Genomic DNA, 72,089 nt, shown 5'->3' on the forward strand with positions numbered 1-72,089 from the left:
TTGAGAGCGGTCTCAGGATCAGAATCCTGAGCCGCTACTTCCGCCTCATTACACAGCGAGTCCTTCTGCTAGGACCCTGATGAAACCGAGGCCGCTCATAGTGAGCCCGCTTAGGCTGTCTGGGACTGACGTCCGTGCAGAGCCGTGACTCTGGGATGCGTGTGACATTCCCGGAGCTGTTAGTTGTTCACACTGAGGGGGGCCATGGATCATGATTCAACAGTGCCCATATTGTGAGAGACATGTCCGGACTGCTAGGCTTCTAGTATCATAGCCATAGTCTCAGAAAAACTGTCAGTAAATACTGCAGACACCGTCCTCATCCCCTGGCCATTAGTGCATACAATGGGAGTCTATGTAACCTGCCGGCCGTATAGCCGTACATGCTGTACCAGCTGTATAGAAAAACATGTGGTTCTGCACCTTTGTTTTACACAGAGAATATGCTGATAACTCCTCCGCATAATCCAGGAGGGTATATACAACGTGCGACCAAACAGTGCAATGTATATAGTACAAGCATATCTATAAGTGCACTTCTGCACTAGTGGGGTTAGCACCACAGGTGCTGCTTAACGCCTGTTGCAGCGATTGTGTGACTATCAGAATGCCAGGGTCTTCCACACTTGTCTCTGTTCGTACAGAAACTGACACTAATGGCTGCCGGCGTCCTTGTAGAGAAGGAAGCCGTGGGCGAGAAAGTGCGGGAATCCGGATTCACAGTGCACACAGTGAGAGGGGTGGAGTATGCAAAACATACTCCAGCTCTCAGCGCTGCTGTGCTATGCAGCGTCACGCCCCTACCCTGACTGTCAGGGCTGTGGGCGGTAACGAAGGGAGACTAGGCCCAGAAGCCGGGGACTCGAGTTAACAGCGCGGCCGCCGTAAAAGCGCGGGCCGCGCTGAAGTCCCCGGCGCACCACAAGTGCCAGCCGCGCCGCAGTCCCAGCGGCCGGCGCGACCGAGTCCTAGAAGTGGCCAGCGTCCCGCCCCTCTCCTGACTGGCAGGTCTGGGGGCGGGAACGAACGGAAGCAGGCCGCAAAAGCCGGGGACTCTAGTTATCAGCGCGGCCGCCGTAAAAGCGCGGGCCGCGCTGAAGTCCCCGGCGCACCACAAGTGCCAGCCGCGCCGCAGTCCCAGCGGCCGGCGCGACCGATGCCTAGAAGTGGCCAGCGTCCCGCCCCTCTCCTGACTGGCAGGTCTGGGGGCGGGAACGAACGGAAGCAGGCCGCAAAAGCCGGGGACTCTAGTTATCAGCGCGGCCGCCGTAAAAGCGCAGGCCGCGCTGAAGTCCCCGGCGCACTACAAGTGCCAGCCGCGCCGCAGTCCCAGCGGCCGGCGCGACCAATTCCCATAAGTGAGCCTGCTTCAGCGAAGCTGAATGAGGCCATGGCACAGGCGCCGCAGCGCTGATGTCCCCCGGCGCACTACAACACCCAGCATGCTGCGGTGTGAGCGCCAAATGCACGGGGACACAGAGTACCTTGAGGAAGCAGGGCCATGTCCCTGATGTACTCCGCTCCATCCAGCATCTTCTCCAGGGGCTGTAGATGGAGCACGGTCTCAGTGCCTGGAGACCGGTAAATCCCACTTCACCCAGAGCCCTGTAAAAAGGGATGGGGAAGGAATCAGCATGTGGGCTCCTGCCGCCGTACCCGCAATGGGTACCTCAACCTTACAAACACCTCCGACATACAGTGGGGTGAGAAGGGAGCATGCTGGGGACACTATATGTGTCCTCTTTTCTTCCATCCGACATAGTCAGCAGCTGCTGCTGACTAAAAAGTGGAGCTATGCGTGGATGTGTTGCCTCCTTCGCACAAAGCACAAAACTGGTGAGCCAGTGATCCCACTGGGGGTGTATAGCCAGAAGGGGAGGGGCCTTACACTTTTAAGTGTAATACTTTGTGTGGCCTCCAGAGGCAATAGCTATACACCCAATTGTCTGGGTCTCCCAATTAGGAGCGAAAAAGAAAAGAAAAACAGAGTTTGGGTTTGAAGTTCGAGGGAGTTACGAGTGCAAACCACTCAAGCGAGCAGCACTGTGCTTGGGTATGATTAATGCTCAGCCCTGTGCAAGCCGCATGCAGTGTTTGAACAACTCGCATTTGAAGTAAAAGCGGTTTTAGATGCAATGTCCACACACATACAAAAATTAAAAAAAAAAAGTTTTTTTTAAAAACCTCCCCACCTTCCCATGGAAATGTTCTGCTTATGGCTGGCAGCATGTGGGTCGGGGTCATAAACTGAACTTTTTTACGGTTCGAATATACCTGGTGAACCGAACTTTAAAAGTTCTTTGACAACTCTTCTGATAATTATTTTCCCTCCTCCGTCTAAAATCTTGCAGGGACCACCTTGTCATAGCTGGTTTATGGTGAAATGGTGTTTTTTACGCTTGCAGATTATGGCCCCAACAGTGCTCACTGGAACCTGAAGTAGTTTAGAAATTCTTCTGTAACTGATGCCATCGTTATGTTTTTTTTTTTAACAATAAGGTTGTTAAGGCCTTGAGACAGATCACTGGTTTTACCCATCATGAGATTTCTTGTGTGACACCTTTTTATACACCCTCAGATCAGCCAGCTGATATTTTTTTACTAAGTGGCAGGATTGATTTCTAAATACTGATAGATTTCCGCTGGTGTCATGACTTTCTATGGCTTTTTGCATCTCTTTCTTCATGTATTCATAAATTTTAAATGATGGGTAATGAGAAATGACACCAGGAAAAAATATTGGGCATCTATGGTTTGATTTCTTTGTCTGTGTACATTGGATGGATTGTTACAGACAACAGGTAAGAAATTCAAAGCAATAGCAGCTTCAGAAATATTTTTACATAGAAATTTGGTGATGCAATCAATTTGCGCGTGCGTGTGAACGCAAACCACTTCGTAACTTCCTTTAATTAAAAATAGTTTGTAATTTGCAAGATGAACATATACCTTTAGCCCCAGGAAGAGTTTTCAACGCAAGGTAGCCTATTTGCTTCTAGTCTCGTCTGCAAAATCAAAATTACCCCTTTTTCTTGATGAGCAGCTCTATGCTGTGTTTTGCGCATGCACAACTTCTTATAGATTTCAATGGGATCCACTGTCATCACGAGAGACCTAACATGACAGGTCATCTTTATACTTGTAGCTTCAGAGAGCAGTCCATAAAAACCCACCATTACTTAACACAATTGAAATGCTCCACTGCAGAATTTCTAATCCAGCCAGATCGAGTAAAGTTAATATGCTTCTTAAAAGCTGGACATAAAAGATGATAAAAGTAACTCAATTTCAGAAAGAATTTGCCAACAATTTAATGTGTACGGGGCACTCAAACCATGACCTAACATGCTTGCATTTCAACATGTGCAATCATTTGTTCCCAGGGAGATCATCAACTACCCGAAGAGTCTTATTCTCTTCTTCCCATTGAAATCAACAGGCCTTTAGTCAAATAGAGTATTCAGCTAATGTGCATGACCAGCATTCCTTCTAGCATAAAAAAGCACACCCACAGACTGGCATTTAAGATTACTATTTTTTTCATATGAAGTTTCAACTACATTCTGAGTACATGTTTGTGATCACAGACTGCAAGGTGCTTGAAGTTGACGCTTTTAAACAAAATTGCAGAAAAAAAAAAAAAAATACAACAAAATCTTATTCATAAAACTGAAAGAAAGGCCAAAAATATCAGTCCATCGCATGACCATGCGCGCTTGTCCTCCCATGCCTAGGGAAAAAGTGCGTAAAATTCTTAACAGCTACTTGGATACACACAAAGAAAAACAAAAAGGAAGAACTCAAAAACAAAAACTGAGCTACAAGAACTACACGTCCTCCGTATATTATTCCTCATCTGATGAGCTCTGGTCAAGAGTGTACACCATGAACAAAACTTCTGGACGTGCGGGGACACATGGGTGCCCAGGGCGCACAATCTCAAATCCGAGGAAACTGAACGTCTTGAGGAGTGGACCTATAATGAAAAAAAATACAAATATTTTAATAAGGAAAAAAAAAAATAAAAAAAAAAATACAAAGTATATTGCCCATCATGTATATAAAGGATCAGTACTGGCTGCCCAGAGCCACGTGCCCTTATGTCTTACTATTGACCCATTAAGATATGACAAATCTAAAACACCAGCACGTGTTAAGTCATTTTAATCAACACGCGATCCAGTTTACACATTACTACGTTAGCTTAATAGTAAAGATTTTGGTAAAGTCTGCTCAAGACTTACTATCATCATATTAAGGCTATGTGCCCACTTGGCGTTTTTTTTTGTTAATGCCTTTAAGTTTATGAGAATCCTGACTTGCTGTGCACATGCTGCTTCTTTGTACATTTTGTTTTTTCCTGCAGTCCTATAATCCCCTGCAGTACTTTATCACTAAAGTAGATTATAGCGCAGCACTTCACCTCACACATCACGCATACAGCATGGTGTGTGAAGCTCTCTATAGCTCAGTAACCCGGGGTCATCATGGTGACGACCTAGGGTTACTATGGTAGCGATCGGGGTTTCTGTGATCGCATTACAGGAACCCGATCGCCAGGGAGAGGTAAGTAATGCCTTTCCCTGCCTTTTGAATCGCACTGATCGCAACATTCAGGGGGTTAAACTGCCTCTTCAGGCAGTGAGAGCAGTTAAGATATCTATAGCTATATCTCTCTCGCTATCTTTATCTATCACAAAGATGCAGGAAAAGATGCGCAAATGCAATATAATAAAACAAAAAAAAAAAAAAAAACGGAAAACAAAAAAAAAAAAAAAAAAACCTTTCCCAGCTCTTTTCTTCCTGCCAAAACATGCTTTTTTGTATGCAGAAAATATGCATACAAAAGAGGTCATGTGGGCACATAGCCTTACTTACATTTTGGATCAGTGACAATGTGTTTCTAATAGGTTTCTTTATTTGATTTATAGTACAGTGAAATGTGGCTTTTTTTCTTTATCACCACTGCTCATCCTTTAAATGATAAATTAACCTGTTTAGTGTTGCTTGAGAGCCAGGTATTGACCCCTATGTGTCCAGATAAGCTCATGCTTCTTTTATTAAATGACAGGATTTAATTTTCAAAGGTAAGCCATGTTAACCTTCGTATATTTACAGAGGCCTTGTCAATTATTTCCAATACCCTTACCCAGGTCATGACATGTCAAAGGATTGTCTGATTAACAAGGTATTAATTTAGATGCGAGGCCATTGCTCACAGATAAGAGGATCTTGACGTGACCATGTACAATTTTAACATGCTCTTTAACCCCTTCACCCCCGGCCACTAAAACACCCTAATGACCGGGCAATTTTTTGCAATTCTGACCAGTGTCACTTTGACAGGTTATAACTCTGGAACGCTTCAACGGATCCTGGCGATTCTGAGATTGTTTTTTCGTGACATATTGTACTTCATGTCAGTGGTAAATTTAGGCCGATATGTTTTGCGTTTGTGAAAATTTCGGAAATTTGGCGAAAATTTTGAAAATTTCGCAATTTTCAAACTTTGAAAATTTATGCCCATAAATCTGAGAGATATGTCACACAAAATAGTTACTAAATAACATTTCCCACTTGTGTACTTTACATCAGCGCAATTTTCGAAACAAATTTTTTTTCCGTTAGGAAGTTAGAAGGGGTCAAAGGTCATCAGCAAATTCTCATTTTTCCAACAAAATTTACAAAATAATTTTTTTTAGGGACCACATTACATTTGAGGTGACTTTGAGAGGCCTAGGTGACAGAAAATACCCAAAAGTGACCCCATTCTAAAAACTACACCCCTCACACTGCTCAAAACCACATCCAATAAGTTTATTAACCCTTTAGGTGCTTCACAGGAACCAAAGCAATGTGGAAGGAAAAAATGAAAATTTTACTTTTTAACACAAAAATGTTACTTTAGCCATAAAATTTTCATTTTTACAAGGGAGAAAAGAGAAAGTACACAATACAATTTATTGTGCATGTTCTCCTGAGTACGCTGATACCCCATATGTGGTAAAAATCAATTGTTTGGGCGCACGGCAGAGCTCGGAAGGGAAGGAGCGCCATTTGAATTTTTGAACGCAAAATTAGCTGCACTCATTAGCGGACGCCATGTCGGGTTTGAAGACCCCCTGAGGTGCCTAACCAATGGAGCTCCCCCACAAGTGACCCCATTTTGGAAACTAGAGCCCTCAAATAATTTTTCTAGATGTTTGGTGAGCACTTTGAACCTCTGGGGGCTTCACAGAAGTTTATAGCGTTGAGCCGTGAAAAGAAAAAAATTTTTTTTTTACCACAAAACGGTTGCTTCAACTAGGTAGCTTTTTTTTTCACAAGGCTATCAGGAAAAAGAAGGGAATTTTGTTTACTTACCGTAAATTCCTTTTCTTCTAGCTCCAATTGGGAGACCCAGACAATTGGGTGTATAGCTATTGCCTCCGGAGGCCACACAAAGTATTACACTTAAAAGTGTAAGGCCCCTCCCCTTCTGGCTATACACCCCCAGTGGGATCACTGGCTCACCAGTTTTAGTGCCAAAGCAAGGAGGAAAGCCAATAACTGGTTTAAAGACCAATTCAATCCGAGGAAACATCGGAGAACTGAACCATACCACATGAACAACATGTGTACCCGAAAAAACAGAAAAACCCCGAGAAAACAGGGCGGGTGCTGGGTCTCCCAATTGGAGCTAGAAGAAAAGGAATTTACGGTAAGTAAACAAAATTCCCTTCTTCTTTTTCGCTCCTAATTGGGAGACCCAGACAATTGGGACGTCCAAAAGCAGTCCCTGGGTGGGTAAAAGAATACCTCGTGATAGGGCCGTCAAACAGCCCTTTCCTACAGGTGGGCAATCGCCGCCTGAAGGACTTATCTACCTAGGCTGGCGTCTGCCGAAGCGTAGGTATGCACCTGAAAATGCTTGGTAAAAGTATGCAGACTCAATCAGGTAGGTGCCTGACACACCTGCTGAGCCGTAGCCTGGTGCCGTAATGCCCAGGATGCACCCACGGCTCTGGTAGAATGGGCCTTCAGCCTTGAGAGAACCAGAAGCCCAGTAGAACTGTAGGTTTCAAGAATTGGTTCCTCGATCCCCCGAGCCAGGGTGGATTCAGAAGCTTGCGACTGTTTACGCCGACCAGCGACAAGGACAAAGAGTGCATCCGGGTGGCGCAGGAGCGCCATGCGGGAAGTAGAACCTGAGTGCTGTCACCAGAACCAACAGATGCAAATCCTTCTGAAATTGATGGACTGGACGAGGACACAAAGAAGGTGAGGTGATATCCTGATTGATATGAAAGTGGGATACCACCTTAGGGAGAAATTCCGGAATCGGACGCAGAACTACCCTGTCCTGGTGAAGGACCAGGAAGGGAGATTTGTATGAGAGCGTTGCTAGCTCGGAAACTCTCCTAAGAGACGAGACCGTTACTAGAAGGCCACTTCCCGAGAAAAGCGGGAAGGGAGACCTCTTTCAAAGGCTCGAAAGGCGGCATCTGGAGAGCAATTAGAACCTTGTTCAGATCCCAGGGCTCTAACGGCCGCTTGTACGGAGTGCTGAGACGACAAACTCCCCGTAGGAACGTGCGTACCTGAGGAAGTCGTTTCTGAAAAAATACAGATAGCGCTGAGACTTGTCCCTAAAGGGAACTGAGCGACAACCCTTTTTCCAACCTAGATTGCAGGAAGGAAGGAAACATAGACGATGCAACCGGCCAGGGAGAAACACCCTGCGCCGAGCACCGAGATAAGAATATCTTCCACGTCCTGTGGTCAATCTTGGCGGACGTTGGTATGCTAGCCTGTCTCATGATGGCAACCACGTCCTGAGGTAATCCTGACGACACTAGGTTCCAGGACTCAATGCCACACCATCAGGTTGAAGGCCGTAGAATTCAAATGGAAGAATGGCCCTTGAGACAGTCAGTCTGATTGGTCTGGTAGTGCCCCCGGTTAGCCTACCGTGAGGCACCACAGAACCGGGAACCACAACATCCTCGGCCAATCTGTAGCGACGAGGATGGCGCGGCCGCAGTCGGTCCTGATCTAGCGCAGCACTCTGGGCAACAATGCCAGAGGTGGCACATAAGGTAGCTGGAACTGCGACCAATGCTGAACTAAGGCGTCTGCCGCCAGAGCTCGATGATTGTGAAACCGTGCCATGAAGCTGGCACATTGTTGTTGTGCCGTGACGCCATTAGATCGACGTCCGGCCTCTGTCAGCGGCGCCAGATCTCCTGAAACCCGTCCGGGTGAAGAGACCATACCCTTTCGGCCACACCCCGGCGACTTAGGAAGTCAGCTTCCTAGTTTTCCACGCCTGGGATGTGAACTGTGGATATGGTGGATGCCGTGTCTTCCACCCACATCAGAACCTGCCGGACTTCCTGGAAGGCTTGCCGGTTGCGCGTTCTTCCTTGGTGGTTGATGTATGCCACCGCTGTGGAGTTGTCCGACTGAAGTCGGATTTGCTTGCTGTCCAGCTGCTGTTGGAAGGTTTGTAGGGCAAGATACACTGCTCTGTGTTCAAGAACATTGATCTGAAGGGTGGACTCTTGCTGAGTCCACGTACCCCGAGCGCTGTGGTGGAGAAAAAAACTGCTCCCCACCCTGATAGACTCGCGTCTGTCGTAACTATCGCCCAGGATGGGGATAGGAAGGACCTTCTTTTTGACCATGAGGTGGGAAGAAGCCACCACCGTAGAGATTCCTTGGCCGCCTGAGAAAGACAGACGACTCTGTTGAGGGAGGTCGACTCCCCGTCCCATTGGCGGAGAATGTCACATTGAAGTGGACGCAGATGAAACTGCGCGAAAAGAACTGCCTCCATTGCTACCATCTTACGTAGGAAGTGCATGAGGCGTCTCAATGTGTGCGACTGGTTCTTAAAGAAGAGATTGCAGCCCGTAGTGAATGCTGTTTGTCTAGCGGAAGCTTCACTATCGCTGAGAGAGTATGAAACTCCATGCCTAGATATGTTAGCGATAGGGTCGGGGTCGGATCTGACTTCAAAAAGTTGATGATCCACCCAAAACTCTAGAGAGTCTCCAGCGCAACGTTCGGGCAGTGTCGGCATGTTTCCTAAGAGAGTGCCTTGACAAGTAGATCGTCTAAATATGGGATCACAGAGTGACCCTGAGAGTGCAGCACTGTGACTACTGCTGCCCTGACCTTGGCGAAGACCAGTGGGACTGTCGCTAGCCGGAAGGTAGAGCTACGAACAGAAGGTGTTCGTCTCCTATAACGAAGCGTAGAAACGCTAGTGCTCTGGATCAATCGGCACGTGTGGATAAGCATCCTTGATGCCTAATGATGCTAGGAAATCTCCTTGGGACATTGAGGCGATGACATGGCGGAGGGATTCCATCCGGAACCGCCTGGTGTCCACGAGCTTGCTGAGCAGTTTTAGATCCAGAACGGGACGGAACGGCCCGTTCTTATAGGCACCGCAAATAATTTGGGGTAAAAACCGTGACCTTGTTCCTGAAGAGGAACGGGGGTCATCACTCTTTCTGCCTATAGAGTGCACCCTGTTTGCAGAAGAGCAGCGGCTCGGCCGGGAGGTGGAGAAGTTCTGAAGAATCGAGTTGGAGGACGAGAAGTGAGCTCTATCCTGTACCCGTGAGACAGAATGTCTCACACCCAACGGTCATTGACCTATGGCAGCTAAATATCGCCAAGGCGGGTGAGCCTGCTACCGACCGAGGATGCGGAGAGAGGAGGCCGCAAGTCATGAGGAAGCCGCCTTGGAAGCGGGTTTTCAGACTGTCTCTTTTTTGGGCGTGACTGAGCCCGCCAAGAATCTGAGCTCCTCTGATCCTTTTGAGTCCACATTGGACGAGGAAAAATGGGACCTGCCCGAGCCTCGAAAAGAACGAAACCACGACTGCCTCCTGCTCTGTTGGGGTTTGTTGTGTCCGGGCTGAGGAAAGGATGAATCCTTACCCCTGGACTGTTTAATGGTTACATCCAAACGCTCACCAAACAGTCGGTCAGCAGAAAAAGGCAACTGGTTAAGCAACCTTTTTTGGAAGCAGAATCTGCCTTCCATTCACTTAACGAGCAGACCAGGCTCTGCTTAAAAACACGGAGCAGCGGAGGCTACTGCCGTACGGTTCGCAGAGTCTAGGGCAACCTGAATCGCGTAAGAAACAAATGCAGACATTTGAGAGGTTAAGGATGCCACCTGCGGCACAGATGTACGTGTAACCGTGTCAATCTGTGTAAGACAAGCTGAAATAGCTTGGAGTGCCCCAAGGGTGAGAATGCTGGAGCCAACGGTGCGCCGACAGTCTCATAGATGGATTTAGACCAGAGATCCATCTGTCTGTCAGTGGCATCTTTAAGTGCAGCTCCATCTCCCACTGCAACTATGGATCTAGCTACAAGCCTGGAGATTGGAGGATGCCGCTTGGGACACTGGGTCCAGTCCTTGACCACGTCAGGGGGCAGGGATAACGTGTATCCTAAGCCGTTTGGAGAAGCGCATATCTGGATAAGTGTGGTGTTCCTGGACTGCCTCTCTGAAGGCAGAGTGGTCCAGAAAAATACGTGAAGCTGACTCCTCCACTGGAGGAGCTGGGTGAGAAATAACCAACATTCTATTGATGGACGCTATAAGATTATTCACTATGGCGTCACCATTAGGTGTATCCAGATTGAGAGCGGTCTCAGGATCAGAATCCTGAGCCGCTACTTCCGCCTCATTACACAGAGAGTCCTTCTGCTAGGACCCTGATGAAACCGAGGGCCGCTCATAGTGAGCCCGCTTAGGCTGTCTGGGACTGACGTCTGTGCAGAGCCGTGACTCTGGGATGCGTGTGACATTCCCGGAGCTGTTAGTTGTTCACACTGAGGGGGGCCATGGATCAATGATTCAACAGTGCCCATGTTGTGAGAGACATGTCCGGACTGCTAGGCTTCTAGTATCATAGCCATAGTCTCAGAAAATCTGTCAGTAAATACTGCAGACACCGTCCTCATCCTCTGGCCATTAGCAGAGACTCCGGCTGAGTTGGATATAATGGGGGTCTATGTAACCTGCCGGCCGTATAGCCGTACATGCTGTACCGGCTGCATAGAAAAACATGTGGTTCTGCACCTTTGTTTTACACAGAGAATATGCTGATAACTCCTCCGCACAATCCAGGAGGGTATATACAACGTGCGACCAAACAGTGCAATGTATATAGTACAAGCATATCTATAAGTGCACTTCTGCACTAGTGGGGTTAGCACCACAGGTGCTGCTTAACGCCTGTTGCAGCGATTGTGTGACTATCAGAATGCCAGGGTCTTCCACACTCGTCTCTGTATCGTACAGAAACTGACACTAATGGCTGCCGGCGTCCTTGTAGAGAAGGAAGCCGTGGGCGTGCCTGAGAAAGTGCGGGAATCCGGTTTCACAGTGCACACAGTGAGAGGGGTGGAGTATGCAAAACATACTCCAGCTCTCAGCGCTGCTGTGCTATGCAGCGTCACGCCCCTACCCTGACTGTCAGGCCTGTGGGCGGTAACGAAGGGAGACTAGGCCCAGAAGCCGGGGACTCGAGTTAATAAGCGCGGCCGGCATATCAGTGCTGGCCGGCGCGGAAGTCCCCGGCGCACCACAAATCCCAGCGGCGCCTTAAATAAAAATGGCAGCGGCGGTTAGCGCAGTAGTCACCCAATACACTAACACACCCAGCAACGCTGTGGTGTGCGATGGCACTAGTGCGGACAGCGCCGCTGTCCCTGGCGCACTAACACACCCAGCAGTGCTGCCGTGTGTCTGCGCGGTCCCAACAGGGACACAGAGTACCTCCATGTAGCAGGGCCATGTCCCTGAAGATACTCCGCTCCATGTCCAGCAGATACCAGGGGCTGTGGATGGAGCACGGTCTCAGTGCCTGGAGACCGATAGAATCCCACTTCACCCAGAGCCCTGTAAAAAGGGATGGGGAAGGAAGCAGCATGTGGGCTCCAGCCTCCGTACCCGCAATGGGTACCTCAACCTTAACAAACACCTCCGACATGAAGTGGGGTGAGAAGGGAGCATGCTGGGAGCCCTGTATGGGCCCTCTTTTCTTCCATCCGACATAGTCAGCAGCTGCTGCTGACTAAACAGTGGAGCTATGCGTGGATGTGTTGCCTCCTTCGCACAAAGCACAAAACTGGTGAGCCAGTGATCCCACTGGGGGTGTATAGCCAGAAGGGGAGGGGCCTTACACTTTTAAGTGTAATACTTTGTGTGGCCTCCGGAGGCAATAGCTATACACCCAATTGTCTGGGTCTCCCAATTAGGAGCGAAAAAGAAATGCACCATAAAATGTATTGTGCATTTTCTCCTGAGTACGCAGATACCTCATATGTGGTGGAAAGTAATTGTTTGAGCGCATGGCGGGGCTCAGAAGAGAAGGAGCGCCATTTGACTTTTCAAACGCACAGACGCAGCGCACTAATCGGCCGCTGCAGGACGCACGGTCGGATGCGATAAAAAAAAGCGTCGGGGATACGTAAAAAAAAAAAAAGTCACGCCAAAAATTGACCATGGATGCAGATACGTTATGTGCATCCCTGATCAGCGCTCGGCGGGACGCACGGACGGATGTGATACAAAAAGCGTCGTGAATACGGAAAAAAGTCACGCCAAAAACTGAACACGGATGCAGATCCATTATGTGCAACCCTGATCAGCGCTTGGCGGGACGCACGGACGGATGCGATACAAAAAGCGTCAGGGATACGGAAAAAAAAGTCACGCCAAAAATTGAGCAGGGATGCCGATCCGTTATCTGCATCCCTGATCAGCGCTTGGCGGGACGCACGGACGGATGAGGTGTAAAAATGGACAGGGGATACGGAAAAAAAAAAAAAAGTTAGTTATACTCACAGTACCCAGAGGACTAGCAGGAGGATCACTGACCAGAAGAGCTGCAGAGGAACAGATGGCAGAGAGATGGACAGCTTTACAGGAACAGCAGGCAGATCAGCAGAATGCCCAGGAAGGACCCAGCGATGGACGCAGATGTGATCAGGCCGGTGAAGACAGGTAAGAGGACATCGGGGGAGAGCAGAGGGGTGAGAGCAGAAGGGGGGTTGAGAGCAGAGGGGGGGGGGGGCAGAGGGGGAGGGGGTAGAGCAGAGGGGGAGACCGGAGAGGGAGCTGCAGAAGCAGAACAGAGATAATGGGGGAGGCAGTCAGATCGCGGGGGAGAAGATCGGGATGTCGGGGGGGGTGGGTGGGGGGGGGGATTTGGGGGGAGCAGATCGCGGGGGGGGGGCACGGCAGGGGCTATCACGGCAGCGCGCAGGGGCACCACGGGAGCGCGCACGGGCTGGCTGCAAAGTGAGCACAGTACTCACGTGCAGCAGCAGCGGTGACCTCAGCTACGGCGGCGGCGGCAGCAGCAGCGTGGTACCACAAGTACCAGCCACTGCACGCTGCAGACATGTTGGGGGAGGGCTCGCAGGCCAGCACAGGCCTGGGGAGGGCGGCCACCGGCAGATCAGACCGCCCCACTGCACACTGATTGGAGCGATTGCGCGTCATAGCACGATCGCTCCAATCAGTGCTGCAGGGGCTGGGGGCGACATGTTTGAGGTCCACCTATGATATGCTGCAGCAGCTGCGGCATCTCATAGCTGGATCTCACAGGATCGCACTAATTCGGGCATTATTTTTGCCGAAATTAGTGCGATCGATGTGGTTGGCGGTTCAGATTTGAACAGCCAATCACATCGATCGTCGATAGGGGGTGGCGATGCCGCCCCCCCTGGGGTCAAGCAAAGGTCCCCTGCTGTAAGAAACAGCAGGGGACATCATTTGAAAGCCGTTGCTATGGCCACGGCAATCAAATGAAGTTTAGGCCGTAAAATTACGTCCCTGGTCGTTAAGTCACGTTAAAATAGGACGTAATTTTACGGCCCGCGGTCGTGAAGGGGTTAATATTTAAAAGGATGTTCTGACTGCTGGCTAAAATCAGAAAACTGCTGCATTAGAGAGCGTTTCAAGGGCTTCTCAGGCCTAAGCCACACGGCGAGAAAAGCGGTGCGAGTGGAGTGCAATAAAACATCACATTCCACTCGGACCAATATTAGCCTGTGTGCCAGCGCACATGAGCGATTATTTTCTCAGCCCGAATCAGACCGAGAAAACAGTCGCAGCATACTGCAAGTGTAATGAGAGACTCTCTCGCACCCATTCAAGTGAATGGGGCGAGAGAAAAATTGCACTGCACTCGCGGTACACTGGTATACCGCGAGTGCAGAGCGAGAACAACAATAGCCGGCTACAGAGGAGAAAGGGAGGTAATCCCGCCCACCCCTCCTCAACTGAGGTCTGCTTGCACAGTCTGAGCTCAGTCGCAGGGACACTCGGCTCTGCTGTGCTGCCAGCGTGAGCCGAATGTCATGCGAGGATCGCACTAGTGCCCCGTGTGGCCCCGGCCTTATACTGATGAACTTTCCTTAGGATAGGCCATCAGTATTAGATCGGTGGAAGTCAGAGACTCAGCACCCCATCAATCAGCTGAAGCTCCAGCTGTGGCTGGCAATACAGTGTGTGCCACCCAAGCAGCACAGATTTATACACGTTGCGGTGACTTTTCTTGAGTCCTGGAACTCAGCGCCTCTTGAAGTGAATAGAAGCGGAAGTGCACTACCACTACCAAGTGTATGGAGCAGAGCTATTGTTGCACGTCTAATCTCTTGGTATATAAAATGTAAAAATAATGTAATTACCTATAATTCTGTCTGGTAAGCAGCCTATTTATGGGCAGATCATTTACTGTCAGTTTAGGATACGACAGGTACAATCACATACCTCTATCTTCTCGACTCTTTCTGAAGCAGATGAAGACATAGCTAACTTTCATCTTTTCTTCTGCAAACTCAAGTAGAGCAAGCAACCTATTGACAGAAAGTAGATCTATCATCAGAAGCAATCCAAATGTAAGTGTGCAATAATGGAGAAACAGGTCACAGTCCCAGATTTTATAGGACTATTATAAAGAATATAAAGATACAGTAGAGGAAAAAGCAACCCTAGTGAAGGTGTTTTTTTTTTTTAAGTATATATTTACCAGTTACATTGCATAAAAGGGGTATTCCCATCTCCAAGATCCTATCCCCAATATAATAAAATAATAATATAATTTAATACATATTTGCACATACCTCCAACTGATTCACCATGTTACTTACCTCATGTTCAGGGCATCACAGGACCTTGGGTATCCATGGTTATGACCACTAGCAACTAACTGACTATATGCGTGGTTATAACTATGAATACCAAAAGGTCCTGCAATGTCCTGAACATGAAGTGACACTGAAACAGAAGAACTATACTACATTTATAATTCGAGGTATTTTATGATGAAATAATAATAATAATAATAATAATAATAATAATAATAATAATAATAATAATAAACTACTACATATTGGGATACGATCTTGGAGATGGGAATAGCCCTTTAACCTATAAGAGGAAATCTGTCACTCTGGTTGTATTGCCCCGTCAGAGATCAGCATGATGTAGCGGCAAAGACACCGATCCAGTCATAGGTTACTTACTGGGCTGCTTGCTGCAGTTTTCATACAATCACAGTTTTATCTGCTGCAGATATACCAGTTCTCTGACTGCTGAGCTCTGTATAACCCGGTCCACAACACTGACTGGTAGCATTCTGCCTATGCCTACAGTATAGAGAAAGCTGCCATCAGTGGTAGGGGCAAGGTTATACAGAACACATGATTGAGAACAACATGGCAGGTTTACTGGTCCTCTAGTGATAATCACTTATCAAATGGAGATTATCAAACCCACGGCAAGCAGGATCAGTAAATGATACAGCGCTGCAGTCAGGGTCTCTGTCTCTACATTATGCTGCGCTCAGAGGTGGCAAAAACCTGGTGACCGATTACTTTTCAGTAGTGAATGGAAGGAAGGAACAGCACACCATAAGGCACATGGAGATGCTCAATTAGGAGTCATTCAAAATATCTCATATCCATAGATTACACCTTTGTCAGTATAGAAGAGGGGGAAAAAAAAAAAGTAACGTTTCGAGTAAATACTCTATCAGATATGTCTGTAGTGGTAGATGCTCTCAAAATTAAAAAGGTCCAAGACTTTGGTGAGTTTTCCCTGAACTAAAAGGCAAACCAGGGCCAATTATTGGGTGGTGCGCATTTTTGCTCTGTGAAAACCCACCCAAAGTCCTGGAGCTTTGTAATTACATACCATTACAGACACGTCTGATGAAAGGCATTTACCCGAAACATAACATTTTTTTTCAATACTGATGGCAGTGCAATTAATGGATATGAGACATTTTGAATAAATCCTACATTAAGCATCTCCATATGCCCATTGGTGTGCTGTTACTTTATTCTATTCGCTTTCGATCTACAGGAGCTCAGTGGTTGGCTCCAAAGGAATTAGCACCCTATACAAATCATAGTCCATTAAGAGTGTTTCACCTACCCCATTAATTAGATTCCCTTTAACAATACAGGGAATTTTATGTTTTCATTTTTTTCCTCCAATTTTTCAAAATAACGATGTAGATACATGTCACTGTCTAGATGGGGGGTGCTCAGACGGTTTTATGCTCATCAAGGAGTGGTAGCCAAACAAACAATGTGCCACTCCAATGGTGAAGATAGATGACTGGAATTAGTATTTCCAGTCCAAATAAATATTGGAACGTTTCAGGCTATAACTCAGACCTTCATCAGACGGATTGCCAGGGGTATAGAATAGGGATGACAGCCCAAGATAGAGTGTAACTACTAATAGATCCAATCATTTATCTTCACCATTGAGTGACAGATTTTTTGTTTTACCTTTTTTGAAATAGCCATAATTTTCTTTTCATGAACATAACACGTATAAGGACTTTGTGGGACGACTTGTAGTGTTGAATAACAATTCATTTTACCATAGAAAAAAAAAAAAATTATATAAAAATTCAGCAACATGGTGAAAATAAGATTGCTATTCACCATTTTTTTTATCTTTACAATGTTAATTAGGTAGTAAATGACCAAAAACACAACTGAGGTGATCGCAAACATGTACAGTTTTTTCAGGTATTACACCATCCTGAATGTCGGCGGTGCGGGCTTCAAAGAAGTTGCACCCAGTTGGTGCGTGCGCATGTGGAGCTATCGGCTCAATCACAAGCCACAATCATCTGCGCACACGCCACCTCCGGGCGCCATTTTCCTCAAGTCCACTACTGGGAGATCAATGGGCCGGAGGCAGCGCATGCGCAGATGAGATCTTGAGCCGAGAGCTCCATCTGCGTATGCGCTCACTCCGAGCGCCATTATATGAAGTCTGCATTCAGGATGGCGGCCCCTGCCTCACCGCCCACAGCATCGCCCCTGCCTCCTATGTCCCCTCTTCAGCACCCCCCGATAAGCTATATTCGGCTTATAAGATGCACCACTAGGGCGGCACGGTGGCTCAGTGGTTCGCACTGCAGTCTTGCAGCGCTGAGGTCCTGGGTTCAAATCCCACCAAGGACAATATCTGCAAGGAGTTTGTATGTTCTCCCCGTGTTTGTGTGGGTTTCCTTCGGGTTCTCCGGTTTCCTCCCACACTCCAAAGACATACAGCTAGGGACTTTAGATTGTGAGCCCCAATGGGGACCGTGTTGCTAATGTATGTAAAGCGCTATGGAATTAATAGCGCTATATAAAAATTAATAAAATATTATTTTCCTCCCAAATTCTTGGGAGGAAGAGTGCGTCTTATAATCCAAAAAAATACGGTTTTATGTATGCATACATGTCAAAACAGATACTAACGCACAGTGAATGTGTTTTTTTTTTTTATTAACAAGGCATGCTAAAAATCTTAAGGCTGCTTTCACACATCCGGTTTTAGCAGTGCGGCTCAATCCGACTCAACCTATGCAACGGATGCGGCGAAAAACAGATCTGTTGCATAAGTTTTTCCCATGCGGCCCGTCCGTTTGACGGATGCGGCTTGATTGAGCATGCGCAGTGCAAAAAACCGCGGCCGGATGCGGTTTTTGCTGCATCCGGCGTCCATAGGCTTGCATTGTAAATCGCGCCGCATCCGGCGCGATGCGTTTCTTTTCGCCGCACAAAAAAAACGTGCCAGGCAACGTTCCATCCGGCCGCCGCATGGGCCAAATATGCCGCATCCGGCAAAAAACGAACGCAACGCAAGGCCAATGCGGCGCTAATGCAAGTCTATGCGGGAAAAAAACGCAACCGGCAGCAAAAAAAAGGGTTGCATTTTTTCTGCAGAGCGCCGTATTGTGCCGCAATGCAAAAACCGGATGTGTGAAAACAGCCTAATATTGCAGACAGAGAATTCACCAACATTCCTGACAACCATGGGAAGTCCACGACTGCAGCCTACTGTATATGCTTTTTCAAGGGTGGCAAACTATACAGCGGACACACAACACATCCAGTTCAAAAGAAAAAGATGATGGCAGACAGACAGTGGCAACGTCCACGTCACTTGATATGGGTGTCTGGCAGGACAAATGAACACAAAACCGCAGTCACCTCTGAACACCACCATTTATCATGCAGAAAAGGCAAAGACTGCAATGGAGCGGTATTTTTTTTTTTCTGTTGAACTGGGTATAGGACAATCTGATGCATTGCTTAACAGTAGAAAACTTGTTGCCTACCCCTCTTTGCTCCCATCGGCTAAGATGCCTTCAGGTATTTCCACGAAGAGGCTCTGATTCGACAGCATGGCCTTCCATGAGGAATGTTTCACCTCAGTGACCTTATATTGGAAATGGACGAGGTGGGGCTTCCCATCATTCCCCGGGAGATCCTGAGAAACCGTAAGCTTTTCGTCCTGTGGGAAGCAACAGACAAAAGTGGAATGGTCATAAAAAATAAAATGTGGACTTGGATATACGTCAATGATGTTAAATGTGTTCTGTAATGTGAAATATGTAAGAACATGGTGGCCATAAAATAACCTAAGGTGTTCGGAGCTGTGTGCAGGCTGACTCAGTGGACCGAATTGGTATATATGCTATGCAAGGCATGGGGAAACTGAAGGCATCTTAAATTTTTTTTTATACCAAAACTCGCCACCAGGTGAAAAAGTGGCGCTGTACAGTGAGCGAGCAGCCCAAAAACCATGTGCCGATAATTGGTGCTGTCACAATTGTTCCACAAGACTAGCATAATATGGCCGCCACTGATGATTGAAAGCGCTGGCTTGTCTAAGCTTTGGCCACAGACTAGTAAAGCAAGTATTGTCAACCATCAGGTAAGTGCGCTGACCCCACATTTAGCATATTTCAGTAAAGGGAAGCCAGGTTCTGTTAATATCACAATTTAAAAATAAAAAACAAAAAAAAAAACCCACCGAAGATATGACACTTTGATACAATGTAAAATACTGTACACACTCTAGTATAAGCCGAATTTTTAAGCTGGAAAGGCCCCCCCCCCCCTCGGCTTATACTCGAGAGAGGGTCCCACAAAAAAATTATTCTCAGATGAGAATAATTTTTCGTGGGACCTTCACTTAGAAGGACAGAAGACTAGCGACACCCATCGGACCAGACCACCCCCTAGGTGGGCATAATAAAAGTGTTTTTTTACGTTATACAGATCGGCCTGGGCTCTTATATATATACAGAATTCTAGAATGCTGTATATAAGAGGTCAGAGGTGGTGGTCGCAGCTTGTTGTCTCCAAATCTGGTGACAGGTTCCCTTTAAAAAGGAACCTGTCACCAGGTTTTTTGCCCTATAAGCTGCGGCCACCACTAGCGGGCGCTTATATACAACATTTTAACATGCTGTATATAGGAGCCCAGGCCGCTGTGTAGAACAAAAAAAAAAAAAAACACATTATAATACACACCTAAACAGGTGGCTGCGGTGGATGTGGGCTAAATGGGCGTCTCCATTCTCCGTTACTGGCACCACCTCTTTCGGCCATCTTCGTCCTCCTTCTGAAGCCTGTGTGCATAACGCGTCCTACATCATACACACTCACCGAACCCACGCATGCGCATTACAATACTTTGATCTGCCCTGCTCAAGGCAGATCAAAGTGCACCTGCTCACGACCTGAATGCCAGCGAGTGTGTATGACGAACGCGTCAAGCACTCCGGCTTCAGAAGATTGAGGACAAAGATGGCCGAAAGAGGAGACACCGGTACCGGAGGATGAAGACTCCCATTTGAGCCACATCCACCGCAGCGACTGTTTAAGTGTTTTTTTATGTTCTACACATGGGTCTGGGCTCTTATATATATAGCATGTTAGAATGCTGTATATAAGAGCCCACTGGTGGTGACCGCAGCTTACAGGGCAAAAAACTGGTGACAGGTTCCCTTTAAAGGTACCGTCACACATAACGAGATCGCTAGCGAGATCACTGCTGAGTTACGGTTTCCGTGACGCAGTAGCGATCCCGTTAGCGATCTTGTTATGTGTGACACCTACCAGCGATCAGGCCCCTGCTGTGAGGTCGCCGGTCGTTGCAGAATGGTCCAGGCCATTTTCTTCAAAGGCGATGTCCTGCTGGGCAGGACACATCGCTGTGTTTGACACTGTGTGACAGGGTCACAGTGACTGCTGAGATCGTTATACAGGTCGCTACTGCGACCTCTATTGTTACTGAGTCGTTGGTAAGGTCTGACTGTGTGACATCTCACCAGCGACCTCCCAGCGACTTACCTGCGATCCCCATCAGGTCGCATCGTTTTCGGGATCGCTGGTAAGTCGTTGTGTGTGACTGGGCCTTAAGACTCATATTTCTGATTACAATGACAGTTAACACCCCTAAGCACAGCTGATAAGATCCACCAATCATGTGATGTCACAGCTGACCCTGTTCTCCCTTCCTTCACAGAGACTTTTGTCAGAGATAGATAAAGTCAGAGTCTGTCCATCATGGCGAATAGTACTCATGATTCCTGAAGCAACCAGAGGTTAAAAGGTTTATTCTCAAGATGTCTCTTGAGCCCTTCAGAGCAATGCAATCCGCTTAGAGATTTTCCTACTTGCTGTATTGCAGCAGGGCGGATTCTCCATTTTGAGTGACAGAGCTGTAGTATTTGTAAAACCAAAAAGCCAAGCACAAGTTCTGCTACAACACATACTATCATGGTTTGTTGTGGCATGTAGACCATTATCCCTGTATATGCACAAAGATAACAAGGCATTTTGACAAGCCAGAGCAGAGTAGGAGACATGCAGTGAAAGCTGCTGGGCTGGTTATCTATAACTGCATCTGTTCAGAAGGTGAGCAGATAATTGCTGTATAGAAATAAATGGACTGGGCGTTTTAGAGTTAACACCTCTCCTTGAATGTAAGGGGTACTTCTCACATAGCGAGATCTTTAGTGAGATTGCTGCCGAGTCACAGGTTTTGTGACGTACCAGTGACCTCATCAGCGATCTCGCTGTGTGTGACACTGAGCAGTGACCTCGCTCCTGCTGTGAAATCGCCGATCGTTACACTGTTCTGGTTCATTTTTTGGTCGTCGGGAATTTGCAGGGCAGCACGCATCGGTGTTTGACACCTTACCCAACGACCTCTATGTGACAGGGTCCCAGCAACCGCCGTATCGTTGCTGCGTCATTGGGAAGATCTGACTGTTTGACAGCTCACTAGCGACGTACCAGCGATTCTGACCAGGTTGTATCGTATCGTTTAGTGTGACGGTACCCTAACTATAACTACTGCACACATTGGACCAAAAGATGGAGGCCAAGCTCCATAGAAAAGAGCTGGACACCCTAAGTGTCAAAGCTTTCATTGCAAGACAATGACAAGAGATTGCAATAGACTTTTTTCTAACTTGCTTATTTTCAGGCAAACTAATTAAAAAGGGTATTCTCAACTTCTTAAAATCGTTTAAAAGGGGTGGTCCACTACTTTTTCATTCTACCTTCTAATTTCCCCATGTGCGCCGTTGCTGATTGGTCACGGGGCTCGTGTGTAATAATGTCACGTGCAACCTGGGAACACGCTGGCACTGGATGGGAGTAGAAGTTTTTTGTTTTTTTTATGGGGGTGCACATGGGGAATGAGAAAGGTGGACAAGTAGTGGACAAGCCCTTTAAAGTCTAAAAAAAATACCAAGTAGCGAGAGTGAAAATTGCAAGATTTCTATTTTAAAATACTAGTATTGTGATATGTATCCTTTAACAAAAAAAAAAAAAAACAAAAAAAACAAAAAACCCACCATTGCCAAAAATTAATACATGTAAAACAAAAACCTGATTTAATTAATGTTATTTTCTGATGATGGCTTTCCTTTTCTGCAGAATGGAAGCAGCAATTACACCACTAAGGGGGTGATTTTTATCTGGGCTATATCCTTCTACAAGGCTATATGCTTAGCTTATACTGTCAGTTTGGGCCAACAGATTCCTTTTAATTAAATAACCTCCACCATATAACGATCACAACTGACAAGGTACATCTGAACCATTCATTCTGCAGACTAGTGGATATATGCCGAGACAGAAGAGAGTAAGACACCACAATAAGATGATGTAAGAGCACCGCAACTATGCTCTACTCTGCAGACCTACAGGCAACTAACTGGGCGTCTCCATACACATATACAAGAGGAAAAGCTGTGGAAAGAATATAATGTGCAAGAGGCTGCATCAATCAGAAGGGGGGGACGAACAGAGGGATCATTAATAAAAATGGCGTTTTCCCACACTTTTCAGAAGATTGTATCAAAATGTGGTAATGTGAAAGCTGCATGATAAAATGAATAAAAATTAATGAATCCAGGAGGATTTGAAGGCCCGCTGGGGATTATTCATCATGAGGTTCATCTAGTTATTGTGAAAAAGGCAAAATTCTGTGCAAATTTGCTGTGAAACGCCTGCTGGGGCTGTCATCTTGGAAAAAAAAAGTCTGTCACCTGGGAGCAGATTGTTAGGCTAAGAACACACATCCGTCTGTTCTGCCGTTTGTCGGATCCGGCGCGCTCCCGTACAGTCTATACAGTACAGTGGCTGCGCTGCAACTTCCTGGTCACATGACAGCACGTGACCGGAGCTAGTCGCGCTGCCACTGTACTGTATAGACTGTACGGGAGCACGCCGGATCCGACAAACGGCAGAAAAGACGGATGTGTGTTCTTAGCCTTAGAAAAAGAAACAAAACAATAGTAAGGCGCCTATCACACACACCAGTTTTTTTTTTTGCATCAATCATAATCCGTTTTGTGTCTGATGCGACGAATACGTCGCAGATTGTGGTAAAACTGATGCGAAGGATCCTGTAAAAAAATGGATCCGTCTGGTACCATTTTTTCCTGACCAGTGATTTTACAACACTTCTGGGCATTCTCTGTTATAAAAAAAAAAAAAATGGAATCTGATGACGTATCTGTCATTTGACAGATTATGACGTATCCTGCGCCCTCAGGCTTCCATTACAACAAATGACTGATGGCGACGGATCTGTCGCAGTCTGTTTTTACGACACAAATTTTTTTTACTATGGACAGGCTCTGTCACATTTGTAGACAGATCCGTTGTACGACGGATGTAACGCGAGACCATCCGTCACAATCCGTCCTTAATACAAGTCAATGAGAATAAAAATTAATCCAGCGCTGGATCCGTTTATTCACATGTCGACAGATTGGGACTGATGGCAAAAAAAACGGATGTGTGAAAGGGGCCTAAGGGCAGCACGGTGCTCAGTAGTTAGCACTGCAGGGTTGCAATGCTGGGTTCAAATCTCACAAAAGACATCAGAAGTTATGTTCTGCCTATGGGTGGGTTTCCTCCGGTTTCCTCACACACTCCAAAACACAAACAGATGGGGAATTTAGATTGTGAGCCCCAATGGTGACAGTGATGATCACATCTGTAAAGCGCTGTCCCGAGGTCAGCGGCAGACAAACAGTGCACCCAGTGGCTGTTCGCGAGACGTTCCGTCTACAAGGGTTGAGCTCACAGATTGGCTTCTGTGCTGTCGAGGGGATGTCAGCAATAATGTCAATACCAGACACTGGAGCAGTGGTGGAGCTTCAGCCAGTAAAGCGCACTGCATACAAGGACCAGGGTTTTCTGAAAGGCAGCCAACCCCATTAATAGCAAATGGGATTTTTCCAAATAATCATACCAGAGTAAAGCATCAGCTCTACTCCAGTGCTGGTGCCACTAACTAGAGTGAACATTCCCAACGGCACTGAAGAGGTAATCCAGCACCTCTCACAAAAAAGTGTAAAAGACGCTCCTGAACTGGTGTTACCTATCACTGGTAAGCAGGTCTCGTGCAGGCCAGCAGTTATAGGGCTGAAGACCAGGCAATAAGAAATCACTGGCGTCTATCTCATAATGGTAATGAGAAGTGTGGGATAATTCCTCAATGTAAACCTGATTAACACAGGTCTGAAAGTGAAATTGAGCTGGTTAAATCAAATTGTTGACAAAAAGCATTAACTGCCACATTTTGGATATAGTGCTGTGTACCAAACGCGTTGGTTAACACGAAGGCCATGTTTTAAAAAGGGAAACTGTCACCAGGTTTTTCCCTCATGAGCTTCAGCCAGCACCAGTGAGCCCTTACATACAGTATTGTAGAACACTGCATATAAGAGCCCAGGCCGCTCTGTAGAGAATAAAAATCACCTTTATAATACTCACCTAGGGGGCGGTGTGCTGGGAGTCACTGCTCTCGCTCCAGCGCCTCCTCCATCTTGTGCAATAGCCGTCCTCCTTCTAAGGCCCATATACATGCCACGTCCTACGTCATCCACAGAGGCCTCCATTGTGCTCCTGCGCAGCCACACTTTGATCCGCCCAGCTGAGGGCAGATCAAAGTATTGTAGTGCGCATGCGGTCTTTGACCGCACTTGTGTATTACAGTACTTTGAAGTGCCCTCAGCAGAGCAGATCAAAAAGAGCACTTGCACAGGACCGCAATGCCAGCATGTGTGGATGGCGTAGGACGTGCCATGCACATGGGGCTCAGAAGGAGGACACAGCAAAGAGGAGGCGCCGGACCGAGAGCAGCGACACCCATCAGACTGGCCCGCCTCCTAGGGCAGTATAATAAAGGTGTTTTTTTTTTTTACATAATACAGAGCGGCCTGGGCTCTTATATACAGTATTTTAGAATACTTTATATAAGAGATCACCACTGATCTCATATACAGTGGTGGCTGCAGCTCATAAGGAAAAAACCTGGTGACAATTTCCCTTTAATGAACCCAAAATGGATATGGTCATCATGCATAACTTCATCTGAAACCGCTAGACCTTTGTTTGTGATGTCTGCTTTCTGTGCCAAGGATTAATAAGAGACACGCGGAGGGTGAGCCGGGGTATCCTGTGTGTTGCAGATGTAATCAAATTGAATCCTGTACATTACAGTTTATGCTACTTATGTGGTTGTCTTTATGAAAAGCAACAAGCTATGGATGCAGACGTTAAAAAAATTGCAGTAGACCAGGAAATTATGAAAAAACAAAACAAAAAAACCCAGCTTTTTTTGTGTATATAAAATGCCATTAAAACCCTAAGATGACCATGTATGAATGCTCTGAAAACAATGGCATTCAGAATGAAAAACCGCCAACCTAACAGATAAGGTCCCTTTCACACATCAGTTTTTGCCATCAGTCACAATCCGTCGAATTTTGAAAAAAACAAAACAAAAAAAACTGGTGGAGGAAGGTTGAACTAGATGGACCTAGGTCTTTTTTCAACCTAAGTAACTATGTAAACTATGTAAACATCCCACGACTGATGCCGCTGGATCCGTTTCTCATTGACTTGTATTAGCGACGGATGGCCTCATGTTTCGTCCGTCGAAAAATATTTGTCCGTCGGACGGAAACAACGTCCACAGTAACTTTTTTGCGTACGTGGGAAAAACAGACAGCGATGGATCAGTTGCCGTCCGTCGTTTGGTAGAATGGAATCCTATGGGCGCAGGATCCGTAGTTATCTATCAAATGACAGAATCCGGCGACTGATCTTTTTTTTTTTTAACTGCGCATGATCAGATGGGGTGAAAAACACTGTTGGGCTGAAAAAACTGATGCGACGGATTCGTCGAGAAAACTGATTGTGACTGATGGCAAAAAAATCTATATAATCTATAAAATCTCACATAAGCTGCATGACTTGTTTATACTGAATCTGAGTTACAGCCAGTATAATATCCCAGAGCTGCATTCACAATTCTGCAGCCTCGCAGGCACCTTTTTTAAACCGGTGACTAATATGATGGAAACACACAGTCCAATGCATATCTAGAGCTCAGCTAACAGCAAAAGGCATTGGAGCTGTGCCAGTCCACTATACTGCCAAGGGTTTTCAATATCAACCAGCAGAACTGGAAATGTAGCTCTGGACTGGAATAGATAAGTAATGCAATGTTTTTGCAGAGTCACTCAGAATATATCCTCCTTAAGCTGTCCTTATGGCAGACAAAAGAGTTTCTACATATAGAACAACAAGCAGCACTCCAGCTCTTATCAAACTACAACTCCGAACATTTCCCAAAAGCCACATGCTGGGATGCGATCATTACGCCATGTTGGGTGTTTCACAAACGAGTGCAGCCAAAAATTAAGAGACCACTTCCAAATTTTCAGTTTCTGATTTTTTTCTTTATAGGTATATTTTTGAGTAAAAGGTCAATAGTTTATAGAATAAAAACAATTTACATGTCTCCGAATTTCCAAGCATAACATTTTGTATTTATTTCATAGTTCAGAAATCAAGATGTTGTGGAATAACCATGATTTTTAATCACAGCTTTCATGCGTCTTGGCATGCTTTCCACCAGTCTTTCACACCGCTTTTGGGTGACTTTATGCCACTCCTGGTGTAAAAATGTAAGCAGTTCTTTGTTAGATGGCTTGTGACTATCCATCTTCCTCTTGATTACATTCCAGAGGTTTTCAATGGTGTTCAGGTCTGGAGATTGGCCTGGCCATGACAGGGTTTTGATGTGGTGTTCCTTCATCCACACATTTATTGACCTAGCTGTGTGGCATGGTGCATTGTCCTGCTGGAAAAAAACAGTCCTCAGAGTTGGGGGAACATTGCCCGAGCAGAAGGAAGCAACTGTTTTTCCAGGATAACCTTGTATGCAGCTTGATTCATACATCCTTAACTCTTCCCGAGTTAAAACATTAGTATTGTTGATTCTAAGTGATTATAAACTTGTTTTCTTTGCATCATTTGAAGTCTGAAAGCAATGCATTTTTTTGTTATTGTGACCATTTCTCATTTTCAGAAAATACAATTTTTTTTGCTTGAAAATTCAGACATGTTAGTAGTTTATAGAATAAAAAAAAATTACAATTTACTCAAAAATATACCTATAAAGAGAAAAAAAAAAACATAAAAACAAAATTTGGAAGTGGTTTCTTAATTTTTTTTGCCAGGAGCCATATTAACTATATTCCTCCCGGCAGCCTTGGGTTTCAGTCTTCGATGCATGGCTGACACAGTTTCAGTCACCACTCTGATGGTAAGCAGCGGCTGTAACCACACCCCGGCACTGAGTGACAGCCGGCTCTGTACTAGTGCACTGCTAAACCGGCTGTTCGTGAATAACGAAGGTGTGGTTACAGCTGCAGCTCACTGTGCATTGACTTCAATGATGGCGACTGCTCCTCTGTGACTGAAAGCCTGAGGCTGTCGGGAAGGATAAAGTTAAAGATACTATTAAACTGTAGATTAACCCCCAAATCTGCATGTTAATATGGTTATTTTTTTTTTACATAGCAAGTTCCCTATAAAATGCATCCCTAGTCACCGATACCAAACATCTGGTCACACTGATTTTAATGCAAAAACAAAACCCCCAAAAATGGTTTTCATATAAATGCTGTGTGTGAAGACCCATCAATGGAGGAGGTTGTTACACCAGAAACTTGAGAATTAATCTTACCTTATAAATCACAGCTGGGAGTGCAGGATCCCTGCTGTCCCCTCGCCCACCGGGGATCTTCGACAGTGGGTGAGGGGCATCAGGAGCACCACAGAGGCCCGGGAATGAGGTGCCTGCAGCACTGAAGCTGGGGACTGCTACTCAAAGGTAAAATACTACTGCAAAAGAAAAGAAGAAAAACAAAGGTTAATGACAATTACACACACAGCTTTCTTCACATGTGTTTAAAGGAGGTATTTTTTTTATTATTCCAAATGCCTGAGAAGAAATGCATCCAGAGCTGAATTTGAAAAAAATAAAGCATAGGATCAAACATACCAAACAGCAGATTGAAGGTTAGGCTGCTTTCACACATCCGGTTTTTGCAGTGCGGCTAAATCCGGCTCTAAAACCTATACAACGGATGCTGCGAAAAAAAACGCATCCTTTGCATAAGTTTTTACATGCGGCCCGTCTGTTTTTTGCCGGTTGCAGCACGCTACTGACCATGCGCAGTGCAAAAAAACCGCATGCGGCGGCCAGATGCCTTTTTTTTTGCCGGACAAAAAAAACGTGCCAGGCAACGTTCCATCCGGCCGCCGCATGGGCTAAATATGCCGCATCTGGCAAAAACCAGACCGAACGCAAGGCCATGCGGCACAAATGAAAGTCTATGCGGAAAAAACCTGAACCAGCTGCAAACAAAACAAAAAAAAAAAAAACGGTTGCATTTTTTCTGCAAAGAGCTGGATTGTGACGCACAGCAAAACCCAGATGTGTGAAAGCAGCCTAAATATGCATGCGCGCAGTAGGCTTTTCATTTACCTACTTACTAGCAGAACTGTTGGCTGAAGCATTGTTGCCACAAAGATGACAGCAAAGAAGGGAATTTTGTTTACTTACCGTAAATTCCTTTTCTTCTAGCTCCTATTGGGAGACCCAGACAATTGGGTGTATAGCTACTGCCTCCGGAGGCCACACAAAGTATTACACTTTAGAAAGTGTAACCCCTCCCCTCTGCCTATACACCCTCCCGTGCATCACGGGCCCATCAGTTTTGGTGCCAAAGCAGGAAGGAGGAACTTATAAATTGGTCTAAGGTAAAATCAATCCGAAGGATGTTCGGAGAACTGAAACCATGAACCAAAAGAACAATTCAACATGAACAACATGTGTACACAAAAGAACAGACAGCCCGAAGGGCACAGGGGTGGGTGCTGGGTCTCCCAATAGGAGCTAGAAGAAAAGGAATTTACGGTAAGTAAACAAAATTCCCTTCTTCTTTGTCGCTCCATTGGGAGACCCAGACAATTGGGACGTCCAAAAGCAGTCCCTGGGTGGGTAAAAGAATACCTCGATAAAAAGAGCCGAAACAACGGCCCCCTCTTACAGGTGGGCAACCGCCGCCTGAAGGACTCGCCTACCTAGGCTGGCATCTGCCGAAGCATAGGCATGCACCTGATAGTGTTTTGTGAAAGTGTGCAGACTCGACCAGGTAGCCGCCTGACACACCTGCTGATCCGTAGCCTGGTGTCGCAATGCCCAGGACGCACCCACGGCTCTGGTAGAATGGGCTTTCAGCCCTGAAGGAATCGGAAGCCCAGAAGAACGGTAGGCTTCAAAAATCGGTTCCTTGATCCACCGAGCCAAGGTTGACTTGGAAGCCTGCGAACCCTTACGCTGGCCAGCGACAAGGACAAAGAGCGCATCAGAGCGGCGCAGTGGCGCCGTGCGAGACACGTAGATCCGGAGTGCTCTCACTAGATCTAACAAATGCAAATCCTTTTCACATTGGTGAATTGGATGAGGGCAAAATGAAGGCAAGGAAATATCCTGATTGAGATGAAAAGTGGACACCACCTTAGGGAGAAAGTCCGGGACCGGACGTAGAACCACCTTATCCTGGTGAAATACCAGGAAGGGGGCTTTGCATGACAGTGCTGCCAGCTCTGACACTCTACGGAGTGAAGTAACCGCCACTAGAAATGCCACCTTCTGCGAAAGACGTGATATAGAGACATCCCGCAGCGGCTCAAAAGGTGGTTTTTGAAGAGCCCGTAGAACCATGTTGAGATCCCAGGGTTCCAGCGGACGCTTGTAAGGTGGGACTATGTGGCAAACTCCCTGCAGGAACGTGCGGACCTGCGGAAGCCTGGCTAGACGCTTTTGAAAAAACACAGAAAGCGCCGAGACTTGACCCTTGTCCAATCCAGATTGAAGGAAGGAAAGAAACCTGGGTAAGGCAAACGGCCAGGGGATAAACCCCCTCTCAGAGCACCAGGCTAAGAAGATCCTCCAAGTTCTGTGATAGATCTTGGCTGACGTTTGTTTCCTGGCCTGTCTCATAGTGGCAATGACATCTTGAGACAACCCTGAGGACGCTAAGAGCCAGGACTCAATGGCCACACAGTCAGGTTGAGGGCCGCAGAATTCAGATGGAAAAATGGCCATTGAGATAGCAAGTCTGGTCGGTCTGGGAGCGCCCACCGTGAGATGCCACAGATCCGGGTACCACGACCGCGTCGGCCAATCTGGAGCAACGAGGATGGCGCGGCGGCAGTCGGACCTGATCTTGCGCAACACTCTGGGCAGCATTGCCAGAGGAGGGAATACATAAGGCAGTTGAAACTGCGACCAATCCTGAACTAAGGCGTCCGCCGCCAGAGCTCTGTGGTCCTGAGACCATGCCATGAATGCCGGGACCTTGTTGTTGTGCCGAGACGCCATGAGATCGACGTCCGGCGTTCCCCAGCGGCAACAGATCTCTTGAAACACGTCCGGGTGGAGAGACCATTCCCCCGCGTCCATGCCCTGGCGACTGAGGAAGTCTGCTTCCCAGTTTTCTACGCCCGGAATGTGAACCGCGGAGATGGTGGAGGCTGTGGCCTCCGCCCACAGCAGAATCCGCCGGACTTCTTGGAAGGCTTGACGACTGCGAGTGCCGCCCTGGTGGTTGATGTACGCAACCGCCGTGGCGTTGTCCGACTGTATGCGGATCTGCCTGCCCTCGAGCCACCGATGGAACGCCTTGAGGGCTAGATACACTGCCCTTATCTCCAGAACATTGATCTGAAGGGAGGACTCTGTCGGAGTCCAGGTTCCCTGAGCCTTGTGGTGGAGAAAAACCGCTCCCCATCCTGACAGGCTCGCGTCCGTCGTGACCACAGCCCAGGATGGGGGCAGAAAGGATTTTCCCTTCGACAGAGACGTGGGGAGAAGCCACCACTGAAGAGAGGTCTTGGCTTCCAGAGACAGAGAGACGTTCCTGTCTAAGGACGTCGGCCTCTTGTCCCATTTGCGGAGAATGTCCCATTGGAGTGGACGCAGATGAAATTGCGCAAAAGGAACTGCCTCCATTGCTGCTACCATCTTCCCCAAGAAGTGCATGAGGCGCCTCAAGGGGTGCGACTGGACCCGAAGAAGGGATTGCACCCCTGTCTGCAGCGACCGCTGTTTGTCCAGCGGCAGCTTGACCATCGCTGAGAGAGTATGAAACTCCATCCCGAGGTACGTCAGTGACTGGGTCGGAGACAATTTTGATCACCGAGTGGCCCTGAGAGAGTGTAGGATCGCTACGACGGATGCCATGACCTTGGTGAAGACCCGAGGGGCTGTCGCCAGGCCGAAAGGCAGTGCCACAAACTGAAGGTGTTCGTCCCCAATGGCGAAACGCAGGAAGCGTTGATGCTCTTGCGCGATCGGCACATGGAGATAGGCATCTTTGATGTCGATTGATGCTAGGAAGTCTCCTTGGGACATCGAAGCGATGACAGATCGGAGGGATTCCATGCGAAACCGCCTGGTTTTCACATGTCTGTTGAGCAATTTGAGGTCCAAAACGGGATGGAATGAGCCGTCCTTTTTTGGCACCACGAACAGATTGGAGTAAAAACCGCGACCGCGTTCCTGAAGGGGAACGGGGATCACCACTGCTTCTGTTTTCAGAGTGTCCACCGCCTGAAAAAGCGCAACGGTCCGCTCGGGGGGCGGAGATGTTCTGAAAAAACGAGTCGGAGGACGAGAGCTGAACTCTATCCTGTAACCGTGAGACAGAATGTCTCTCACCCATCGGTCTTGGACATGTGGCCACCAGGCGTCGCAAAAGCGGGAGAGCCTGCCACCGACCGAGGATGCGGTTTGGGGCGGCCGAAAGTCATGAGGAGGCCGCCTTGGAGACGGTGCCTCCGGCGGTCTTTGGAGGACGTGACTTAGACCGCCATGCAGAAGAGTTCCTCTGGCTCTTCTGTGGCCTGTTGGACGAGGAGGATTGGGATCTGGCTGAGGGCCGAAAGGACCGAAACCTCGCTTGAACTTTCCGTTGCTGAGGTCTATTTGGTTTGGGTTGGGGTAAGGACGAGTCCTTTCCCTTGGATTGCTTAATAATTTCATCCAATCGCTCGCCAAACAGTCGGTCGCCAGAAAAAGGCAAACCGGTCAAGAACTTTTTGGAAGCAGAGTCTGCCTTCCATTCACGTAGCCACATGGCCCTGCGGACTGCCACAGAATTGGCGGATGCTACCCCTGTACGGCTAGCCGAGTCCAGGACAGCATTCATGGCGTAGGATGCAAATACTGACGCCTGAGAAGTCAAAGATGTTACTTGTGGCGCAGCGGTACGGGACACCGCATTAATCTCAGACAAACAAGCTGAGATAGCTTGGAGTGCCCACACTGCTGCAAAGGCTGGGGCAAAAGACGCGCCTATGGCTTCATAGATGGATTTCAGTAGCAGCTCTATCTGCCTGTCCGTGGCATCCTTGAGCGATGCACCGTCAGCCACTGCTACTACGGATCTAGCCGCCAGTCTAGAGACTGGAGGATCCACCTTGGGACACCGAGCCCAACCCTTAACCACGTCAGCGGGGAAGGGGTAACGTGTGTCATTAAGGCGTTTAGTAAAGCGCTTGTCCGGGAAAGCCCTGTGCTTCTGGACAGCATCTCTAAAGTTAAAGTGATCGAAGAAAGCACTCCGGGTACGTTTAGGAAACCTAAACTGGTGTTTCTCCAGTTGTGAAGCCGAATCCTCTGTAGGCGGAGTTGGGGGAGAAAGATCTAGCACCTGGTTGATGGACGCTATAAGGTCATTTACTATGGCGTCCCCTTCAGGTGTATCAAGATTGAGAGCAACGTCAGGGTCAGAGTCCTGAGCTGCGAGCTCCGCCTCCTCCTCTAGAGAATCCTCAAGCTGAGACCCCGAACAGCGTGATGAAGACGGGGAAGATTCTAAGCGAGCCCGCTTAGCCGGTCTGGGACTGCGGTCCGTGCCGGAGTCCTCCACGTAATAACTAGAGGCCACACCAGGGACACGCTTAGTCGCAGATCGAGAGGGGCCTGGGGGTGATCCCGCAGTGCCCGGGGCCTGTGTAAGGGCCGGTCTGGACTGCAAAACCTCTAGAAACTTAGCAGACCATTTATCCATAGACTGAGCCATGGAATGTGAAAGCGACTCAGAGAGTTTGTCAGCTAAAACAGCAAACTCTGTCCCTGCCATCTGGACAGGGGGGGCCGGCGGTTCTACCTGGGCCGAGGGACCCCCTAGTGCCTCAGGCTCCAGCTGAGTGAGTGCCACAGGGGCCGAGCATTGCACACAATGAGGGTAGGTGGAACCTGCAGGTAGCATAGCCGCACAAGAGGTACAGGTAGCAAAATAACCCTGTGCCTTGGCCCCCTTGCTCCTTGTGAACGACATGCTGTTGTCTACCAGGAGCGTGATCACTGAGGGTATATAGCCACAAGTTAACAATACAGCTGAACCGGAAAAAGTATACAAATATAATGTATCTATATACAGTTCAGCACCCAAGGGAGACCAGCACCGGTAACCGGTGTGGCTTACCAACCGCTCCAGCGGTGTGTGGCCACCAGATTCCCTGCCTCGGGTCTCCCAGAGCTGTAGTCAGAAGTCCTCCACCGGCAGAATGTGTTAAAACATGGCTGTCGGCGTTCACAGGGGAGGAGGGAGCCGGGGGCGTAACTTACAAAAGTGCGGGAATCTGGTGCCCCATAGGGATTAGTGAGGGGGGAGGAGGACAGCTATGTGTGCTCCAGCCCTCACTGTCGGCGTCAGACCGACAGTCCCGCCCTTGCCCCTGACTGGCAGGCCCGGGGGCGGGAGTTTAATGTACTAGGCCGCAAAAGCCGGGGACTAAAGTAAAAACCGCGGCCGGCAAGCAGGCACGGTCGGCGCGGTAGTCCCGGACAAAAATCAACACTGCAGGCGCTGCAGCGTCTGAGGCCCAGGTGCTCCATGCACCGTCCCAAAGGGGACACAGAGTACCTGTAGTTGCAGGGCCTTGTCCCTGACGATACTTAGTCTCCTGTCCGGCAGATACCACCAGGGGCTGCGGAGGGAGCCCGGTCCCAGTGCCTGGATGACCGGTTAGGATCCCACTTCACCCAGAGCCCCTAAGGGATGGGGAAGGAAAACGGCATGTGGCTCCTGCCTTTGTACCCGCAATGGGTACCTCAACCTTAACAGCACCGCCAACTCAGTGGGGTGAGAAGGGAGCATGCCGGGGGCCCTGTTAGGGGCCCTCTTTTCTTCCATCAGAAATAGTCAGCAGCTGCTGCTGACTAAAATGTGGAGCATTGTGTGAATGTCAGCCTCCTTCAACACAAAGCATAAAACTGATGGGCCCGTGATGCACGGGAGGGTGTATAGGCAGAGGGGAGGGGTTACACTTTTTAAAGTGTAATACTTTGTGTGGCCTCCGGGGGCAGAAGCTATACACCCAATTGTCTGGGTCTCCCAATGGAGCGACAAAGAAAGGCTATGTGCATACGCTGCGTTTTTATGACGCTGCATTTGTGCGTTTTTGGCTGCTAAAAACGCACAAAAAAGCACCAGCGGCAAAAAAAACGCGGCAAAAAACGCATGTGTTTTTACCGCGATTTGGTGCTTTTTTGATCTGCGTTTTTATGCGTTTTTCCAATGCATTGCATGGGGGAAAAAAACGCAGAAAAACGCAGGAAAGAATTGACATGTCCATTTTTTTTAAGCTAAAAAGCGCAGCTTAAAAGAAAAAAAAAAAGTTGTGTGCGGACAGCAAAAATGAAAGCTCAGACTTTGCTGGAGAAGCAAAGTCATGCAGTTTTGAGGCCAAAAATGCACTTGAAAAACACAGCGAAAAACGCACTGTGTGCACATAGCCAAAAGCACCAAATAGTGGCAAGTCTAAAATATTTTAAAGCGTATCATCCCCATAACTGAAAATTCAGCCAATTAACATGTAGATAGGAGGCTTAGCCGCTATAATATAGCCATACCAATAACATGCATTTTAATTACGGTAATGCTATAGTTGCACAAGAATTCACTTTGAATCCATATGCAAATGATTGGCCACACCAAGGGTGCACTATGCCTCGGTGCACGGTCATCCTCCCCACACCAGATTTACATATCTAGCACTGTCCCTCGGCTTCATTTACAATGCTGCCTTAACCCACAACCCCAATTGCGCACTGACACTGGAAGAGCCCACTGGCACGCTGGCAGGAGACGGAGACCAGAGCATGCCGACAGCCTGATTTTTACAGACGCTGGGTCACCTATAGAAATGTCCGAGTAGCTGATTTCACAGTTTGGGTGTGACAGACTCCTTTTAAAGAGAATTTTAAAGGAGTTGTCCACTACATTGACATTGATTGCCTATACTTAGGATAGGTCATCAATGTCTGATCGGCTGGGGTCTGACACGCCACTCAGCTGATCTTATACTTATACATACTGCACATCCCCTCCCATTCTAATCAATAGGATTTGGATGTGCAGTACCTGGCAGCGGCCGCTATCAGGACGGAGTAGCGCCGAAAGTGAGCATTTCTGGCTGCCTGCTGCTGCCAGAACCAAGATCAGCGGGGGGTGGCGTGTCAGACCCCGGCCGATCAGACATTGATGACCGATCCTACGGATAGGCCATCAAAGTAGTGGACAACCCCTTTAACATATACATGTATACTTACTCATACAAATAATACAGCTATACATAATGGACAACCAAAGGCAATGTTAGGATATGCAAATAAAGTAAGTATGGCCAGCTCAGATCCTGTAAGTGTCTCAGCGTCTTTTTCCAGTAGCTGTCCACCAGGGTTACCAACTTTACTTTTATTTTTTTTCATTCTAGACCGCCTACCAAAAAAAAAAAAAAAATCAGACAATTTTTTTTATGGACGCAATAGAAAACAATAATCATTTATTATAAGGAGATCCCCATGTACAACTCATAATTCTGACATGAAGCCATCAGCTGCATTCACTGTACAATGACGAGAATTACAAGTAAAACACACAAGTTTCTTCACACTCATAAAAAAATCATTGACGATTCAATTTTTTTTTCCCCCGGACAAAATGTGCCCTATTTGTACTGACAGTTGGTGACACTGCTGAAGTAACAGTTTAATATTAGGATATCAAGGAGATGGGCACAACTATGCACCACTGGCGTCCAATACCAGAAACGTGAGGTCGCATTTACACTGCCAGATAATCCATCAGATTCTAACACTAGCGTTAAGCGCGTCCGTGACCAATTCAAGCCCGCAAATCTGGACTTTCAGACTGTACGGAGCCATGTTTTGCTTCATTCTGTACATAACTCTCAGATATCATTCAGAATAAAATCCTGTATTGTCCCATCCGTTAAACAGCTCGAAAATCACCTTAGTTTTTCAGAAGCGGATTAGTCTTGTTGCTCTGTTGACTTCTTTGGAAAACTCTATATCAGTACCTAAACATGTAAGCAGCATTAACCCCTACATTGTTGCCTACTGCATGGCACACACAATTCTACTTTATAATGGGGAGCTCACTCTATTAAAGGGAACCTGTCAGGTGCAATATGCACCCAGATCCACAAGCAGTTCTGTGTGTATATTGCTAATCCCTGCCCAACCGTCCCTGTATACACTAGCATAGATAAAGAGATCTTTAGAAATAGTGTTTCCTAAGATCTTTTATCGTATGCTAATGAGTGAGGGGACTAGCCCCCTGGGAGATGCTCCCCTGGCTAGTCGGTCCCATTATCATGTTAGTACGCCCCTGTGGGTGTGCTAACATGCTAATGAATGTGCAGTGACAGAGGATGATCTAGCAAGGGAAGCAACGCCCAGGGGACTAGTCCCCCTCGCTCATTAGCATACGATAAAAGATCTTTAGAAATACATTTTGTCTAAAGATCTCTTTATCTATGCTAGTGTGTACAGGGAAGGTTAGGCAGGGATTAGTAATATACACCCAGGACTGCTCATGGCTCTGGGTGCATATTGGACCTGACAGGTTCTCTTTAAGATCCAAGAACAGGCAAAAGGAAATGTAAATCTACTTTTTTTTATAGTAATAAGGAATACATTATACACAAGAATGTGGTATTAGTTTCCGGCTTTTGTATAGGGCCCAACAAGCCCCTGTCCAGACACCACCTCACCTTCCACTTCTGCTGACATGGCAGTGACTAGTTATGCTGTTATGGCTACTGTAGGGGGATTTAACTTTTTGGCTCCTTTTACAAGGGCAGAAAAACAGCCCAAACAAGCAGGACAATATAGAACGGCCATAGGGGGTTGTTTTGCATCCAGCGATCAGTGACTGGGCCCTCATTGTGAATGTGAAAGTTAATATGATAGTTTACCATATACAGTAGGGCAGCCAAAAAAACATTAAACTTTAATACTAATATCCCTGCTATTTGTGTAATGGAGGTGCCCACTACCAGGATAACCCCTTTCTCAATCTGTATGTTTCCCCTTTTATAATAATAAGGCTATGTGCATACACAGCTTTTTTTTGGCCACTAAAAAGGCATAAAAACGCACCCACGGCATAAATGCGCAAAAAAACGCACTGGTAAAAACGCATGCGTTTTTACCACGTTTTGAATCTCCGCGTTTTTCCAATTCATTGCATGGGGGAAAACGCAGGAAAGAATTGACATGTCCATTATTTATTTAAGCTCAAAAACGCCGCTTAAAAAAAAAAAAAAGTTGTGTGCGGACAGCAAAAATGAAAACTGGGGAAGCAAAGTCATGCCGTTTTGAGCCCAAAACCGCAACCGAAAAACGCACTGTGCGCACATAGCCTTACACTTATACTCTCCTCCGGTGCAGACGCTGTTCCAGCACTCCTGAGATTGCATAACAGTCTTACATCACATGATCCCTGTGGCTAATCAGTGGTAGCTCCACTCTCCCGCCATCGCACGTATCACATACATGCAGAGGACATAAGAGGAGCAGCAGCACTCATTTCCACAGTTAAAGAAGAAGCAGCCACTGGAAGCGCGTGACGCAAGACTGTTACATGACCTTGGCAGAGACCGGGCCAACCCCGAGTGTTATAAGTGTTCTTGTTTTAATATGGGGAACCTATGGATTGAGAAGGGGTTAACCAAGCAGTGGGCCGCACCTTTATAAGAACTGCAGTATTATTGCATTAAAGTAAACTAAGGATTTTCATTCATCCGTATAAACGTCAAATCCTAAGGAATTGCGAGTGCCATTCCAGCCTGCTCTTCCTTATTTCTTCCTCAGCATTCCGGTCAATCAAGGAAATGTCGTCTTATGTCTGGGAAGGTCACAATCTAATCCAAACAATACTGATTACTGCCCAAGGAAGATTAGGAAAGAGATTATATTATTATGTCTTACATTTGGAGTGTAGTTATGTAAAACCTCTGAACTCCTCCCCAATTGCCTATCCCACTTATCAACAAGGCTCTATTACCATTTTGTTCCTCAGCATTTTGGTACCCCAGCTGAGAGCAGCATGATGTAGGGACAGAGAGCCTGATTCCATCGATATAGCGCTTGCTGGGAGTAGCAAGAGATATAGATATACCTATGTTACTTATGTTGAAAAAAAGACCTAGGTCCATCTAGTTCAACCTCCACCAGTTCTACATTTAGTCACTAAGTCATTTATAACCAACAATGTTGTGTGTACTGAGGAAATCATCCAGCCCTTTTTTAAAAGCTGTTATAGTATCTGTCATTACTACCTCTTGTGGTATGGTATTCCACAGTCTGACTGCTCTAACTGTAAAGAACCCTTTCCTATTTAGCTGCCGGAATCCCCATCCTTCCACTCGCAGTGAGTGCCCCCTGGTCCTTCGTATTCTCTGTGGAAGAAATAAGTCATGTGCCAGTCCTTTATATTGACCACACATGTATTTATACATATAAATGAGATCTCCTCTGAGACGTCTTTTTTCTAAGCTAAACATATCTAACTTTTTCAACCTGTCATCATATGGGAGGCCTTCCATTCCTTGTAGTAGTCTAGTTGCCTGCCTTTGAACTTCTGAATGTCCTTTTTAAAAATGTGGAGCCAAAAACTGGATCCCATCTTCCATATGTGGCCTTACAAGTGATATATAGAGGGGTAACAATACGTTGGGATCACGGGATCTAATCTCTTTTTATACACCCTAGAATCTTGTTTGCTTTAGCAGCTGCTGCTTGACATTGAGTGCTGCTGCTCAGCTTATTTGTAATGAGAATACCCAAGTCCTTCTCCGGTTGTGTAGTCGCGAGTTTACTTCCATTTAATGTATACGCAGCTATAGGATTGCTCCGTCCTAGGTGCATTACTTTACATTTATCAACATTAAATCTCATTTGCCAAGTATCTGCCCATTTTGACATCTTACCCAGATCTTTTTGTAATATTGTACTATCCAGGTAAGTTTTTAATATCCTACATAGTTTGGGGTCATCAGCAAAGACTGACACTTTACTATCAATCCCATCCACAAGGTCATTAATAAAAGACATTAAAAAGAATCGGTCCTAGCACAGATCCCTGCGGCACCCCACTGCTGACTATGGCCCATTTAGAGAATGTACCATATATGACTACTCTTTGTTTCCAATCTTTTAGGCTGCTTTCACACATCTGGTTTTTGCATCAGGCTTAATCCGGCTCAAAAACCTATGCAACGGATGCGGCGAAAAAAACGGATCCGTTGCATAAATTTTTCCATGCGGCCCATCTGTTTTTTGACGGATGCGGCTTGATACAGAGCATGCGCAGTGCAAAAAACTGCATCTGGCCGCGGTTTTTGCCGCAGGAAGCCGCATCTGGCGTCCATAGGCTTGCATTGTAAAACGCGACGGATCTGGCGCGATGCGTTTTTTCGCCGCACAAAAAAAACGTGCCAGGCAACGTTCCATACGGCCACCACATGGGCTAAATATGCCGCATCCAGCAAAAAAACGGACGCAACGCAAGACCATGCGGCACAATACGGCGCTAATGCAAGTCTATGCGGAAAAAACGGTTGCGTTTTTTTCTGCAAAGCGCCGTATTGTGCCGCTCAGCAAAAAACGGAGGTGTGAAAGCAGCTTTAGGGTATGTGCGCACGTTGCTTTTTACCTGCTTTTTTGCTGCTTTTTCTTCTGCGCTGTTTAATGCCAAAATGGATGTGTTCTTCTATTCAAGCAAAGTCTATGGGAATTTGGGTTTCTTGTTCACACTATGTTGTTCAAAATGCTGCCTTTTTGTGGCGGAACTTTGGTCAAAAACTCAGCTTTTCAAAGAAGCAACATGTCAATTGTTTTTGCCATTTGGGTTTTGCACTGCAAAGCTGAGTTTTTGACCAAAGTTCTGCAACAAAAAGGCTGCATTTTGAACAACATAGTGTGAACAAGAAACCCAAATTCCCATAGACTTTGCTTGAATAGAAGAACACATCCATTTTGGCATTAAACAGCGCAGAAGAAAAAGCAGCAAAAAAGCAGGTAAAAAGCAGGTAAAAAGCAACGTGCGCACATACCCTTAGCCAATTCCTTAAATACATATATACACACACACACACACACACACACACACACACACAGTTTTCTCTGCCGCATTCACTCATTCTAGTCGGCAGCTTTCTGTGTGCACTGTGCATGGGCAAAAAGCTGTCAATCAGTGGTGGCCACAGAGGAATACAGAGCTTATGAATACGGAGAACTTTTATGGCAAGAGGCTTACTAACAGTTTTATCAAAACTACAGCAAGCAGCCCAGCAAGAGCAATCACTGGTATCTGGGTCATCAGGTTTTTGACAATCTGAGAACAATATAATTTAGAGACAGATTGCCTTTAACCCCTTCAGCCCCAAGCCTATTTTGACCCTAAAGACCAGGCCATTTTTTGCAATTCTGACCAGTGTCACTTTATGAGGTTATAACTCTGGAACGCTTCAGCGGATCCCGGTGATTCTGAGATTGTTTTTTCGTGACATATTGGGCTTCATGTTAGTGGTAAATTTAGGCCGATATTTTTTGCATTTCTTTGTGAAAAAAACGGAAATTTCGCGAAAATTTTGAAAATTTTGTAATTTTCAAACTTTGAATTTTTATGCTCTAAAACCAACGAGACATATGACACAAAATAATTCATAAATAACATTTCCCACATGTCTATTTTACATCAGAACAATTTTGGGAAAAAAAAAAAAAATTTAAGGAAGTTATAGGGGTTCAAAGTTTATGAGCAATTTCTCATTTTTACAACAAAATTTACAAAGCCACTTTTTTTAGGGACCACATCACATTTGAAGCAATTTTGAAAGGTCTACATGACACAGAACACCCAAAAGTGACACCATTCCAAAAACGGCACCCCTCAGGCTACTCAAAACCACATTCAAGAAGGTTGTTAACCCTTCAGGTGCTTCACAGTAACTAAAGCAATGTGGAAGGAAAAAATGAACATTTTACTTTTTGCAACAAAAATGTTAATTTAGCCTCAAATATTGCATATTCACAAGGGTAGAAGGATTAAATGAACCCCCAAAATTTGTTGGGCAATTTCTACTGAACACGCAGATACCTCATATGTGGCGAAAAACCACTGTTTGGGCGCACGGCAGGACTCGGAAGGGAAGGAGCGCCATTTGACTTTTTTTAACAGAAAATTAGCTGGAATCGTTAGCCGCACCATGTTGCGTTTGGAGAGCCCCTGAGGTGCCGAAACAGTGGAGCTCCCCCACATGTGACCCCATTTTGGAAACTAGACCCCTCATGGAATTTATCTAGATGTTTATTGAGCACTTTGAGCCTCTGGGGGCTTCACAAAAGTTAATAGAGTTGAGCCGTGAAAATAAAAAAAAAAACTTTTTTACCACAAAATTGTTACTTCAACCAGGTAGCTTTTTTTTTCACAAGGGTATCAGGAAAAATTGCACCATAAAATGTATTGTGCAATTTCTCCTGAGTACGCAGATACCTCATATGTGGTGGAACTCAAATGTTTGGGCGTACAGCAGGGCTCGGAAGGCAAGAAGCGTCATTTGACGTTTCAAACGCAAAATTGTCTGGGATAATTAGCGTATTCCATGCTGTTTGGAGACCCCCTGAGGTGCCGAAACAGTGGAGCTGCCCCACATGTGACCCCATTTTGGAAACTAGACCCCCATGGCATAGAAAAAAAAAAACCAGCGGAAGATGGGGGGGGGAGGGGGCGGCAGATGGGGCGGCAGCAGATGGGGGGGCAGCGGCATCTAAAGGGAGCATCTGTGATTGTGAGACGGCGGCTGGGATAGGGTGGGGGCGGATGGGAGAGGGCGCAGTGGATGCAGGAGCGGCAGAGGATGGGGGGAGGGAGCGGGTTGGGAGGGATGGGTGGGAAGGGGATAGTTACCCTACAGGATGGATTTAGGCCGCTGGATCACAGGAGATGAAGGAGGCAGCAGATCGGGGAGGGTGAGAGGTGGGGGAGGGAGCGCAGCGCAGATATCGGAGGAGACAGGTGAGCAGAGCACAGATCACGGAGGAGACAGGTGAGCAGAGCACAGATCACGGAGGAGACAGGTGAGCAGAGCACAGATCACGGGGGTGAGAGGTGAGGGAGAGCGGACAGCAGATCACTGGGGTGACAGGTGAGGGAGCACAGATCACGGGGGTGAGAGGTGAGGGAGAGCGGACAGCAGATCACTGGGGTGACAGGTGAGGGAGCACAGATCACGGGGTGACAGGTGAGGAAGCACAGATCACGGGGGTGAGAGGTGGAGGGAGAGTGGACAGCAGATCACGGCGGTGACCAGGGCTGTGGAGTCGGTAAGCCAAACCTTCGACTCCGACTCCTCAAATTCTCTTGCTCCGGCTCCGGCTCCGACTCCGGCTCCGGCTCCGACTCCGGCTCCGGCTCCGACTCCGGCTCCTACATATATTGCTTATAGTTAGGTGAAAAATTTATTGTAGTACATGAATATGTGTATGTGAACATCAGACATTTAATAATTTTTATGATACAATTATCAAGATATTTGGATAGAACATAAAATATATTTATTGGAATACAACTTTAGAACACAAAAAACTGTAATAAATTGTAAATATGTAATACACTATGTAATATACAGTAGATTACATATATATCTTGTGTGTATATACACTGTATACATATATATATATATATATATATATATAACATATTTACAATTTATTAGTTTTTTGTGTTCTAAAGTTGTATTCCAATAAATATTTTATGTTCTATCCAAATATCTTGATTATTGTATCATAAAAACAATTAAATGTCTGATGTTCACATTGTACTACAATAAATTTTTCACTTAAATATAAGCATTATACTAAATGTTATTATTTAGTAAAATATTCAGCACATTCTGCATTGCACTCCTGTCCCCAATTTATTATATATTTTAGGAGTCGGAGTCGGTGCATTTTATACCGACTCCGACTCCACCAAAATGAGCTCCGACTCCGACTCCACGACTCCGACTCCACAGCCCTGGCGGTGACAGGGGAGGGAGCGCACATCACGGCGGTGACAGGGGAGGGAGCGCACATCACGGCGGTGACAGGGGAGGGAGCGCACATCACGGCGGTGACAGGGGAGGGAGCGCACATCACGGCGGTGACAGGGGAGGGAGCGCACATCACGGCGGTGACAGGGGAGGGAGCGCACATCACGGCGGTGACAGGGGAGGGAGCGCACATCACGGCGGTGACAGGGGAGGGGGCGGGTAGCTGACCACGGGGGTGAGAGGTGGGGGGAGCGAGCAGCACATCACGGAGGTGGGGGGAGCGAGCAGCACATCACGGAGGTGGGGGGGAGCGAGCAGCACATCACGGAGGGGAGGGGGCGAGCAGCACATCACGGAGGGGAGGGGGCGAGCAGCACATCACGGAGGGGAGGGGGCGAGCAGCACATCACGGAGGGGAGGGGGCGAGCAGCACATCACGGAGGGGAGGGGGCGAGCAGCACATCACGGAGGGGAGGGGGCGAGCAGCACATCACGGAGGGGAGGGGGCGAGCAGCACATCACGGAGGGGAGGGGGCGAGCAGCACATCACGGAGGGGAGGGGGGCGAGCAGCACATCACGGAGGGGAGGGGGCGAGCAGCACATCACGGAGGGGAGGGGGCGAGCAGCACATCACGGAGGGGAGGGGGGCGAGCAGCACATCACGGAGGGGAGGGGGCGAGCAGCACATCACGGAGGGGAGGGGGCGAGCAGCACATCACGGAGGGGAGGGGAGGGGGCGAGCAGCACATCACGGAGGGGAGGGGAGGGGGCGAGCAGCACATCACGGAGGGGAGGGGAGGGGGCGAGCAGCACATCACGGAGGGGAGGGGAGGGGGCGAGCAGCACATCACGGAGGGGAGGGGAGGGGGCGAGCAGCACATCACGGAGGGGAGGGGGCGAGCAGCACATCACGGAGGAGAGGGGAGGGGAGGGGGCGAACAGCACATCACGGAGGGGAGGGGAGGGGAGGGGGCGAACAGCACATCACGGAGGGGAGGGGGCGAACAGCACATCACGGAGGGGAGGGGGCGAACAGCACATCACGGAGGGGAGGGGGCGAACAGCACATCACGGAGGGGAGGGGGCGAACAGCACATCACGGAGGGGAGGGGGCGAGCAGCACATCACGGAGGGGAGGGGGCGAGCAGCACATCACGGAGGGGAGGGGGCGAGCAGCACATCACGGAGGGGAGGGGAGGGGGCGAGCAGCACATCACGGAGGGGAGGGGAGGGGAGGGGGCGAGCAGCACATCACGGAGGGGAGGGGAGGGGGCGAGCAGCACATCACGGAGGGGAGGGGAGGGGGCGAGCAGCACATCACGGAGGAGAGGGGAGGGGGTGAGCAGCACATCACGGAGGGGAGGGGGCGAGCAGCACATCACGGAGGGGAGGGGGCGAGCAGCACATCACGGAGGGGAGGGGGCGAGCAGCACATCACGGAGGGGAGGGGGCGAGCAGCACATCACGGAGGGGAGGGGGCGAGCAGCACATCACGGAGGGGAGGGGGCGAGCAGCACATCACGGAGGGGAGGGGGCGAGCAGCACATCACGGAGGGGAGGGGAGGGGGCGAGCAGCACATCACGGAGGGGAGGGGAGGGGGCGAGCAGCACATCACGGAGGGGAGGGGGCGAGCAGCACATCACGGAGGGGAGGGGGCGAGCAGCACATCACGGAGGGGAGGGGAGGGGGCGAGCAGCACATCACGGAGGGGAGGGGGCGAGCAGCACATCACGGAGGGGAGGGGGCGAGCAGCACATCACGGAGGGGAGGGGAGGGGGCGAGCAGCACATCACGGAGGGGAGGGGGCGAGCAGCACATCACGGAGGGGAGGGGGCGAGCAGCACATCACGGAGGAGAGGGGAGGGGGTGAGCAGCACATCACGGAGGGGAGGGGGCGAGCAGCACATCACGGAGGAGAGGGGAGGGGGTGAGCAGCACATCACGGAGGGGAGGGGGCGAGCAGCACATCACGGAGGGGAGGGGGCGAGCAGCACATCACGGAGGGGAGGGGAGGGGGCGAGCAGCACACAACGGAGGGGAGGGGAGGTGGCGAACAGCACATCAAGGAGGGGAGGGGGCGGGCACCGATCACGAGGGGGAGGGGCCGGGCAGCAGATCGGAGGGAGCGGTGGCACTGACAGATGGAGGAGGACAAGGTGCACGATCCCTGTCCTCCTCCATCTGTCACAGTGCCACCGCTCCCTCCGATCTGCTGCACGGAGGTGAGGGGCCGGGCAGCAGATTGGGGGGAGCGGTGGCGGCAGCGGATCGGGAGGTGTGGGGGTGAGGGCAGGAGATCGGGGAGACAGGTGGCAGATCGCGGAGGGCAGCGGCGGCGGATCGGGACGCTTTTCGTACAGTGCAATGGCAGCGCGGCAACTTCCGGGTCCCATGCTCCGGTCCATAACAGCATGGGACCGGAGCTTGTCGCCCTGCCATTGCACTGTGTACATACACTCACTGTGCTCAGCGTGCTGCAGGGACAAGTGAAGCTGATGGGGGCGGTCACCGGCAACAGCTCCACTGTGATTGGAGAAATCGGTCACAAGGCCGATCTCTCCAATCAGAGCATTGGAGCTGGGGGAGGGTGATCCAGTGAGGTCACACAGCTCCAGCCAATGGCCAGTGCTACAGCTGCACTGGCCAGGGCTGGATTTCAATGTTTCAGTCATTTTAAATGGCTGGAACATTACAGTGGCTGTGATTGGTTGAGCGGCGTTTGTCAGCCAATCACAGCCTCCGTAGGTCAGGGGAGGAGGCACCACCCCTCCTAAGGTCAGGAACAGGTCCCCTCCTCCCCGAATCTGCGTTTTTTGTTAACATATTGCAGTCACCGGAGGCTCCGGTGCCGCGATTCCGCCATGACGGAAAGATCCGTCCTTGGTCGTTAAGGCCCAGGGCACAAGGACGGATCTTTCCGTCCATGGTCGTGAAGGGGTTAACAGACGTTTGTGCTCCTTTTTTGCTTTTGTCCTCCACTTGGGTCATAGTCATTAGGATCTCTAGGATTTACATTGCACCTTATGATACAGAGGATACTGATGTCATTTGTTTTCGGCATTGCTTTGTCACAAATCTCACTGGTCCTATATCATTTTTACTTCTATTTTTGCATTATGCATAGAATGAATAATAGGCAAGTTTGCCACACGATCAGCCATTTTTGAGCACTTTTCAGAAAGGTCTCTAAATGTGTGCACACGGAGGTTTTTTTCATGTAAACTGAAAATAAAAAAATTGAAAGAACAGTCATGTGATCAGTGATTTTTTGACGAAGCAACACTATCCAGCTAATTAAAGAAACATACGGAAGGATCTGTGTCAGAAACTATATACAGCTCCGTGTTTTCAAGGTCTGAACTCCAGCACGAAAGTGATATCGGAACATGAAGTGTCAAGTTCACAATCTAAAAATGCCATCCAGGGTACTCTTACATAACTTCCCTGTCATTAGGTCAGGGGGATAAAAGGACATCAGGACATCTGACAATCCCTGCAGAGGCCACAGAAGAGCGGCTTATTACCGAACATTCACTGTCTAATCCACACATGGAATTAGCAATTCATCAATGTGAAGCGCATCTGTCACCTTCCAATGGTAATATGTTCTCATGGGTCCTGAGGAGGATAGTTTCCCCCAATCTGGGGGGGGTTTGCCCATTATTTCACTGGGTTTCCAGTAGAGTGGATGACCAGGGGACGAAAACAATATAGGAGACCGCACAACACCAGCTCTGTGTGCCCTTCATTAACGCAATCTGGGGGATCCCCACCAGTCGAAATGCAATGGCAAGGCCTACTGATAGCCCATAATTGTAGGATGTCTTGGTGCTAGATAACACTAGAAATCTTCAGAGGTCTTGGACTGTCCATGATTGAGCAGGGCAGCACTGTTTTAGGCCCCCTTCACACGTCCGTGAAAAAACACGCACGTGTGTTACATCCGTTTTTGTGTCCGTTTTTATGGTCCGTGTGGCATCTGTGTGAACTGCGTATGCTAGCCGTGTGTGCGTATGGAATGGCCGTGTGTGCACGTGAAACTTAACTGATGTGTGTGTGTGTGTGTGTGTGTTGTCCGTGTGAAATGTCCGTGTGTGATGTAAAATGTCGTTGATACATGCCGGCTGACAGCAGACAGTCGCGCGCTGAGAATGAACTTGGGTGAACTTCACCCGACTTCATCCTCATACCACGGCTCTGTCTGTGCCGCGTCCTGATTAGCGGTCACCCGTGACGGACTCACCGGTGACCGCTAATCCCCTGAGTGACTGAATGGAGTACCCCTCTCATACTCACCGTTCCCCGATCTCCGGCGCTGCACGGCTGTTCTCTAAACTCCGGCGGCTTTCCTCTTTTGAAAAAGCCGGCCGCTCATTAAACAATCTCGTATTCCCTACTTTCCCCGCCCACCGCCAAATATGATTGGTTGCAGTGAGACACGGCCACACGCTGAGTGACAGCTGTCTAACTGCAACCAATCACAGCCGCCGGACTTTACAATTGACCCTTGGGGCCCAAATCTAAAAAGAGACTGCAGCCCTGCTTGCTTCAGAGTGGAAAACCGCAGCATTAGGGTAAGTTCACACAGTGCGTTTTTCGCGGAGGTTTTGCGCGTTTTTCGGGTGCGTTTTTGGCCTCAAAACTGCATGACTTTGCTTCCCCAGCAAAGTCTATGAATTTTCATTTTTGCTGTCCGCACACACTTTTTTTTTAAGCTGCGTTTTGGAGCTTAAAAAAAAAAAAAAAAAATGGACATGTCAATTCTTTCCTGCGTTTTTCTGCCTCTTCCCCCCAATCAATGCATTGGAAAAACGCAGAAAAATGCAAAGATCAAAAACGCAGCCAAAAACGCATCAAATCGCGGTAAAAAACGCATGCATTTTTTGCCCCTTTTTTTGCCGAGGGTGCGTTTAGCGGCCAAAAACGCAGCGTCAAAAAAACGCGTGTGCACATAGCCTTGCTTTGTAGCCTCGAATGGGTCTGTGCTCCCGTTCCCTGCACAATGGGTTGGAAAGTATCTATGCAAGGAATGGCAGAATCAGGCCTGTGCTCCATTTATTCTCACGATCAAGAGGGGTCCCAGAGGTCCTGATGATAATGTGCTATCATTCATCCCTCTCAATGATTTCTTTGAGAAAATGCCGGCTGACATGTCGACCAACATCTTATCTCTGGGAAAACAATATGACCAGGAGTCTGAAATCAGACATGCCCCAACTTAGGGTACCTTCACACTTTAGCGATGCAGCAGCGATCTGACCTGGTCAGGATCGCTGCTGCATCGCTACATGGTCGATGGTGAGCTGTCAAACAGGCAGATCTCACCAGCGACCAGTGACCAGCCCCCAGCCAGCAGCGACATGCAAGCGACGCTGTGCTTGCACGGAGCCGGCGTCTGGAAGCTGCGGACACTGGTAACTAAGGTAAACATCGGGTATGGTTACCCGATGTTTACCTTCGTTACCAGCTCACACCGCTTAACTTAGCGTGTGCAGGGAGCAGGAGCCGGCACTGGCAGCGTGAGAGCTGCGGAGGCTGGTAACGAAGGTAAATATCGGGTAACCGGTTATTAATTAACCCATAAATGACAATCCAAATGGACACGTCTTTTTTTGAAAAAATTATATATAAATCTTTATTATCAAAATTGATTTTTGTGAGGGCACACAGTATGGATAGACAGTGTTATTAAAAACATGTGTAAACCACCATATTAAAAACCAACAGGGCAGTGTGGTCAGTAAGTTACTTACTGACCACACTGCCCTGTTGGTTTTTAATATGGTGGTTTACACATGTTTTTAATAACACTGTCTATCCATACTGTGTGCCCTCACAAAAATCAATTTTGATAATAAAGATTTATATATAATTTTTTCAAAAAAAGACGTGTCCATTTGGATTGTCATTTATGGGTTAATTAATAACCAATGATCATTTGTAGGCTTCAATGTAAATTTTGGGATCATGGTTCAGAGATATTAAAATTCATGATATTATGGATCTTATTCAATTAATGGTGGTTTTTTTTAAATATCGGGTAACCACCTTGGTTACCCAATGTTTACCTTGGTTACAGCTTACCGCAGGCTGTCAGACGCCGGCTCCTGCTCCCTTCACCTTCAGGATTGTTGCTCTCTCGCTGTCACACACAGCGATGTGTGCTTATCAGCGGGAGAGCAACAATAAAAAAAACGAACCAGGGCTGTGTGTAACGAGCAGCGATCTCACAGCAGGGGCCAGATCGCTGCTCAGTGTCACACACAGCGAGATCGCTAATGAGGTCACAAAAAACGTGACTCGGTAGCGATCTCGCTGTGTGTGAAGTACCCCTTACACTTCCCCTGACAATCAGTCGGCCAATGCTCCCATAAACATTAGACTGTTGGCGAAACCCATCAATATCAGCAGTTCGGTTGACATTAGTTCAATGGCTATGGGAGCCTTCAGAATGGTCTGTTGATCACACGGAAAATGGATGGACTCCACCAACATTCATGTGTATGTGTGCATAAAAACCAATGTATGTAACAAAGAAAAAGGTATACCAAAAAGGGATCACAGCACCAAGAATAAATAGAAAAAGACTTTATTACATCATAAATACATTAATCACATATTACCACACTTGGGAGTGAGGCACACAGGAGAACAAAATTAAAAACACTTAAAAAGCCGATGGCATAATCAACCAACCCGCCAGGACCAATATAATAAAATTACAATATGAGATGAAAATTGTGATAGAAAAACTCTCTTATGGACAAAATTAATGTCCAGTCATACACCCAATATGCCAATAAACAGTGTTTAATAAAGAAGGCAGTAAGCCACGTGGTTTAAGGACCAGTAGCTGAATTCAAGCTGGTACTTAATGTTAAAGGAACAAAGTTATATTCCAATTTGTCTATGATTACATGTATAACACAAATTGTAGTCAAACACTAGATATAATTACACAACGTGTGAGCCAATAGCAAAAGTTGGAATTTGCACTTTAACAGTAGACAGACAGAAGGTATATATGTCCACGATCACAGGTAAACCACAATTGGATAGATCAAAAGAGTCACGCTCAGTCATGCCCCCAAGACTGTGCACTATAAGCCAGTAAAAGATGGTAACGGTGAACAACCTAGGGAAATATCACATAAGCAAGATCCTGGACCCTTAGGTGGATACACGACAGCCCTGACCCTAAATGGTAAGGGTATTATAAGCCTAATAAGGCAGGCTGGTAATGGGAAGCTGCCTACAGCATGTGAATCACAGTCCCGTACTTACTACCAAGGGTGTCTGACACCCATGTGGGCAAGGGTGATGAGGAGAGTGAGGGAGTTCCTGGCGTGGTGACCCCACGCGTATCGCCACCTATAGTCGTGGCTTCCTCAGGGGAAAGAAGAGTGAAGGCAGTGCACCAGCCTCCTGTGTAACACATATAAAGGACAGAAATCATCACTCACCCGTGCTGCAGCTGAGGAACGGTGTACATTTGCACCGCTCCGATGGCGGCCGCCATCTTGGTTTGGTCACATGACGTAACTCACTACCCATCATTCGCTACTGCGCATGCGTTAGCCAAAAATATATTAAGCACTTGTCAAAGTGCAGAGAAGCAAAGCGCATAGCGTTATCCATATGGCGGTACAGTATAATACATGAGCGGCGTTATAAAGTGCTACTGAGTAAACTATTTTATGAATCACCATCCAACCTTCGCTACTGCGCATGCGCTAAATAAAAGTATATTAAGCACTTATCAAAGTGCAAGAGGACTCGGCGCATAATGTTGTTCACATGGCGTTTTAGTACATATGAAGGCGGCGTTCTGAAACAGTATACTGATAACTACTTGAATCATCTAGACTCAGACAACACAGACATGTTACTGTTACTCAGCCCACTCAGGGCAGAGTATGTATATGGACAAGCAGGGTATCGCTGGTAAGGCAGATAACGCCATATCTTGAGCCTATACAAGGTACCCATTGATCACAAGGATTCCAGATATCAGAGGGAGTCCTTGGATGCAAATGGATCCATAGAGGCCATATACAAGCGAGAATTGTCAATAAGCCTAGTAACGCAGTGTTTTAAGCCCATTCCAAAGATCTATCGATCTCAAGGATCCCACAGTTTTATTTATAGAGGGATCCTCCGAATCTAGTTGATCCAAAAGGATTAGGGGCTGTAAATAAGGGGGTAAAGACCATCCATGAAATACTCTCCTTAACCGGAATATGTACAGGAAGCTAAGCGGAAGGATGACTGGAGACATGAGGAAGGGAGAGAAGAAAAAAGAGAAAAAATCTAATCGTACTTTTCTCTCGATGGAAAAGAAGAGTCACCGGTCAAGAATATCCCTGATGTGATCAAGGGACCCTCCCGAGCAGTATAAACAAGAACATCATAAATGGTGTCGATAGGAGAAGGGAAGGGTCTGGACTATGCCCTATTATATGGGACATGAGTGGGCAAAGAATGAGGACACTTTCTTCGGCTCTTGGCTTCTTTATTGAATATTATATGTCTATCGGCACTGTGTTTAGTTTTTTGAAGCACTTAACTTACAGTTCGGCTTGTGCCCATACATTTGTGATTTGATTACGGGTCTTTTCCATCAATAAGCGATTTATTCTTCTCCGCTATCATACCATTTGGTATGATCCTGGAGTGATAATCAATCACTGTTTATTTCATCCAAATAGACCTTCGTGCCCGCCATGTGTGCAGCCGTTGTTTTGTCTAATCTGTAAAGATTCTTGACGTATACGCCTCGATCATGGCGATTATCTCTGCCATGCAACATAGTAGAGCTCGTAGAGCGGTACGATACTAACATCTATTCATGCTTGATTACGCTCTGCTTGACTTTTTGGCTCATGATCCTGTATCATTTTCCGTTTCATTAAGTGTGAGCTAGTTGGAACTTGCAATTTTTCTCTCTCATCGGCGACTTTGCCTAATATATTAGGGGCTTCTCCTATGGGATATGTTTACTCTATACTTACTGTGTTAAGACTATGGTTTCGGGTTGGTCTTTTGATTTGTGCTCCTATACAGGATACCCTTGGTCTTGGGAAGGTAGACCGGGCCACGTATACTTGTCTTGTTGCCCGAGGATACAGATGTGGTGACTTCTTTGAAACAGTCGCCATGTAAAGAGTGCTTACTTGTCCTTGATGTATGCTTTATTCGGCTATTACCATATTTCATGGGATTATGCATGTTTCCCTGTGATGGGGGAGGGACATGTACGTTTATTTAATGCTGTATCCTTTTTCAATCAAGTGTAGGATCTTGAGTGGAGGATCCCTCTATAAATAAAACTGTGGGATCCTTGAGATCGATAGATCTTTGGAATGGGCTTAAAACACTGCGTTACTAGGCTTATTGACAATTCTCGCTTGTATATGGCCTCTATGGATCCATTTGCATCCAAGGACTCCCTCTGATATCTGGAATCCTTGTGATCAATGGGTACCTTGTATAGGCTCAAGATATGGCGTTATCTGCCTTACCAGCGATACCCTGCTTGTCCATATACATACTCTGCCCTGAGTGGGCTGAGTAACAGTAACATGTCTGTGTTGTCTGAGTCTAGATGATTCAAGTAGTTATCAGTATACTGTTTCAGAACGCCGCCTTCATATGTACTAAAACGCCATGTGAACAACATTATGCGCCGAGTCCTCTTGCACTTTGATAAGTGCTTAATATACTTTTATTTAGCGCATGCGCAGTAGCGAAGGTTGGATGGTGATTCATAAAATAGTTTACTCAGTAGCACTTTATAACGCCGCTCATGTATTATACTGTACCGCCATATGGATAACGCTATGCGCTTTGCTTCTCTGCACTTTGACAAGTGCTTAATATATTTTTGGCTAACGCATGCGCAGTAGCGAATGATGGGTAGTGAGTTACGTCATGTGACCAAACCAAGATGGCGGCCGCCATCGGAGCGGTGCAAATGTACACCGTTCCTCAGCTGCAGCACGGGTGAGTGATGATTTCTGTCCTTTATATGTGTTACACAGGAGGCTGGTGCACTGCCTTCACTCTTCTTTCCCCTGAGGAAGCCACGACTATAGGTGGCGATACGCGTGGGGTCACCACGCCAGGAACTCCCTCACTCTCCTCATCACCCTTGCCCACATGGGTGTCAGACACCCTTGGTAGTAAGTACGGGACTGTGATTCACATGCTGTAGGCAGCTTCCCATTACCAGCCTGCCTTATTAGGCTTATAATACCCTTACCATTTAGGGTCAGGGCTGTCGTGTATCCACCTAAGGGTCCAGGATCTTGCTTATGTGATATTTCCCTAGGTTGTTCACCGTTACCATCTTTTACTGGCTTATAGTGCACAGTCTTGGGGGCATGACTGAGCGTGACTCTTTTGATCTATCCAATTGTGGTTTACCTGTGATCGTGGACATATATACCTTCTGTCTGTCTACTGTTAAAGTGCAAATTCCAACTTTTGCTATTGGCTCACACGTTGTGTAATTATATCTAGTGTTTGACTACAATTTGTGTTATACATGTAATCATAGACAAATTGGAATATAACTTTGTTCCTTTAACATTAAGTACCAGCTTGAATTCAGCTACTGGTCCTTAAACCACGTGGCTTACTGCCTTCTTTATTAAACACTGTTTATTGGCATATTGGGTGTATGACTGGACATTAATTTTGTCCATAAGAGAGTTTTTCTATCACAATTTTCATCTCATATTGTAATTTTATTATATTGGTCCTGGCGGGTTGGTTGATTATGCCATCGGCTTTTTAAGTGTTTTTAATTTTGTTTTCCTGTGTGCCTCACTCCCAAGTGTGGTAATATGTGATTAATGTATTTATGATGTAATAAAGTCTTTTTCTATTTATTCTTGGTGCTGTGATCCCTTTTTGGTATACCTTTTTCTTTGTTACCTATTGCTGTTTTGTATACCAGGTGATCCCACCGGGTAGTGCCCTTCCCCCCTTTTTAGTTGGTTAAAAACCAATGTATACCTTTTTTGAGGCAGAATATTTCAAAGCTCTCTGCAAGATTCAGTTTAGTACTGTGCACTATAAACAAACTAGTGGGAAACAGACTGGCTGGAGAGGCGGGGAATATGCCAGGCAAGTAACGGCACTTTGGCTATTTTAGAACTTATTTCCTATGTACTATAGGTGCACACACACATTGAAATGATGCCACCACATTTGTCAGTGGGGGATGGTGTTTACAGGGTGATGAGCAGTGTCCATTTCCACCACACCTCACATTTTGGTCTTGGTCTCATCTGACCATAGCACCTCCTTCCACAAGTGTGTTCCCCCATGTACCCTACATGGTATGTGGAAGGTGCTCTGGCCACATAAGACCAAAGAAACTTTTGGGCTAAATGCAAAATGCTATGTGTAGCAGAAATGGACACTGCACATCACCCTGAAAACACCATGCCCACGGTCAAACATGGTGGTGGCAGCATCATGCTGTGGGGGTGCTTTTATTCAGTATGGATAGGGAAGCTGGTCAGCGTTGATGGGAAGATGGATGGCGCTAAATACAATGCAATTTAGGAGGAAAACCTGCTAGAGGCTGCAAAAGACTCGAGACTAGGGTGTAGGTTCACCTTCCAGCAAGGCAACGATCCTAAACATATTGCCAGAGCTACAATCTATGGTTTATATCAATGCATATTCATATGTGTGAATGGACGAGTCACAGTCCAAACCTAAATCCCATTGAGAATCTGTGACAAGACTTGGAACTTTCTTTTCACAGACTTCTCCATCCAATCTCACTGAGCTAGAGCCATTTTGCAAAGAATGGGCCAAAATTTCAGCCTCTAGATATGAAAGGTTAGAGACATCCCCCAAAAGACTTGCAGCAAAAAGTACTTCTAAAGATGTTTAATCACATGCTAATGAGTGCAGGGACTAGTCACAACATTGTTAGTTCCTGCGCTCATTTCGCCCTCCTAGCAAGGTAGCACACCCACAAGGGCATACTAACATGCTGTACCTGTGTTCGCTGTGACCATTGATCAGACGTCTCAACACTTCCGGTCATGCGCACTAGACCTCTCTGAAGCCGGGACGTGTACACCCGGCTTCATAGTGCGCATGACCGGAAGTGCCAGGCATTCAGATCAGCGGACACAGGTACGCGCGTCACCACTGGTGATGCTGCATTGAATAGCATGTTAGGACGCCTTTGTAGGCATGCTAAGAGTTTGGAATGAGCACAGGAACTGACACCCAGGGGACCAGTCCCTGCGCTCATTAGCATAAGAAAAAATCTTTAGAAATACTTTTTCTAAAGCTCTCTAACTATACGACTATAGGCTGGGACAGTTAGCAGGGATTAGCCACATGCACCCAGATCTGCTCATGGTTCTTCATGCATATTACACCAGACAGGTTCACTTTAAAAGGGCTACTCTCGCCTTTAGGAGCCATTTCCTATACTTGGGATAGGTGATAACTTGCTGATTAGGGAGTCCCACAAGTCATGTAGATAAGTGATAACTTCTAAACATGGGAAAAGGTTTAGAATGTGTGTGAAGTTAACAACTGGCTGATCCCAACTAATATTTACATGGGGTTGTCTGGCCTTGGGTTACAAGTCTTCAGTCACTAAGGGTACCATCACACTTAGCGATGCAGCAGCGATCCGACCAGGTCAGGATCGCTGCTGCATCGCTACATGGTAAATATCGGGTAACCACCTTGGTTACCCGATGTTTATCTTGGTTACAAGCTTACCTCAGCTGTCAGACGCCGGCTCCTGCTCCCTGCTCGCTTCATTTCGTCGCTCTCTCACTGTCACACACAGCGATCTGTGTGTCACAGCGGGAGAGCGCCTTTGAAGAAAACGAACCAGGGCTGTGTGTAACGAGCAGCGATCTCGCAGCAGGGGCCAGATCGCTGCTCATTGTCACACACAGCGAGATCGCTAATGAGGTCACTGCTGCGTCACAAAAAGCGTGACTCAGCAGCGATCTCGGCAGCAAGCTCGCTGTGTGTGAAGCACCCCTAAGTTGTCAGGACTCTGGTAACAGGAGCGGCAGGTTACGCAATCTCAAGTTTGCGATTTGCGTACACGCAACCACATTCCGGATTAGACGTATCTGACCTGGCTCAACTCACTTGTAATGAGTGAAGCTGCGCATACCTAATTGGCACGGGACCGCATGAATGCTCACAATAAGGAATCACAGGGTTGCGGTCACACACAGCGAGTGCAGACTTTTACCTAACAGGCCAGATGACCTCTTAAAAAGGGAACCTATCAACTGAGCCGCACTGCCCAAACAACAAGTGGAATGAATCAGACACTGGATGTATGATTGCAGCCATATAGGCTTTTCTCTGAAACACTACAAAGCTTCAGAGAAATAAAGGTTTGAAAAGCCTGATAGGGACCATGTGATTATGGATGACTAGTCCGAGGCCAGTCCCTGGTGGCTTTCACTGCCGCTCTCCCCATGACTGACAGGCCTGTCCATACTTGTGTATACGGAGATACTTGTCACTCTAGGGGAGGCAATGCCAGTGCCGTCTGGAACTAGTCACCTGAGACGCAAAGTTCCTAGTGTACTTTTGAAAGTACTTTTCTCTGAAACGCTTAAGTGTTTCAGAGTAAAACATACATGTAATTCGAGCAGCATGAATCAGCTGACAACTATAACCATCTCCATTGCCAACACTACTTATATTTGGCCACCAGACACCTATAATTACTCATGAATACCTGAAACCACTAGAACATAAACACTCCGGAGCTGCAAGTAGCAACAAACCTGTCACCCTTCTACTAGTTTGTTGTCAGGTTCCTTGAGGTTTTCAGATGACTAGAATAGCATACGGAAACCTCATCAAGACAGAAAGGACTGAAAGTGAACCTGTCACTCGACTCATGAGGCCAAAACACAGGCAGCGGGAGAGCTGGTGCGTCAGAGAAACCATGGACGATCTAGGCGGGAGGATACAGAGACCATAGGTCGCTGAGATTGACAGGTCTCTCCTGATGTACATAAAGGAGAACGGTCAATACACTGGAGTGCAGGGAAGAGGCGGCCAGGAATGCTGCTGCACTTATTCAGTCTCTGGCTATTGTCTCCACACAGATCCTTTCTGGAATATTACAGCGTTTTAGAGAAAAACCTGCCGGGCTGTAATGGTGCGCCGGGCTGTAATGGGGCGCCGGGCTGTAATGGGGCGCCGGGCTGTAATGGGGCGCCGGGCTGTAATGGGGCGCCGGGCTGTAATGGGGCGCCGGGCTGTGTCAATTCATGGGGAATCACGGATCCAAGCGACAAGTGGATTAAACAGTCTAGAGAAACCCAGCCATGTACACAATACACAGAACCGAGACAAGCACTAACATTCTCAGCAAGTCTAAAAATACTCAGTAGAGGTTATCAGCCGCATGGAGCTATATTATATACATTACCATCCGTACTACCAGAGGGGGCACAGCATTAAGCAAGGACCTCCAGGCCGCACAGGACTGATGCCACTGACTCCATGGCATGGCCAGTCAGGGCGGTGGCATGTCAGCTTATGTGACAAGTGGCAGATGTCCCTCTGCCTTCTATGTACACTGTCCCCTATGGAGAAGGCACAGCAGACAGCACAGGACCTCCAGGCCTCTCTATGACCCCTAAGAATGATAGCATGGGGCCGTCAGAGCCCGTCAGCTCATGTGACAAGTGGCAGATGTCCCTCTGCCTTCTATGTACACTGGCCTCTATGGAGAAGGCACAGCAGACAGCACAGGACCTCCAGGCCTCTCTATATCCCCTAGGAATGATAGCATGGACTCCATGGCATGGAGGGGGCCGTCAGCTCATGTGACAGGTGGCAGATGCCCCCCTGCCCTGTGTACTGGCCCCTAGGGGCCGCCGGGCGATCAGGTTGCGCCGCTGTACGGCTGCCAGCTTACAGATGCGGCAGTGTAGGGTTACAGGAGCGAGCACAGCTTGTGTGTACACAGCCTCTAGCAGGGCTGCCGTTAACCTCTCCTCTGCCGGGCAGGCCCCGTCCCCCGGTTACTCCCCGCACCTGTCCTGCGGGTCTATCATTCTCCCCGCGCCGTGATCTGCTCTGTTCGGCCGCTTCTCTGTGTTTGGGCCCGTTCTCCTTCCGCTTGGTCTTGGCCTGTCCAACGCTCGGGTACGGAGCTACTTATGCGAGTCTCTGGGAGGTAACTGTGTGTCTTCTGTGAGTTCCTGGTGATACACATAAACCGCATCCGGCCGCGCAGTCCCCGGTGCTGAGCGCCCGACAGCCGCACTCCCTCTGCTGCTCAACAACTCCGCTCGGTTACTGACCTCGCTCCGCCCCCTCTGCGCTCGAGAACCTTCCCAGACCACGCCCTCTGTAGACGTCAGGCGTACTGGAACGTGTGATTGGTGGAGCTGTGACGTCCCTTCTCGCGTCCTCACGAGCTGCTCTGGATCTTGGCCTCGCTTTCGTCCTGAGCTTCCGCCTTTCTGTTGTTGTTTTGCGTTCCGACATCTCCAGGCCACGCCCATCCCCTACAGAACACAAAGGGGCGGGGCTGCGGTAGAGGTGACAGTGTCGTCATAGAGATGTGATAGGGTCCATACTATGGAGAGTGCGTGTAGTCAGTCCTGTCCGACCGCAGTGCAGCTGCCCTCGCAGACTCCTGGCACAGCTCCTCCGCAGTGTTGCGTGAGATCATCCATGGTTTTGTGTGGGCTCCTCCGCTGTGTTGCTCAAGTGCTTCGTTGGTGTTGAGTGAGCTCTTTAGCAGTGCTGTATAGACCCCTCTGCGGTGCTGTATAGACCCCTCTGCGGTGCTGTATAGACCCCTCTGCGGTGCTGTATAGACCCCTCTGCGGTGCTGTATAGACCCCTCCGCGGTGCTGTATAGACCCCTCCGCGGTGCTGTATAGGCTCCTCCGCGGTGCTGTATAGACCCCTCCGCGGTGCTGTATAGACTCCTCCGCGGTGCTGTATAGACTCCTCCGCGGTGCTGTATAGGCTCCTCCGCGGTGCTGTATAGACCCCTCCGCGGTGCTGTATAGACTCCTCCGCGGTGCTGTATAGACTCCTCCGCGGTGCTGTATAGACTCCTCCGCGGTGCTGTATAGACTCCTCCGCAGTGCTGTATAGACTCCTCCGCGGTGCTGTATAGACTCCTCCGCGGTGCTGTATAGACTCCTCCGCAGTGCTGTATAGACTCCTCCGCGGTGCTGTATAGACTCCTCCGCGGTGCTGTATAGACTCCTCCGCGGTGCTGTATAGACCCCTCCGCAGTGCTGTATAGACTCCTCCGCGGTGCTGTATAGACTCCTCCGCGGTGCTGTATAGACCCCTCCGCAGTGCTGTATAGACTCCTCCGCGGTGCTGTATAGACTCCTCCGCGGTGCTGTATAGACTCCTCTGCGGTGCTGTATAGACTGCTCCGCGGTGCTGTATAGGCTCCTCCGCGGTGCTGTATAGGCTCCTCCGCGGTGCTGTATAGGCTCCTCCGCGGTGCTGTATAGGCTCCTCCGCGGTGGTGCATAGACTCCTCCGCGGTGCTGCATAGACTCCTCCGCGGTGCTGTATAGACTGCTCCGCGGTGCTGTATAGACTCCTCCGCGGTGCTGTATAGGCTCCTCCGCGGTGTTGCATAGACTCCTCCGCGGTGCTGCATAGACTCCTCCGCGGTGCTGTATAGACTCCTCCGCGGTGCTGTATAGACTCCTCCGCGGTGCTGTATAGACTGCTCCGCGGTGCTGTATAGACTCCTCCGCGGTGCTGTATAGGCTGCTCCGCGGTGTTGTATAGGCTCCTCCGCGGTGTTGGGCAGTTTACTGAGATATACAGTAGAGACCAAAAGTTTGGACACACCTCATTCAAAGAGTTTTCTTTATTTTCATGACTCTGAAAATTGTAGATTCACATTGAAGGCATCAAAACTATGAATTAACACATGCGGAATGAAATACTTAACAAAAAAGTGTGAGACAACTGAAAATGTGTCTTATATTCTAGGTTCTTCAAAGTAGTCACCTTTTGCATTGATTACTGCTTTGCACACTCTTTACATTCTCTTGATGAGCTTCAAGAGGTAGTCACCAGAAATGGTTTTCACTTCACAGGTGTGCCCTGTCAGGTTTAATAAGTGGGATTTCTTGCCTTATAAATGGGGATGGGACCATCAGTTGTGTTGTGCAGAAGTCTGGTGGATACACAGCTGACAGTCCTACTGAATGGACTGTTAGGTGCTTTTTTCGTGCCATAATAAAAATTCTAAGTAAAGAAAAATGAGTGGCAATCATTACTTTAAGAAATAAAGGTCAGTCAGTCCGAAAAATTGTGAAAACCTTGACAGTGTCCCCAAGTGCAGTGGCAAAAATTATCAAACGCTACAAAGAAACTGGCTCACATGAGGACCGCCCCAGGAAAGGAAGACCAAGAGTCACCTCTGCTGCGGAGGATAAGTTTATCCGAGTCACCAGCCTCAGAAATCGCAGGTTAACAGCAGCTCATATTAGAGACCAGGTCAATGCCACACAGAGTTCTAGCAGCAGACACATCTCTAGAACAACTGTTAAGAAGAGACTTTGTGCAGCAGGCCTTCATGATAAAATAGCTGCTAGGAAACCACTGCTAAGGACAGGCAACAAGCAGAAGAGACTTGTTTGGGCTAAAGAACACAAGGAATGGACATTACACCAGTGGAAATCTGTGCTTTGGTCTGATGAGTCCAAATTTGAGATCTTTGGATCCAACCACCGTGTCTTTGTAGAAAAGGTGAACGGATGGACTCTACATGCCTGTTTCCCACCGTGAAGCATGGAGGAGGTGTGATGGTGTGGGGGTGCTTTGCTGGTGACACTGTTGGGGATTTATTCAAAATTAAAGGCATACTGAACCAGCATGGCTACCACGGCATTTTGCAGCGACATGCTATTCCATCCGGTTTGCGTTTAGTTGGACCATCATTTATTTTTCAATAGGACAATGACCACAAACACATCTCCAGGCTGTGTAAGGGCTATTTGACTAAGAAGGAGAGTGATGGGGTGCTACGCTAGATGACCTGGCCTCCACAGTCACCAGACCTGAACCCAATCGAGATGGTTTGAGGTGAGCTGGGGATGCAGAGTGAAGGCAAAAGGGCCAACAAGTGCTAAGCATCTCTGGGAACTCCTTCAAGACTGTTGGAAGACCATTTCCAGTGACTACCTCTTGAAGCTCATCAAGAGAATGCCAAGAGTGTGCAAAGTAGTAATGAAAGCAAAAGGTGGCTACTTTGAAGAACCTAGAATATAAGACATATTTTCAGTTGTTTCACACTTGTTTGTTAAATATTGAATTCCACATGTGTTAATTTATAGTTTTGATGCCTTCAATGTGAATCTACAATTTTCAGAGTCATGAAAATAAAGAAAACTCTTTGAATGAGAAGGTGTGTCCAAACTTTTTGTCTGTACTGTACGTACCAGGGCTGCACCTATGGTTACACCATGTGAAGCCCCTTGTTAGCACAGCCTTCTCTCCTGACAGTACAGGAATCCTGGACCAGAAAACAACTCCAAATGGAGAGACATGTGCCACGTCTATCACCACCCTGTATGTAAATACACTGTTCGTTTTCTGGATGTCCAGGCCCAGAGGTGCATGCGTAAAATAACAAGAATATGAACATGGTGTTGTGTAAATCTGCTGTGTAAGGCTGCAGGTATAAACCCAGAACATCCAAACCACTGCAGTCTCTTACCCATACCTTTGCCTGATAAGAGTCCTGTCCTGATGTTTTGTTGTTGTTTTTGCAATGTCTACACTACCACTTCTTCCCTTTTGAGACACAGAAGTGACACACCCACACCAAGAACTGGGGTGACTCGTTACCGGGCCACGGTTTTGCTCCTGGGATGCGGCGGTGGCAAGGTTCCGTGACCCCCGGCGGTGTCGTTCAGAAAATAGGGAGGGAATGATGACAGTTTATTCGTGATGCCACCTTTGGTATGTGGCAAGTTAGGTGCCGCCGCTGCGGGGTGGGGCATCTGGGGCAGATGGTGCAGCTCTCCACAGGGAGAGTTGGGCCCCAGGGCGGATGGGGGTGGTAGTAGGCGATGGCTGGGGTTGCAGGGCGGGAGGCACAGGTGAATAACGGAGTGACACAGAGATGCAGTCTCAAGCTTTTTACTCACTGTAGCAGCTTCCAGGGTAACACAACATGCCAGTGATCGCCTTTGGAGTGCTCGGGTTTCACTGTGATGGGCTCCAGTCGATTCCAGGTAGTTTGGAGGTGGATTCTGGTGCACCTTTCTTATGTGTACCTTCCCTGGTCATCTTCCTGCGTTTGCTTCGCCCTCCTGCCTTGCGCCCTAACACCCAGAGCCCTGAGCCGGTGCCCGCGGACCCTTTTGTGTGGCGTGAAGCTCTATCCCTTGGTTCTTTGGGGTCACTTTCCAGCGAACTCGTGTGCAGATGTGGCCTTGGTGCTTGCAGTCACCTCAGCCTCTGGTTTTACTAGCGGAGTTCGTAGGTTCTTTTCCTCTAGCCTAGGGACCAGTCCCCGATCTGCGGCGAAATCCTTCCACCCAAAGATTGTATGTGGAACAAGGCCACGGGAGGATGTTGCACTTCCCGCGGTCTCTAGGACCCCTTCTGTCTTGCAGCTTGGTCGAGCTGCGCCAGCTGCAGACCACAGGTCTTTCCTCCTACACTGCTCCTTCCAACTTCTCCCTTTCTCCACACTCCACTACTGTGTGTTCCCACTCTTATGACTCCAGCCCCCGGCCTGGCTTCGGGTTAACATGCCCTTGCCATGTCTCATGAGGTTTTGCTAAGTGAGAGTGTTGTATTTTGTGTGAACCTGAGGATGACCTCCTTCATACACAGGATGGGGCACCACACCTCTGAATGAGGTGCAGCACCTCTGTGGAGACTGAAGCCTAAGGGGCACTACAAAAGCAAAACATTTTTTTCATACCATTAAAAACATTGAGTTTTTCCAAAACAGACGACCCCTGTAGCTAAATTGCCCTTTTCTCAGTTCTGGTATAATTGCCCTGATGGCTCTGCATTTGGCATTCAGTTTCCATTCTGCAGTTTGACACAGTGGCTGCCTTCAGTACATAAAACTGCATTACGTTTCAGATGCAATCTTCAGATTTTCCTCTTTAAGAGTGTCCCTCCCAATCGTTACTGCTCTAGTATTAGCACATCTTCTATCCTGTCACTTATTTCCTCTTTTAGTTACAAGTGAAAAGGTTTTGGTACCGTGTTAGCCAGTTGAAAAATTATTGAATGTTCTCAGTGAGAGGAACAAAATTATAATCTTGTGATACCTTTTAATGGCTAACAAAAACAATAAATAAAGTGATGTTACAAAGCAAGCTTTCGAGACATCTCAGTTCCCTTCATCAGGCATGGTATGACAAAATATCTGAAGAAACACAAATATATGCACAAACAGAGCAGAGGGATGGCATAATAAAAGACATTTAAATAAACACTGAGCTTAGAAAGTGAATCCTTAATTAGCTTTGATTAGTGGTGAGAGTTTTATTGTCCCAATATCCATGTAGGATCAGAGGTCTGGTCAGTCTCTGGAATAGACTCCTCAGATTTTGTAATGGGTCATAAATCCTCCTGACAGGATGAGTCCTGTGTCCACAGAGTTAAACATTTTAATGAATCTGGGAATACAAATTCATTAAAATGTTTAACTCTGTGGACACAGGACTCATCCTGTCAGGAGGATTTATGACCCATTACAAAATCTGAGGAGTCTATTCCAGAGACTGACCAGACCTCTGATCCTACATGGATATTGGGACAATAAAACTCTCACACCACTAATCAAAGCTAATTAAGGATTCACTTTCTAAGCTGAGTGTTTGTTTATTTAAATGTCTTTTATTATGCCATCCCTCTGCTCTGTGTGTGCATATATTTGTGTTTCTTCAGATATTTGTCATACCATGCCTGATGAAGGGACCTGAGATGTCTCGAAAGCTTGCTTTGTAACATCACTTACCTTTTAATGGCTAACTAAAATAAAGTAATCACAAGATTATAATTTTATTTCCTCTTAACGGGCAATCTTCCTTATTTTACCGTTTTCTCTGCTCTCACTGCAATGCTTTGTTCTCTGCTTGCTCTGAAAATCCGTGTACAGCCCCTTCCACCTCCCGGCTTCTGTTTCTAAGGGTTCGCTAACATCCAAGCATAAGAAATCGGTCTGATCCAGCCACACAAATTGGAAAATTGAAATCTGTTTGTTTGTTTTTTTCTCGCCTAACATTGGTATGCCATCCTCATGCAATGCATTTTTTTTTCTTAGCAACTGTTAACCCTTTACCACCTGTCAATTTTTCGCTTTCATTTATTACTCCTCTTCGTCCAAGAGCCATACATTTTTATTTTTCTGTTAACATATTTTTGAATTAAACTGTTCATTTTGCCATATAGTGTACTGGAGAACAGGAAATAAGTTCAAAGTGCAGCGAAATTGCAAAAAAAAAAAAAAAAAAAAAAAAAGGGCAATTCCACAATTGTTTTTGGTTTTTTTTTGTTTTTTTTTACCGTGTTCACTATATGGTAAACCTAATTTGACGGTATGATTCTCCCGATCTGTACAAGTCCATACTGTAGATACTAAAATGTACAATTTTTATTTAATTGGTGAAAAAAATTCAGAAGTTAAAAACAAAAATAATTTGCTTATGGCGTAATTTTTCGATACCTGTAACGTTTTTTCTTTTTTCGGGATCTGTGGCTTATTTTTTTGTGCCATAAGCTGATGTTTTACTGGTACCATTTTTGTGTTCAAGTGATGTTTTGATCTCCTCTTATTGCATATTATTGCAATGGAACATAATTCTGGTGGTTTTAATTTTTTTTTGTTTACACTGTTTACTGTTAGGATTAATTTTTTTTTATATATTGATGGCTCGGACATTTCTGAACTCATTGATGCCAAATATGTGTTTTTATTTAATTGTTATATTTTCAGTGGGGCGAAAGGGGGGGTGATTTGAAAATTTGTGGTTTCTTTTTATTTTTTCATATATTTTTTAAAACTTTTTTCACTTTTTATTGTATTTGCTAGTCTCCTTAGGGGACTTGAAGTTGTGATCATCCGATCACTTGTGCTATACAGAGCAGTGGATCAACACTTCTCTGTACAGCATAATGTAGAGCTAGAGACCCTGATTCCAGCGATGTTTCACTTACTGAGCTGTCTGCTGTCATTTTGATAAAATCAATGTTTTCTCTGCTGCAGATATAGCAGTTATACAGCGCTCATGAATATGCTGGACTACCTGGCAGCACACCAAGTAGTTCTGTAATGATAATCTACTGTTGATTAATCAGTGATTTTGTCAAAACTTTACTAAGGCCTAAAACACACTTCCGCAAAAAAAAGTACGTGTCTTACGGTCCGTTTTTCGGGTCCGTGTTCCGTTTTTTTGGGGCGTTTCTCCGGTACGTATGGCATCCGTGTGATGGCGTATGCGAGCCGTGTGTACGTGTAAAATGTCCGTGTTTGTGTGTAAAATGCCCGTGTATGTGTACGTGGAATGTCCGTGTGGAATGTCCGTTTGTGTGTTGCACAATGTCGTTGATACATGTCGGCTGACAGCAGACAGAGTTGCGCGATGAGAATGAACTCTGGTGAACTTCACCCGACTTCATTGTCATGCCGCGGCTCTGTCTGTGTGCCGCGTACTGATTAGCGGTCACCTGTGAAGGATTCACCAGTGACCGCTAATCCCCCGAGTGACTGAAGTTAGCAGCCCTCTCTCATACTTACCGCTCCCCGATCACCAGCGCGGCGAGGAACAGCTGTGCAGAGAATACGCGGCAATAATTACTTTGAATATGCCGGCCGCTCATTAATCAATCTCGTATTCCCTGCTTTCCCCACCCACCGGCGCCTATGATTGGTTGCAGTCAGACACGTCCCCCACGCTGAGTGACAGCTGTCTCACTGCACCCAATCACAGCAGCCGGTGGGCGTGTCTATACTGTGCAGTAAAATAAATAATTAAAAAAAACGGCGTGCGGTCCCCCCCAATTTTAATACCAGCCAGAGAAAGCCATACGGCTGAAGGCTGGTATTCTCAGGATGGGGAGCTCCACGTTATGGGGAACCCCCCAGCCTAACAATATCAGTCAGCAGCCGCCCAGAATTGTCGCATACATTATATGCGACAGTTCTGGGACTGTACCCGGCTCTTCCCGATTTGCCCTGGTGCGTTGGCAAATCGAAGTAATAAGGAGTTTTTGGCAGCCCATAGCTGCCAATAAGTCCTAGATTAATCATGTCAGGTGTCTCCCGGAGATACCTTCCATGATTAATCTGTAAGTGACAGTAAATAAACACACACACACCCGAAAAAATCCTTTATTAGAAATAAAAAACACAAACATATACCCTGGTTCACCACTTTAATATGCCCGAAAAAGCCCTCCATGTCCGGCGTAATCCAGGATGGTCCAGCGTCGCTTCCAGCTCTGCTGCATGGAGGTGACCGGAGCTGAAGAAGACACCGCCGCTCCAGTCAGCTCCACGCAGCTAATGAAGGCAATAGCGCGATCAGCTGAGCTGTCACTGAGGTTACTCGCGGCCAACGCTGAATACAGCTGATCGCGCTATTGCCTTCATTAGCTGCGTGGAGCTGTCTGGAGTGGCGGTGTCTTCTGCAGCTCCGGTCACCTCCATGCAGCAGAGCTGGAAGCGACGCTGGACCATCCTGGATTACGCCGGACATGGAGGGCTTTTTCGGGCTTATTAAAGTGGTGAACCAGGGTATATGTTTGTGTTTTTTATTTCTAATAAAGGATTTTTTCGGGTGTGTGTGTGTTTATTTACTCTCACTTACAGATTAATCATGGAAGGTATCTCGAGGAGACGCCTGACATGATTAATCTAGGACTTATTGGCAGCTATGGGCTGCCAAAAACTCCTTATTACCCCAATTTGCCAACGCACCAGGGCAAATCGGGAAGAGCCGGGTACAGTCCCAGAACTGTCGCATATAATGTATGCGGCAATTCTGGGCGGCTGCTGACTGATATTGTTAGGCTGGGGGGCTCCCCATAACGTGGAGCTCCCCATCCTGAGAATACCAGCCTTCAGCCGTATGGCTTTATCTGGCTGTCATTAAAATGGGGGGGGGACCGCACGCCGTTTTTTTTTAATTATTTATTTATTTATTTTACTGCACAGTATAGACACGCCCACCGGCTGCTGTGATTGGGTGCAGTGAGACAGCTGTCACTCAGCGTGGGGGGCGTGTCTGACTGCAACCAATCATAGGCGCCGGTGGGTGGGGAAAGCAGGGAATACGAGATTGATTAATGAGTGGCCGGCATTTTCAAAGTAATTGTTGCCGCGTATTCTCTGCACAGCTGTTCCTCACCGCGGTGGTGATCGGGGAGCGGTATGAGCCGGGGGAAGAAAAAAACCGAGCGCCAATGTAAGTATGACTGAGAACAGCAGAAAAAAAGGTAAGTATACTGAATTTAATTTAAAAAAAAAAAATAAATAAGATCGCTAGTGTAAAAACGCACACGCACGAAACGTGCTGAACACGGACATACTCTGTGTGCGGTCCGTGCAGGCATGGACCCATAGACTTTAGCGGGTCCGTGCCTGCGTGATGCCGGCCAAAAACGGACATGTTGTCCGTGTAGAAAAGCGCACACACGTACTTATCACACGGACACACGTTCCGTGTGATTTTACGTGTGTGTGCCATCTACCATAGAACAACATGGGTCTCCGTGTGTACGTGTCTCCGGTACGTGCAAATACGTACCGCACACGTACAAATTAAACGGATGTGTGTTGCGGGTCTAAGGCCAGTAAGTGACACACCAGTGGAATCAGGATCTTTGCCCCTACATTATGCTGCTCTCAGATTAGGTGGCAAAAACCTGGTAACAGATTCTCTTTAACATTGTTGCAAGTGTGACGCCCCTGACTCTATCAGGGTGTCACAGGGAACTGCACCCCTTTCTCTTATGGTGCAGAACTCATCCTCCATGGTTCTGGATTCCTACACACTGGTATTGCTTCCATCAGCACTCAAATCCTAACCACACCTCACACCACACCCTGTCAGGTACACCAGTGGGTGGGCTAGCTGGAAAAGGGCTACCTGCCTAGGGGTCAGGCAGACTGGTGGGAAGGATTTTAGTCAGTTCAGTAGTAGCCCTCAGAGAGTGAGGAGCTGAGGGAGTTGTAGCTCCCTGTGTGACCTTATTTGGGTCGCAGACGGTGGTCTGGGACCAGAGGAGTCGGAGACCCGGTCGCAGGGTATTGGGAAAAGGGTGTACTGACTTAGTTTTGGAGAACGGTCGGCACCGGAAAGCCCAGTAACCGGACCGCTACCGAGCACAGCGGGGTACAGGACCCTAGATCAGGTAGTAGCTTCACGCAACCTGATAATTCACCTGTGGAGGATAGTCTCTTTATGAACTTTCCCCAAGAGTTCAGAGATCAAAGGCACCAACACAGCGAGGGGGAGAGGGCTTTCCAGCTTATGCAGCCTACAGAAATCCCAAGTGTCAGCCATCGAGAGCACAGTTCCACTATATCACTATAGGGAGCGGGACCTTGACAGCTTCAGGCCGAAGAGTCACTTAGGAAAATCTACAAAATTGTGCATGGAGGCAGGCTCCGGACCACTAAGCAGTACTAGTGGGGACGGACACCCGGACGGGCTCCCCAGAGTGGCAGCGGCACCCAGAGACTTGGTTTACTTCTGTGTCAGAGTCTGCTTAATGGTTGCACCAACGTCTACACAACCTGAGTGAGTACACTGCACACCCTGCGTCCTGCCTGCCCGCATAGCCTGCAGTGCACAACGCTATCCGCCACCTATCTCCAGAGTCCCGGGGTCTCCCCTACCCGTGGATGGATCACCATCTGGCTGCCCCACTCCATCTTCCCGGGTACTCCCATCGGCAGCGGCGGTACTCCCCTTACCACGAACCACGGGTGGCATCACAAACTCTCCCTTGTAAATAACCCCCCTTTACATTTGAAGTGGCTGCAAGCCCCCAGGTCAAGAGACCCTCGAGCCACAGTAACCCCAGATCCGAGCAGTCCGCAGGGGCGGCACACAAGTGCAGTTTGTTTTTCTATTGGATCGAACTCGGCATATTTATATGCAGATGTGAGCAAACCCAATTACTGAAGAACAGAAGGGGAGAGCACAGAATGATGTTAGAACCAGAAGCCGGAGCGCTGATGGATTTGTAACATTTTTGCGAATGCACACAGATATATAAGTGACTTATATTTATATATATATATATATATATATATATATATATATATATATATATATATATATATATGTATATGGGAACCAACTATATTCAACCCTAGATTTGAGACTCTTTTAGGGGCTTTCTGTCTGAACCCCTGAAGAACATGATTCCAACAGATCCCCCACCAGTCACTACAGATGAAGTCACTTTGTGCTCTGTCTGGCCTCTGTTCTTGCAGTGCTCGTGTTTTTAGGCAGACACAAAAGAGAGGTCTACCACAATTTTGTGTCCACCTGATACAAATCGGACCATGCCAGAAGAGAGGCCAGACTATCAGTTGGTTGCCTGATCAGGGGCTCCAGTTCTTGTTTTTTGGGACTTCGGATGTAAGCCACTGATGGAGGACGGAGCATAGGGTCAAACATAACATGAATAGAGCCTTATAGATTCTCAACAGTGGCAAGATGGCTATACACTTAGGCTGTGAATACCTCAGTATCAATCCATGGATGTGCATGTGTACATGATCTCACATAGGTCAAGCTCTCTGATCTTGGTTTAAAAAAGTGATAAAATTGCATTAAATCCTTTGTTCGAGCTCCATGTGAAGAGCAGTTAACCATATACCGAGGTTTCAGACATTATCCTGTCAATTGTTCTTTGGTTTTGTTAGTTTTATTGCAGTAAACTTACTGCTACATATGTATTTATGTAGACGTTGTTTTCTTGGTGCACTTCCAGCTTAGGAAGCATTTTCCCTTTAATAATACCTCGAGTAAAATCATGCTGTGTTCAGCATCCCGATATGCTATTTATATCCATAAGGAAGGCAGATATGAGGTTCCCACGCTGTGCAGGGCACTTGTTCAGCCTGTTTGTTGCTGCGGATGTTTTCTTGGGTATACAGTGCTGTTTTTAGTAGGATTCTCATGGGAAAGTTGATATATTCATGCCATACAAAGGTAGAAATGCTGACATTAGCTGTATACATTTGTTGATGAATTCTCCTGGTAGTAATTTATTATACTTTATGAAATAATGCAAGAAACACATTTATTAATACTGCTTCACACAACTGATAGCTGGAAAGCACAATACAGTAGTGAACGTGCTCCTTTCCATGCTTGTTCTTGTCAGTTACGTATTAATCATCCCTTTACAGTCCCTACATAGAGAAGACAAGCATTCTGCTCTTATTTGATCAATTTTAATAATTATGATACATTTTTCATTTATAAGTTTAGATACCAGAAAGAATATACGTTGGGATTTCTCCCTATCTCCCATCCTACATGTTATATCACGATTCATCCCTTAAAGACCGAACAATTTTTTGCTTTTGCGCTTTTGTTTTCCGCTGCCCTTCTTCCAAGACCTGAAACTTTTTATTTTACCGCTAACAACGCCAAGTGAGGGCTTGTTTTTTTGAGGAACTAATGGTATGTTTGAAAACCACCATCTGTTTTATCATACGATTTACTGGAAAATGTGAAAAAAGTTCCAAGTGAAATGAAATTACAAAAAAAAGCCAATTGCACAATAGTTTTTTGGGTTTTGTTTTCTCAGTGTTCATTCTGCTGTAAAAATGACCTAGAAATATGATTGTCCATGTGAGTACAATAACAACTATACCACACTTGCTTTTTTTTTATTTGTTTATTTTTATTATTAAAGTGGGACACAGTCTCTGCGGTTTCAAGGTTTCTTTACTCAGTCCCGATTGCCACTCCCAGAGTACCGGTCTCCACCGTGCTGGGCCGCAATCGATCCCGAGCAATTCGAGGTCACCACTGGTGTTCCCACTGTGAGTCCTTTCTGGTCGGGGTCCCTCCTATCCCAGTGTAGGTGGAATGTGGAATGGGCTGCGGGTGTTTCCTGCACTCTCCGCAGACCCTGTAATCCCGTGTAGCTGTAGAGAACCCAGGCTGAGCTACCTGCTCCAAGCCGCGGGTCCTATGGCGCTCCCAGAAGTTTGCGGTAAAAGACGATTGGACCGAGGTCCCAACTGTGTCCCTCACCCCAAGCTGTGCCCGGGATTGACTGACTAAGGGGCACTTTGCACACTACAACATCGCAAGCCGATGCTTGCGATGCCGAGCGCGATAGTCCCCGCCCCCCGTTGCAGCTGCGATATCATGGTGATAGCTGGCATAGCGAACATTATCGCTACGCCATCTTCACATGCACTCACCTGCCCTGCGACGT

General features: G+C 47.4%; 1 protein-coding gene across 1 annotated transcript; it reads right to left on the reverse strand.

Moving 5' to 3' along the window:
• Positions 1–3,286: 3,286 nt before the first annotated feature.
• Positions 3,287–51,147, reverse strand: LOC142302506 (ornithine decarboxylase antizyme 2-like). The gene is given in 6 exon segments (XM_075343585.1): positions 3,287–3,976; positions 14,792–14,877; positions 18,654–18,829; positions 27,890–27,970; positions 27,972–28,047; positions 51,092–51,147. Coding segments are annotated over 6 exon segments (606 nt in total). The 3' UTR covers positions 3,287–3,845.
• Positions 51,148–72,089: the final 20,942 nt, after the last annotated feature.

This window comes from Anomaloglossus baeobatrachus, chromosome 4 (assembly GCF_048569485.1).
Source record: "Anomaloglossus baeobatrachus isolate aAnoBae1 chromosome 4, aAnoBae1.hap1, whole genome shotgun sequence".
In the NCBI taxonomy this organism is placed as follows: Eukaryota; Metazoa; Chordata; class Amphibia; order Anura; family Aromobatidae; genus Anomaloglossus; species Anomaloglossus baeobatrachus.